The sequence below is a fragment of the Malurus melanocephalus genome, unplaced genomic scaffold, assembly GCF_030028575.1.
Source record: "Malurus melanocephalus ecotype Western Australia unplaced genomic scaffold, MMel_1.1 scaffold_27, whole genome shotgun sequence".
Lineage (NCBI taxonomy): Eukaryota > Metazoa > Chordata > Aves > Passeriformes > Maluridae > Malurus > Malurus melanocephalus.
Window position 1 is genome coordinate 1,383,880 of NW_026623259.1, and position 72,089 is coordinate 1,455,968.

At 36.7% G+C, this 72,089-nt stretch overlaps 1 protein-coding gene across 1 annotated transcript; it reads left to right on the forward strand.

The window, feature by feature from the left end:
• The first annotated feature begins 19,842 nt into the window (after nt 1-19,842).
• Nucleotides 19,843-56,854, forward strand: TFEC (transcription factor EC). Its single transcript, XM_057390489.1, has 7 exons — nt 19,843-20,089; nt 22,205-22,300; nt 37,848-37,962; nt 38,827-38,880; nt 43,010-43,085; nt 51,200-51,347; nt 52,263-56,854. Exons 1-7 carry the CDS (start codon nt 20,009-20,011, stop codon nt 52,641-52,643), a joined length of 951 nt encoding a protein of 316 aa, XP_057246472.1. The 5' UTR covers nt 19,843-20,008; the 3' UTR covers nt 52,644-56,854.
• Nucleotides 56,855-72,089: the final 15,235 nt, after the last annotated feature.

The window sequence follows — 72,089 nt, forward strand, 5'->3', positions numbered from 1 at the left end:
GAGGAAGCTACACTGAAGTAGGAGTCCTTGTGTCTTTGTATGTTTACTGTTCCTCTTAGATATGCTTATAAAATGCTAATATACTTTTTTGGGCAAAGTGAAACTTCACATAAAGCTTTGAATCTAAACTACCCCTTAAATGAACAACTCTAGGTTTTTCAGTCTCAACCTTGTTGAGTACTATTGTTTGAACATTCCTACTTYGAAAGACTCAGGTCTAAAAATATGGTGCAGTTTTGAAAAATTGTCTACCTATGTTAACCATTATCCACATAATCCTACTGTRCAAAGCTGCATAAGGTTGTGTGGATAGTGGAGGTCAGCCCCRATAATTGAATAACAGGTATTCCAGGTGGAGCCTGGGGTGGGATGCAAGTGCTGTGGTGTCTGCCTGAATTCTTTCTACATCTATCTCACTTTCATGAGCAAAACAATTTGCACACAATTATTTTTTTCTGGTAGAAAATTTGAACAGTTGGTRTAAGCCTGCATAATGGCTGGCTATTATGATGCCTCCTTTTTYAATTAACAAAAGTGCTCTGAGTATTTGTAAAACGTTGGCATTATTTCATTAGCTGATGCAGGTCTATAAGTAAATTGACTGAAAAGAACATAATGTTATCTGCTGTGTATCTCCATGACTTCCCACAAGCACAGAGGACCATATAGCATGACAATTAAYAGGCACAGAATGTGTATTTCCAGGCTGTTTCTGTTCTCTTGTTAGTTCAGAGTTGTATTTATTATTGCATCTTTAATAAATTTGTAAGGCCCTAATCAAGCACTCCAAAAGACAGAAATGGATGTTTATTGAATTTCTCATCCCTTTTGAGCTCTCAGTTTTGACAAAAAAGTTTTTATATCGTATATTTTTACCAGCATTACGGAAACAAATTTCAGAGTTTAATCCAATAYCAGAATTTCACTGTAGTTTTTTGTTTCCCCAAAAATTCCAGCATATTCAAACCACAGGAAATCAGATGCATTGTATAACCACCAATAACTGCTGACTGATTATGCCTCCTGAGCAACCTGCAATGTGGGACAGAGCCTGAAATTCTCTTCTGAATTTTAGGAGTAACAGGGTTACTTAGGGGTGTAGCTGTATGGATCAWGAGTGTGGCAGGTGCTGGGCTGCCAAGATGGCCAAAAGTAGGTATAAGTGGTATGAGGGGTTGGGATATTTAATTCTTTTCATGTGCTCCACTACTGCTTTGTCCTTATAGCAAACTCAGAACAGAATGTTTACAACAGCAGGGATTTATGCATCTTCCTTTTTCTTACCTCATCCATGATCCCAGTACAAGATGATTTTTTGCATGTCATAATTCATCATAAGTTCCTATCCATTTTGATTGCTTCAAAATATCAGCAGGTGAAATCTGTCCATCAGAGCTTAAAATTATATTTTGAAGTTTGTAAGAGCTGCTTAGCACCCCAACATCACCCTACTCAGAGCAACACGCCCATGGCACATCGCTGTGGGGTCAAGCAGACATGCAGAGGGAGCACAGTGATGCTGAACATTTGTTAGCTATTCCTTGTTCTTCCTGACCTAGGGGTCCTAGAGAACATAACTATGATAATAATGATCCAGCAGGAATAATTTGCAAGAACTAGACCTAGAACATTTTTTTTTGCACAGACATGAACCAGATGAACAGGTCTGTTTATAAGAAAATTGTTTTCGTGCTTTCCTTTATATTATCTTGCTGCTGTGAAGGGTAGGCTTACTCCTAAATTCTCAGTGTGACACTGTGACTAAGATTAGGCTTTTAAAATATATACATACATACATACAGRTGTGTAYATATATATGTATATACGTATACACACACACATGTCGCAGAACTAGCCTTTAATCTCAGATGTATCTGAACTAGCTGTATAGGAACTTTTAGTTATTTTGCTTGTAAGATTTGTGAATGTTTTTTATCCATCAATGTACTAAGCAATTCTATGTAATAATGACAGCACTGGTGAAATTTTAGGAGCGTTTGGTGGACTTGCTGGGACCAAAAGCTTCAGTCTGGTTCTGGGCTTATCTGGGACTTGAAGCTGACAGCTACTGCAGTGATTGGGAGCAGAGCCATGTCTTTCTAGGGTAGATTCATAAGCTGTATTTTTTCCTACAGCAGGCTGCAAAACACACAAATTTGAGCAAAATAGGCAGTTGTGCTTTACACAGAGCTTAGACATCAAGGTGAGGTTATAATTTAGTTGTGGAGTTTATCACATGATAATATAAATTATGCTTGTATATACAAAGCTTTTAAATTCAAGTTTTAAGGTAAAATAGGAAACAACAACATTTCCTTAATAAGTGAAGCCAACTTGAAACATTTTTGGGAAACATTTGACAGAAAGTTATTTTGTGGACATGCTCCACCATTTCATAACAGACTTGTTCTGAGCTACTAAAACTATCTACACTTATTCATTAGGCCAAGTCCCAGTACTTTGTTACACAGGTGTCATAAAGGTAGAAAAATAAAAAGGAATAAAAAGCCCAAAATATATTTTGTGTGTGTGTGTTGAAGGCACTGGCTTTGAAAAATATAAAAGTGCATGCAACTTTTCATCAGGTGTAAGTGGGCTTGGCTGTGTGTGGCTCCACTGTAGCTGCATTGAATGACACAACCTAAAGACCCATGTCTAAATAATTTTTTTCTCTCATAGTTTTGAAAGCAAAATGACTGATCAACACTTTCTTTTAAAACAAAGAATGCATGTAAAAATGTGTCCYCTATATTTATCAGACATACTGTTGAATTTGATAGACCTATCATTTGTAGGCTACAGATATTGTTGCTTTAATGCATTCCCTCACTACTTTGATAAAAGCCTTAAGATGTTGCCAGTAGTCCTTTGATGTTTCCGTCTGATGTTACAGTACCTCTTTTTTCTTCTCTTCCAAAAAATCCGTTTTGCATAAACATGAGCATGCAAGACATTTCTAGTTAAGGATAGAAACATCAAGTTTTGTCAATAAAAGGACAAAACGAGAAGCTATATCTGGACTTTGATACATTCTTGTGAAGCCCTTATAGATGAAACCATTGTAAATATTTTAGAGAAAATATGAGATATTTCATTAGTTTAAAAAGAAAAAATAATCTTTGCTGCCATGCCATTTCTTGTCATGYGACAATTAATTTTCTATTAAACTGGGAGAATAAATCTTATAATGGCAAGAAAATATTTGCATGTCTATTCTTGTCTATAAACTACCGATTTCCTAACAGATTATCATGCTAGAGAAAAGACTGTATTTTTACGTTGAGTCTCAAAGCTGTATGTTGAAAAATAAAGTTGCTTAAAATGTTGGGGATTTTTTTAACTGAAAACAAGTGATAAGTAATAATTATTATTATTATTATTATTATTATTATTGGTGGTAGTACTAGTAGTAGTAGAAGAGACATTTCAACTCAAGATCCCAGTGAAGAGGTGAAGACATTGTCCCAAAGGGACTGGAATAATCCTTGCCTTCAGAATTTTCCAAGATGAAAAATATATCCTAATAGTGATAAATAGATACTGTTATTCAAATTTACCAAGGAAAATAGATTCAAAGTTTTGCTCAAGGCTGTATAGGGAAAACATAGCAAGGGCAGGGAATACACAGCACTCCTGAGTGCCAAGCCACTGTAATTTAAATTATTGGCAAGTGTTGTGGAAAGAGTGATTTTCCTATGAATGGCACGACTGTTTTGCGGCATTCAAGAAGAACCCAGTGTAGTGGAGCCACATCATGGTCTGGTGATTAAAAAATGTCAACCTAAGCCAAGAAATGTTAGTTTGTCATCTTACGTCTTCCAAGACATAAATATCCTTTGGCTATTCAAAGTTTTATGATCAATTCTCAGCAATGTAAATAGGCATAAAATATTACTTCTTTTTCACACAACTGAACCATGATACACTTCTTAAAGACTTTTTTTCATAGCTCATTAATGCAGGATGCTCTTGACAATTACTGATTAAAKCTTCAGCCCTACTAGCAATTTTCCATGTAACTATTTCCCTGAAATCAGTGAAAGCCCTCCACAGGTTACAGTGGRACAACTCTAGGTAGTTGCAGGATCAGGGCCTAGAAAGGTATTAGCAAGGATAAGAACATCTTGTACCTATAAGCAATGATTAAACAAAAGCAAACTCTTTCATCATCCCACCTCCAATTACATGGGTGCAAGTAGAGATAAAGTAAGCTGCTACTTAATGGGGAAATTTGGGAATTAGAAATAAGTAGGTAAAAACCCCTTCTTATTTATCTGTGGAATCTAAAACTATGCAACTAAAAAGTCCTGAGGAACAAAAAAATAGAAGGAATAATTAAGAATATTTATTAAACACACTTATTTTTCAATCCACTTCAAATCACTTACTGCTTTTGTKTCCACCTTCTTTATTCACTGTGTTGTTAAAGCTATTGAGTTCAGACTTAGCAGGATGGAGACATGGCCTGTAGCCTTCAACATCTGTTGATCACAAGTGTAGAACCTCTAAACTCCCCCATTTTTCATCTGCAATACTCTGTATTGTCTATTTTAATACTGACTGGTTTTACAGTTCAGATARAAAACAGAATCTGTAATTTGTGTGATTGATCAGACTGTAAACAATCTCTGTATATGAAGGCTTCTACGTAGACTTCTATTTCCTGCTGCTGTGCAGGCCACTTCTTACTGCAATTCTCTGTCTTCCAGCCTTTCTTTTTTGCTTACCCTCCACACATTTTCCTCAGAGACAATGTYCTGATATGAAGCCTGCAGTAAAATTACTGAGAATTTTACTACACAGCAGCCCCGGGCACCTACGAGTCATTTAAACTTGTCTTGCTTCTGTGCAAAGACTTTTTTCTCTACCTGTTGCATCAGAGAATCCCAGAGTGTCTCATATCAGACCTCCCAAATGGTGGGCTTTAAAAGTAGGTTTAGGAAACTCTTCTAACACATCTCTTTACTGAAGTCCAAATCCTAGGACTGCTGGACACCCTGTGCACTGAAATTGAGATGTGTATACAGGAATCAAAATTAAAAATGTTACCTGTGGAATTTTCTGTGACTCTTAATGAGTCTTCAGCCAGAAAAAAAAAGAAAATCCTAGTTGTCATATTGCTCAGTATTTGAAGTCTAGTTAGTAAACAAATCAGTTGYTGCCCAGGACTTCTCTTCCACGAGTCCCTACTCCTTCCCATCCACAGCAGTTTTTACACAGTGGACACACAACTTTCACACTTTGACATAAAATCTGTTTCAAATAAGTGTCCGTGTGAGTCCTCTTAACATTGAAACTATGCTGCTGGTACTGTCTTCTTGTGAGGAAGATAGGCTGAAATTTGCTTTAATGAAGCAATAAAAGCTTTAAATTATTAGCCTGCCTATCCTTTGTCCAAAATTTACCATCTTGAAGAAAACAACGAAACAACCACGTATTGTTTGGATCCATAAGATGATCGAAAGCCCTTCTGGGAGTATGTCTGTTTCTTGTTTTGCTGGTAGTCTTTTGTACAATTGCTGTTCATGGCAAGGAACTTTCTGGCTGATGTGCTCTGGTGATGTCTTGAGCTTCGTGTCTGACATCAGGACCATTTGTTCTGTACAAATACATAGAAATCTTCTCCAGTTTTCCTTTTACTCTGTTAGGGCTGTTTAGTTTTCATTACGATGWCAGACTAATCTTTCCTTTCCTTTACAGTTGCTGTGGTTTTACCCCAGCAGGCAGCTGCTCGCTCACTTCCCCTTCTCCTGCCACCCAATGATGGTGAGGGGAGGAAAATCAGGGAGGGAAAGAAAAGAAAATACAGCTTCTGGATTGAGATAAAATAAGTTTAATAATTAAAACAAATAGAAGGTAATAAAAAAGCAAGGATAACAAGAACAACAATACTAATACTGCTTCTAAAAATTGTAAYAGAAAGGAGAGGGAGAGAGGGAGACAAAACCCAAGATAAGTGATGCACARTACACTCCCTGCTGAATGAGGCTAACCTGTTTCTGAACCMCAACTTGCTCTCCTCTGCAGGTAAATCTCCCCAGTTAATATATTTGGCATGGTGTGGAATATACTTTTGGCCATGTTAGGTCAGCYGTCCTGGCCATTCTCTCTCCCAGTTTTTTGTGCAGCTCCTCACTGGCAGACCACGAATCGCTGAAAAGTCTCTTACGGTAGCTACTGCTTAGCAACAACCAAAACATCAGCGCACTCTCAATGTTATTCTCGTACTTAATCCCAAATACAGCACTTTACCAGCAACTGACAAGAAAATTTTCTTAGCTGTAGGCAGGGCAGTAGTTTCGTTCCACCCATTTTCTTTAGAAGGGCTTTATTTTTGCTTTCAAGTATTAAGGCTAGGAATACAGGGACACCCAAAATACCTTCTAAGTAGGAAAGTGATCTAAACTTTTTTCTGTTATTTTGTATTCTGCTTTGTATAGCTTTTCATCAAGGCCTATTTTTTTTCTACTTACCTCATCAGCTTAATCTAGATGGTTGGTCTAATTTTTCCATTTTTAATTAACCTCTTCCATAACTGTATKAAAACCCTGTTCTTGTTTTGTGCCTACTCATCCTGAGTCAGGATATCCTGATTTCCCAGCTACTCTGAACATTGCTTCAAAGCTTTCCAGTAAATAGGAGGATAATGCCGTCTGCAAATCTCTGATGACTTCAGTATCCTCTGCTGATAATATGCTTCGTTTCTCATTCAAGGTTTACAGTGACCTTACAGGAGAAAAGGGGTTTGCTGACATAATGGAAAAGGACCTTTTMATCTACCTCGTTAAATGTAAATTTCCACTGAACTGTGCTATAAATGTTTTTGAAGAGAGAAAATCTACAATAATGTAAAATGTATTTTAGGAAATGAATATGAAACTTTAGTAGGCTGCATGAAAATCTTCAAGAATTGAAAATGTAGGCTAAATTAGCTGGGCTGGAGACTCATGGATTAATGTGACAAGCTAAATTCTTCTGCTGGAAATCCAGACGTGAAGAGGGACAGCAGCAATTTTACACTTCAAGTAGTGGAATTTTGTAATCTTTAGAGAAGGATACTCCTGCTTGATAAAGAGACCATCCTGACTGTAACTGTGGGCTGTGCACTCATGCACCTGTGGTCAAAGAAGTAGTAAAATGTAAAAAAAGATCTCAGAGACCAGCACAGCTACAGTCTTAGGGCATGTTTAYCTAACGCTGTACTTTGTACTGGTTTTCTGTAAGAACGCCTTCCTCTTTCTGACAAGCACTTATCCCTCTGTTAATTTAGTGGGATGATCCAGAGGGCCACTAATGTAAGGATTAAATCTGGACTTGAGTGAAAAAAAGAAGAGTATTACCAAAATTCAACTATCTTATGTATATGTTCTGCATCCAGCTAAGGAAAATGTGATGAGCCCAAGTAGTCTTAAACTACTTTGAGATAGTGCTGAATAAACTGTGATTGTGAACTGGGTTGATAATTACTCCAGTGTTTGATGTTGAAGATAATTATGTCATTCCAGAATACAATAATAACAACAGGAAGAGTTATATGGCTGCATTTATGTCTTGTGAGATTTTGAGTGGCAACAGTGATGACAGAATGACAAAATGATTGAAGGAAACTGCCAATGTGGCCATACKGTTATGCTATTGATTTCTTCCAGCATATGTTCTTCAGTTAATAATGCATTTAAGACACAGATAGGAAGTTTCTTTCCTTAGAAGTTCTGTATCATTTCTTCTTCTTTAACTGGAATTCCAGCCAGAGTTAAGGAAATGCCCTTATGAACCATTTCTCCTTTCTTTCCCTCAAACTGACTGGATATATATAGACAAACATTATTCATGGACAGATTTGTACTCATCTTTCCTTGTTTGCCATTCTGTGTTTGGGTACCCAGGCTTTGGGGCAATGCTGTTGTGTAGAGGTGATAAAACTGATAGAAGTCCAGACACTGCAGGTAGGTAATGGTGCTGGCAAAACAATGTTTCAGTACCTTAAGCTCCCTGGTGAAAATCAGACTAACTGATTCTTACTTAGATGTGATGGAATCATCAGTTTTATCTGCCAGCTTCTAATGCCAGACCAAAGAAACTAGCATTTGCCATGTCTCTGTAACATGGCCCACTCATTATGCTACAAAATGCTAATTAACTCACTTGATAATTAAATTAATTTGTTAATACTAATAAACTCACTTACTAAATCTTAGCATTAACATTCACAGCACACGGTTTTGTTGCACTGCAAACACTGACATTTTCCTACTGAAAGTTCAGTGGCAAGATATTAAGGACTCTTTAAAATAGCTATTGTTATCAAATATTCTTACTTTCAACAGCAAATATTTCATACAGATATATAGATATTACAATATTTTTTCTAGACGACTCTAACAACTTCTTTTTAGCTTGTACATTCCTTTCCACATTAGGATCATTTAATTTGAAAGACTTGTTCTGTACAATACAGCTTATAAATAATGCTCTTAATAATGGCTTACCAGTAGTAAGCTTTAATTCCATATTCACACAGAACTCTCATTTAAMCTAAGTGGGAGTTTCTCTTGATTAATCCCAGCAAAATCAATCATATTTTGTTAATTAACGTTTTTATTTAGTGGCTATTAGTTGGAAACAGTTAAGTAGTTTGAGCTTAACCTAATATCACTCCTCCAGCTCCTATTCTATAGTGCCTAAGTGCACAAATGTTTGTTGTATCTAAATTGAAATGGAAATGCTTTAGAGTACAACTTTAACACTAAAGTAAGTACGTGTGCTTGTTTCTGCTAGGCTGCCTTTTGATGCTATTTATGGTGTTTTTACAGCAGTTCTTATTCTAAGTTTTTTTAAAGGCTGTTTTCAGAACATAAAGGCACTGAATTTTGATCTCTTGCATATTAGAAATGGTATTAACATTTTATCTTTTTTTTTTTTTTTTTACTAATTGAGTTAGTGCTGAATGGAACATATTGTGAACTAAGATTAGTTTGAATACACATCAAAAAGCAAGATTGCTTTCTCAGTTCAGTACTGAAAGTACCAATTATGCTATTTTTGTGAGATTTCCTGTCAACTGCAGAATACAGCAAAACTTAAGTGTTTGGAGCTTTGCATGCTGTAAGTGTTCCCTGAACGAATTTTTTGCTTCCTTTCTCTTCAGCAGWTGCTCGTCAATGCTAGTCTGAAGTGCATGTTTTCAGACTCAAACATACAAAATTATAGTTCAGAAAATATTCCTCAAAATAAAATATAAATTTTTAAGTTAACATTTATATTCAAGATAATTTCTGGTAATACTAGGGTTCTTTTCTCTTACAGCTGGGCTCTTTATTTAACTCTTATTTGTAAGAATAGTGACAAACACAAATTCCTTGAAAGTATTAATATATTTCAAGGGCCTCATGCTTAATGCACTGTAAATTCACTGCTACTACTCTCAGTACATAAGTGGAAGTGTATTGCCAAAGGAGTACACCGATTTCTGGCTGTTGTTCAGGTAATGAAGGTAATATTTGCAAACCCCATGAGCAGCATAACAGCAGCACCCTCGGGGCATGAACACGCTCAGACTCATTGCCACTTACAGCCATAAAATATATTTGGACACAAAATAGGCCAGGTAGATTTAAAAAAAAAATGCTTCTACCAGCTGATCTGAAATATTTTTTTTWAACTTTTTTGTCATGTTGCTATCCTTGAAGTGCCATTCCTGTTTTTGACGGAAACATCACCTACTGCTGTCAGCTAACCCAATCTGCTCACTTTGTATGAAAGCACACTCTGTGGCCAGATCCTAAGCTGGCTCAAAATGATGTTGCTGCCTTGACTTCACAAAAATCGTGTTGTGAAGCTCAACCTAAGATGCCTACTTTGAAATCTTCCCCCCTTGCCCTCTTTATCATTCTSAGACTGAGGAAATAGAAATAGAAAGCACATTTCTCAGACTGAAGCTGGTTTTGTCTGTGCCTTTACAGAAGCTATAACCCTTCACAGGCTTAAAATATCTTGTCCAACAGATTTGCCTCCCTGATGCGACAGCCTCACCAAACCACCTCATGCCACTGGCTTTATTTCCTCTGTTCTTGCAGTGCATGGGCTGGGGGTGCAGACTTCTTTACAGTTTGTTTTCAAAATGAGGGAGGACTGAAACACACAACAAAGGGATAATAACAAGCAGTGCTGTCATCTGCTGGTGAAATTGTTCCCACTTTATCAAACTGACCATGCTTTTCAATTGATAGGTTTTCTTTTTGTTGAGGGTGTTGATGTAGTCCCTTTGGCATACACCCATGAATGTTTCATATTAGAAATAGGCAAAACCAGTGATTTTATCCAAAATCACAGAACTTTTTAAACTTTATTTTTGTGGAAGGATAGCACAACAGTGGTAGGTTTACTGTGTTTAGGCTTTAAATTTTTCTTCAGCTTGTGCTGTCAAAGCATTGCAATGAATTATTATTCTTTGTGTGCCAACACATAATGGAGTGGAGCACTAATTGTCCAAAGGAATGAAGAAATAAGGACACAGAGACATTCCCCTCCCTCAGATACATACTCAAATGGGAAAGTACCATTTTCTACTCTTACAGTTTTACCAGCAGTGCTTTCCTGCCACATTATAATCGATGTCTATGTCTTTAAATACTATGAAAATTCCCATTTTTATCTAGTTTCAAGGACTGTTTTGTTGCATGCAACTGAACAAGAGGGGTATTACTGCCATCATTTAATCTCAAGCCATACAGTGTCTGCTCTCCTAGGATGCCAGAGAAAGTGTACAGCAAACAATGACAAGATTGTTACTTCATGATCCCGCTTCATACTTTTTGTTTTTTTTTTTAAGGCTGAGGTCTTTCTGAGTTCTCWTAAACATTAAAATGAGACAAAAGTGAAAAAAAATATAGTTGCCACCTGAAAAGAATTAGAAATCAGAGATCAGACCAAATTATTTTGAAACTATTCTTATTTACACATAAATATGCTACACATACCAACTGGTTTTCTCCAATGTCAGACCTGTTCTACAAATTTTACAGATGTGTAACAAAACAGAATATGTGAGTCTTCATAATCCAGTCATCTTTTGTCTCTTCTCTGAGTGCTTTCATCAGAAGTTAAATGGTTAAAAATGCTGAAATTAACAGATAAGCTTTTGAGTCTGCAAGAATATTCCTTATTGTCTATTAGCTTCGTTATGAGTCCTATCATCTACTCCTGCTAAGGAGTAGATTTGTTTCAGATGTATGGCACTTGCCAGAAAATCTGGACGTGCTGAATAAAATACGTAATTCCAATTACAGATTTCCCATGGTGCTATAGCTGTAATTTCTATGGGTCTGTGCTAGTTGTTGTAGTTGAAAAATACATAACTTTGAATGTTGCTATTTTTTTCCTCCTGGAAAGACTGAACAACTTGCAGTGATGTAAATTCACATGATTTTTAAATAAAAAGGAGATGTTTGTGCTTCCTATATTCAAAACTGATTTGCCTTGAATCTGTTTGTGATACGCTTTTCTCCATTTGATTGCAACTTATTAGCTGCCCTAATTTCAATGGCTTCTGGGGGAAGGGACAAGTAGTTAAGTAAAGGTGTCAGGACCTAAATCTTTAAACATAGCTAGCCATACAAAAATTTCTTTACATTCTTGAAATGTAGTAGTCATATTCACTGTCCTGTAATAACACCAACAGTAAAGAACTGGAACAGTAAAAATTTATTATATTTGCAGGTCTTATAAATCAGTGAGAGCAYGGACAGGGTCACTGTGCAGAGTCAAAATAAGGATATTACCTGGGGTTACTTAATTTGATTGTGAACCATTTTTATGCTTGTGTGGCCTATTAACTGTGGTGCTTGGTTTTATTCTCAGTTTAGATTTTCAACATAAATTCCAAGTTAAATCAAAGGCATGGTTTTGTAAAAATACTTCCTGTAGTTTGCTTTGCCTAACTTTATAAGCTGTTTTTATAGTGCAATGTTAAAAACTTGATTCTTTTCTGCCAGGGAAGACCACAAAGTCATCGAGACTCATTGTTATTTTAAAACATGACAAGCTGGCCTTAAGACCTTAGGGATCCTTTCTTCAGAAGTCAAGCTGGTGATGGATAAGGAGCCATCAGAGCTGTGTGTMTCTTAACTGCAGGAGTTCAATTAAGAAGCCAAGAGTGTCTCAGGTACACCGGCGCAAATGGAAGTGCTTGCTTTGATAATGTCTCTGTAGTTGCTCGGTGCAGGTAGTTGGCTTCCCCCAACTCATTTCTGATTGCACAAGGAGGTTAGCACAGAGAAATACCTGAAAGGACTGAGGTCCACCAATGTTCAGTGAGTGCTAGAGAATACCACAATGGGGAAATGTTATCAAAATCCCAGTGCCTGCAAGGGGATTTGTCAGGAAATGGTTAGCTGTAAGATCTAGCTTCTATTTGCCACAGCCCTGAGAGCTCTGCTGCCTTTCTCCTTCTGAGAAAGTGTTCTGCTGCCTTTTCTGCGCAAAGAAAGTTTTCTTACCCAGCACTGATTTCTGCAAAGTCTGTTCAGAAGTTGTTTTGTTCCCAGATTCCTCTTGCTTTTCATAATACTTGGAAGTGTGATGGAGAATTTCCAATTACTCCCACATTTATTTTTAGATGTTGCGATACCAAAATACACAAGCAGTAGTCTTGTGTAGCAGTATGTTGAATACATGGCCTTTGTCAATGAACTTTTGAACATTTCTTCTTCAGTCCCTTCACCCTTGAAAGAATATTCACAAGTTCCTGACGAATATGRTGTCAAAGGTTAAATAAGATGAAAAATAATGCATTAGAGTCACATGAGAATTTTTCTTAACTTGAAAGCTACTGTAAGGCATCAACTAAACACAGCTGTAAGTTTCCAGACTAGATGTCTTTTGTATTCTCTCTTCATGCATATTAATGGAGAAGGTCTCATCTAGTCAGATCAAAGTTCCTATAGGAAAAATATTCACATTTAAAAATTAATTACTGTGTTTAGCTTAAGTAATTAATTGGCATAATCACACATGCTTTTATAAACTAAACATTAAAGTGAATAGCTACTGTATTTGGTGATAGTTTTCAGGATACAACAGAAGTGCATAATTCCCAAGTTAAATTGAATTTTCATTTTATTATGAAGTAATTTTACAAATAGTCTTTCCTCAAAAAGTTTAATAGAGAGAGCAGGACAAACAAACAACWGATATTCATTTGTAATAGATGTTAAAAAGGATTATTTCATAACTAAAAATGCTTTTATGCTTTTTTTCTAACCCTTAAAATACATTTGAAAGTTCTCAGATATAGAGCAAAAWTAGTCTCTGTTGTGCCTGTCTTTCTTATCTTAAAATGGAATTAAAATTTCAGTGTACTTACAGAACATTTTAATAATTAAGAGTGGATAATTAAATACTTATTTTCTAGTACAGTGGCTGAAAAGAACATGAATTCCCATCACTCATTTGCAGAGAGGTGTTGTGCTCAGGATTGATGATAAATGATGCAGTCCTACCAGGGTGAGAAATTTTGCTTCAAAAGCTGTTAAAAACACTGAACCAAATTAATATCCATCATGAATGGCAAACTTTAGTGAAGTCAGAGTTCTGTCCAGCATACTATGATCATCTTTAAGCATATTATTTTGTAGCAGAATTTTAAAAATTCCGAGTGAATTTTCATCAAGGAAAAATTTGGTATTAAAATAGCCAGCTCTCAGGTCCAAAACCCCATAAAATGTAAGCACAGCAAGGATTAGTTGATCACTYGTTCTAATTCCTCTAAAATCACGGGGTTTTGTATTGCATTCAATTACTACCCTAGTACTCAGCTTTGAGTCCAAGAATACAATTGATAAAAGTATATCTTGGATTTGCCTACTCTCTCTCCCAGAAAGTTATCAATCCTTTGTTTGAAGAAAATAGTARCTAGAGCACCCTTTTTTGAGTACTTCACTGTTTATGCACACAATTTCTGATATGCCTCCCATCAGCTTGTGGCCAGTGGCTCTTACCATGCTTTCTGCACTGAAAGACCCTTTCACATTCAGCATCTCCAACAAATTTCACATTTTTCCCAAACTGACAACAAGAACATAGCTGAGCTTCTTTAAGCTTTCATTGAAGGACCCATTTCTCAATCTTCAATTACTTCCATTGTTCTTTTTTTRCACACTTTCTATTTCTCAACAGTGTTTCAAAAATATTTAGGGTAGAAATATTTTTAGGCTTCCATTATTGATCTCTCCTGAGCCATAAATAAAAGCAGAGTAAAGCCAGGTTCCTATTCACTACTTTCTTTATGCCATTTTCCCTTTCTTCCTATAGCATCTGTAGGATGTTCCTACTGAGTTGCTGGCTTGTTATGACCCCCAATTCTTCACAGACTCATTGCTTGAGGTGTTTTCTTCATTGTTGCATCCTGTGTTTCTTCCTCTAGTCTATGCAGATTTATATTAATCCGACTGGGAACACCACTCCAAAAATATTTATGCTTTTTATCTGGTTTTATYTTTCATTTGTCCCAAATCACTGAAGATAAAATTCAGTAATACRAGACTGAACAACCCTTCTTTTTGATGCCAAGCCTTTGCTGATCACTTTCTTATGCATGTTCGTTAGCCAATGTTTAATCCAGTTAAAACAGSCTTTATTGATACTGTGTAGTGCTATATTTTTAATTAGAATATTGAATGATACTAAGTCAAAAGGCACACAAAAGTTGAAGTGTATTATACCTCCATCATTACCTTTGGCAACCTAACTTAAAATCTCATCAAAGAGCAGAAGTAGATTTGTTTGACAAGGCTTATTTTGCACAGAACTATGTTGACTAGCATTAATTATATTCCTATCTTTTAATAATTTATTAATTGAATCTCTTTTCAGTTTTCCTATTATTTCTCTCGGGACTGACATTGGGCTGAGCAGCCTGGGAGTACAGATATCACCTGCTTGCCCTTAATGGAACACCAAAAAAGATGTAACACTGCTTAACAGAATATCTGTGACATTGTTCATTCCGACGTTAGGTCTCCTGAATAGTTCCTCTTTCTTCATTTTGATRTGCCATGTACTCTTTTACCAACAGAAGAAAAATCCCACCAGAAAATTGTGAAGTAAAACAATTTATGTAAATAAACKACTGAAAGTCGAGTTATGCCATTGTGCAATGCATTAGAAACGAAAGCAAACTTATTGCAAATATGGAAAAAGATGTTACACAACTGTGCTGCAGTGTTGCAACATGATGGTGTGTGCTCAAATTTAAAAGAGCAATTGAAGAAGTCCGAATGTGCATCTGTAATTATGAAAGGTTGTTATGGTCTTGTTCCCAGAACTGGCTTGTCGGTGAGATATAAAATAGAAATGCATGCAGTTGGTTGACTGTGCATTGGKATCTTTTTCTGGATTACAAAATCTGTCTCAAAGTGTTCATTTCTTTTTCAGCTTTGTGGAATTGGTGGAGTTATAATATTTGCCTTTGTGCTGGATGCTTTTGGTTCCCTTAATGCTTGATGTTTCTGGTTCTGAATAGACTTTAAATTCACCATGTTTAGGAAAGCCAGATATTACAAAAGCAGTGCCTAGGAGGGAGTGGAAAATCTATTAACTGTTAGATTTTATGCTGTCCTTCATTCCTTGAATAATCTGGAATAATTAGCATTTAAAGTTCATGGCTACAGCTGCTGCAAGAGAATATCTGGGAGGAGAACCAGAACTTCATGTGCACAAATCCAACTCTTTGTTACACATGATAGCAGGAGCACTTGGCAGGAAGGGCCAGGTCAGTGACTGTGCTAAGGGCTACAGCAGAGGCACAGGGGAACAGCACTGAGTCCTGGGCTGTGTCTGAGGTTTGTCAGAGCAGGGTCTGCATGATAAGGTRGTCACTGAGTGCCTATTTCTTCCTAGAAATCGGGTATACCAACAAGCAAGGGCATCCATCTCACAAGAAAAATAGRATGGCAGAGAGACATTTAATAGAAAATGGTCTGCTTAGAGCTAGAAATATGCTTTGTYAACAATACTTAATTTTTGTCAGAGATGAGAATCCAGGTTCCACCGACCTGCCCGATTATTGGATGCTCTGTGTTGAAAGCCATTTCAGAGTCTTCCTTTATGCTTTTCTGCTTTAAACAAATGATTAAATATTCATTGACCCACAGAGAAGAAAAAAAGAAGGTAAACTTATATTCAGACTGTTGTGGCAGTAAAAGGTGTATTATCATCAACACCTGAGCCTTAAAATTCCACATAGGCTCTGATAAAATGTTGACTCAGATTATGGGAATTCCTCAAAAAATGCTGAATTGAAAAAACAATTTTCCAACCCTCCTAGAGAATACCATTCTAGGATTATTGGGAAAAAGAAAAACTCTTCTACTCTGGAAAATATTTCTTTTTTTCCTGGGGTTTTTTTTTTTTTTTTTTTTTTTTTTTTTTTTTTTTTTTTTTTTTTTTTTTTTTTTTTTTTTGAGACCGATTATGTTTGGTGGATTTAAGAAATGCACATGATTAAAGTCTCTAAGCAGCTAAGTGCATGTTGGTCTTGGTTATTTTACTTGTGGGATTATTTATGTGAGGAAGTGATCTTTCAGGCCTTTTGCTTTWTGCATTTGTTTAACAGAACTTCTAACCTGACACCATTGTTTTTTCACCACACTTGGTAATGGTTATTCAGAGTTTCTATATGTRGACTACCAATTCATATTTCCCTGTCTGTTTTTATATTTCTTTTGCTTCTTCAGGTTCTCTGGGCCTTGTCCAGACATGTGTTGAAAATCTCTAAGGATAGAGAATCTGCAGCCTCTTGTTCCAGTGCTTAATCACTCCTTGTGCATCAGTTAAATGAAGCTCAAAAGATAGTCAAAGTTTAATGTTTTCAGTTTTGGTAATACTTATTTAAAAGTGTTTTAAGTCATCAGTAATATTCAGAAAATCTAAACTTAAACTTACCTTAATATCAGTGATAAAACATAAAAGAAGCCTTGCAACATTCCAGTGGAGAATAAACCAGTCACACATGGAATGAGACATTGGCCTATCTGGTTTTATAAAATTATAAGGATTTGAGTTTCTACTCCTATTTCACACTTATTACATGGTCAGTTTTAAAAGTAATTTCTATGTTTTGAGAACTTGTCTTGCAATCTTAATATTCCTTTCTTATAGAATGAATTTACCCCCCACACTTTTATTATACATTAACAATATGATTATAAAAAAAAAATTTCCCATTCTGCTTTGTCTTTACAGTGTGGTTTGATTTTAAAAAGTGATTTACATTAGCAGYGACTTACTAAGTCTTATATAGAATATACAAAAATGAAAATCAGGGCATAGATCTATTTTTAACCTCAAATGTTCTGCTTTGTAATGACTGTAACTGGCGCAGTAAAGGGGTGGAGAGGTTTGCAAAACCATACAACATAGATACATCAGCAAAGTTTAATTCTTTCTCTGCTTTTGTAAGTTCAAGGCAARATATAATCACTGAAAGACTGTCATACTAAATAAGCACTTCTGATAAACTATTTTTACTAGTCAGCAGTTAGCTGATTGTCTTTCACAGATCTTCCCTGTGCCCAGTGGAATGGCTCTATGGTGGTTCAGAAAAGAGGATGCACAGAGATTTTGGTCTGCCACAAGCAATCTGGACCCCAGAGAAAATTAAAAGCAAGCCATTGACTTTTCAGCTATTTTCTTGTAGTAGAACTCACTTCCTTATGAAAATTACTTATTAAAAACAAATTAAAAATAAGGTAGTATGGATTTTGGACACTGCAATTTTCGTACATATCTCATTTAATTTGAAGATMTATGATGTCCTTGATTTTATGCTTCAGGTAGGCCCATAGAAGTTCTAAGGCAGAAATTCATTGCTCATTGCAAAGTGTTCATCGGCTTCATTCAAGATAAAAAATTAGTTGGGATGAAATGCAGTAAATRCAATTGCAGCCTATATGTTGATCCTATGCCAGTTTATGCTGCGTAAAGGATCTGTGTTTTCAAGGCTGTTGATTGCAGAATTCTGCACTCCTGGAAAGAGATCTTCATCAGTTTAGGCACTGCAAGGCTCTGGGTAGTGGTCGCTGAGCATGGATTCAGTCAGTGAATGTAGAGTTTAGGATAATAATGAACTTCCTTGGATGCACAAGGAAAGAAAGAGCAGCAGAAAACAAGGGTGTGCAGAGAATTCCTGCTCCCACCATCCAATGAGATGTATTTATTTTGCTTCAAAATATTTGATTTTGCCAAAAAATAATACTCCAGTTAAACTAGCATGCAGTGGATTTCATTGGATTAACATTTAGGAAAATGCTTCAGTACATAATTTTCAATATGAGCTTAAGTATGAAGGACTAAATAGATGCATAAATATCTGAATTATTTTACATGTATCCTTAAACATGGTAAATCAGAGTTTAAACCAAAAGTGCATTATGCACTTTCTAAAACTAACATTAAGATCWAAGTTAAGACAAATAATGATTTAGCTAAATCCCAAATACAGCTGTAACTTTTGCAGCTGTATATAGCATGTACACCTTTCTAACATAAACCAGGGGAAAATCCAAACAGTGCATTTAAGATTTCATATAAATATTTTAATGGCATGTTATTTAATAACTTAAAGGCTTGCATCCAAAATAATTAATCTTATATTCATTACTGCATGGCTTATTCATTTTTATATGACTAGAAAATTAGTTTAAAAAACTGTTAATTTAAAATTATTTCATAGCTATTAAAAATAAAGTAGATACTACAATATTGTAAAAAAAATATAGCTTCTTCAAAAGCAAACTGCTTTTATGGGCTATCTCTCTCTGCTTATGTATGTTGGGGGAATCRAAGGGAAGTTTGCTTAAATGATATTTCTTTTTTTTTTAGAAAAAAAGTCTACAAAGCAAGTCTTGCTATTATTTAACAGCTATTAATCATGCTTACACAGGGGCCACTTGAAAAAAATTTATTGCAAGGCATTTGTGACCAGTCATGCCACGGAAAGAGGAGAGAGCCACAGGGCTGAAATGACAGTAAGGTTTGTGTATGCAATGCTCCTCTGGTAGTTAAATTGCAGGAATGTGGCATTKATCTGAAATGGGAGCTGTTTGAAGTAGCAACTGTCAATCTCTGTAATCAAAGGATGGCCCAAAGTCTTACTGAATTAGCCATTTTGGCATGACCACTGAGTTTATAAAGCCCTATCCACTAAAAATGTGATCTGTCCACAAGAAGCACTTSAAGAGTCTGCACAGTTTGTGCATAGTGAACATTCAGAGCTGTAGCTGGGACCACAGCAATGCCTCATTTAAATGACTGTACTTATTGCAAGGTGAGACAAACATGGATTTAGCTGTGAGTGAATGTCTGCTGCTGCTGACACATGCTGTTGACATGCTCTTGTCACAACCATTCTAATTGATTGGATTATATTTCTCTTTATGCATTTATTTAGTCTTTCATGTATAAAAAAGTTAATATTAATTTTAGAGTACATATATGCATGTAGATTTAATTGCAGTGATCTCAAGAGAGATCACTTTTAAATGAGAAAAATGTGTAGCGTGTTTCTGGTCTTTTCTCAGGATCATGGTTATCTTTTCTAATTCTGTTTTTCCTTTACAATTATTCAGAGTGTTTGTTCAGCCTTGTAAGGGGAAAATGGTAAACAAATAAAAAATGTGTAAGGATGTAAAACTAAAAAAAAAAAAAAGGTTAATAATTCTATCCAAGCGTTGTTAAAGCTGAATTTATTTTTTTTAAGTATTTTTAAGTGAACAAGCCCATGGATAAATACTGATACAAGCAATGTGAAGCTTCAGCAATTATTTCCATTTCTTCCCAGGTACAAACACACTTGGAAAATCAGTCCAGATACCACATACAGCAGAGCCAGAGGCACCAGGTGAAGCAGTACCTGACCCTTGACACCAAGCTGTCCAGCCAGAGCCTGTCCCTGTCCCACTCTCACACGATCCAGCCGGTGGGAGTGAGCTCCATTCTCAGGAACGGACACATGCCTCCAGTGAGCAATATCGGCACTCCGGAGAGCCCTGTCACCAAGCTGCTGGCCCTTGGGGGAGAACACGAAAATGCGGTAGGGCAGGGCTGAGTCAGGGAAAGGGGAACTGGGCTTTGTCTATTTTTACTAAAATGTTACATGACACACCTTGGACTAGTAGTGGGAAAGAGATGATTTTCTTCACCTTCAAGGGGCCTGTGGTTACAGCTTTTGCTTTCTGTATCCTTTGGAATTTTGTGGGTTATTCCTTTGCATGCCTGTGAATAGCTTACTGCAGGGTTAAGCTTTTAGCCTGCTGCCAGATAAAATGTGCTGCTGCATCGTTTTAYGTATAAATCATATGTTGCTTGTTTTCTGAACGTGCACTTTGCCAAGCAAAACTTTTTTTCAGATGGRAATTGTTTCTGTCTAAAGGTATTAACCTAGCTCCACAAAAAGCCAGTTAAGTACTGATTACCTTCAAGGAATAGCGGAAAGAATCACTCATTCATTTTTCAGTTAGCTGGCATACTTTTGTATCAGTTATCTTGGGTAAATTGGCTAACCAAAGGATTTGCTAACTTTAGTGCCACCATCGATTTCAGTAGTGTGCAGCTATAATACAATGTCAGATTCTTAGCCAGTGTGAGATGTAGGTCATTATGGCCTTTAATACTTCGGTAGATTTCAAAAGAGACTSTTTATTATGTAAAAGGGGGATTCCTACAGAAATGAGAAATGGAGATGCTGTATCATGTCTAGGACTTCATTAGAACAGAAGAATCTTACAAATACACTGTGACTCACTTGAGCATTTGGATGTTATGTAGTGAAGCATGAGGGAGCTCATAAAGCTTCCTGAAGAGTTCATCTGGGGCCTCTCCATTCCTTCTGCATTGACAACTGACATTTTAAGGCAGGTTTATGGATTAGCTACTTTAAAATGCTATTTTAAATGGCCTTTGTGGATGCCCACCTCCATACTGGCAAAGAGCAGTGTACTGGAACTGTTCTCAGGCATTTTGGGTCTGATCAGGAACCTGCCCTTGTACCACCCTATGTCCTGATGGGCAAAACTGCTGCTTGTAAACCTCTCTGTAGACCTCTGAAGTGACCTTCACCTTCTTGGTGAAGACTGGGAGAGTGATAGTTGGCCCTGGCCAAGATCTGGAAACTTTTCAATGATTTGAATAATCTCAGAACCACAGGGGGATGAGTGGCACAGTGTAAATTCCTAATGTGGATGTGCCTTGTGGTTGAGATTAGGCTATAGTCATATTAGTAAATAATATAGAGCCAACACTGAGGTTGGTTCAGCAAACTACAGTCATTTTGTGTAATTGCCAGCATTTCTTGGTATCCTGGGCACAACTCCTGGAACAACATTTCCCTGGTTTTAGAGACGGAGAGGAATGCATGTATGAGCTGTGCTGGGCCACGTGGCCTAATAGTCTGTGTTGAAAGGTCCATTGTCTGTGTGATACTTTCATTGCATTGGACTATCTACACTTCTTTCAGCTCCCAAGAGCTGCAGATAGCAGAGTTAACGTGACATGCTCATCATGGGATCTCCCAATACTATTTTGTGAAAGTAGTCAGACCATAATTATCATTGACAACTCATGTTGTACTATGTCCAAATCTATATATATCTATAGGTCTTGTTTCATCCAAACTAATTAATGAGCTATCCCACCTGCTTCAACAATTTTTGGCTCAGGTTAGGTCAAAAGTGAAACCAGAAGGCTGTCTAGAACAGTATCCTGTGTACTGCTAAACATGACACAAAACTCTGCCTGCTGAACCTCGAGAGCAGCATGTAACACCAAACCTTGTGAGACTCMATCATTGCAGAGCCGCAGGATCCTTTCAGCCTTCCTGCACCAATGCAGCAATGCCCTGTGATATGACCCCTTCCATCAAGATGAGAGGTCACAGTTGCCTCTTAGCAATGTGCTCCTGTCATGGTGTTGCAATAAGGTCATGGGCTGGTGTTTAAGGAGAGAGATGTATCTTGCTAAACCACAACTGTTTTCACAAGAAGTAAAAAATGTGAATATTGTGTGGAACTGTTTGAATTTTCAGACAAAAACTTAAGAAATTCAGTTTTATTGCTGTAATAGATACCAAAAATGAATTCCTCTGTGTTTTCAAAATAACTTTTCCCCATTATTATTTGTACTGATCTGTCTTAAAATATTATTTTATCAGATGGAAGAGGTGATTGAAGACATAATCAATATGGAATCAAATTTTAATGATGAAGGGATAGGTTGTTCGGAAAGTCCCTTACTAATGCAAAGAGCTGTAAGTATTTTGTTGAATTTCATCTTGCTTTTTTATACTAGAAAACTTTGCGTGATTCAAACACATCACAGTTCAGAGACTAAGGAAGAGTATCAGTGGACTATACTCTTTTCAGTTTCTTGCCTTTTTGTCAATAAATATTACAGAAAAGGGCACCAGTATGGTGGACACAATTGTTTCAAATGGTCTGAACAGCATTTGGGGTTCTATCCCAGCAAAATATCTGGTACATAACCTATTGCATTACTAATTCCTGTGCAGTTCTAAAAATAATGAGAAAAAGTCCCTGGATCCTAGAAGGCCTTATAAAACCTTGCTTAGGGATCCTTCTTCCTTAACTCGAAAAAGTCAAAGCTTCCCAGTCTAATGGTTTCTGTGGTACAGTGGTTTCCTCAGTATCTTATGCTGAAGCAAGGGTGGGCTGCAGTTCTGGATTTTCATATGGGGAAGTTGCATTTAGTTGAATAATTTCAAGGACAAATAAGATAAATGTAACTTCTTCATGGGAATTAATGTAACAAACATCAATTTCATAATGTCTTTCTGCAAAGAAATGTCAGAGGACTAACAAAGGCTGTTTATGTTTCCATATATGTTACACATTTGAAGAGGAAGGATGGAGTTTTCTGGACACAGCAACACATAGAGCATTATTATTTATGAAATTTATACCTTTCAATAACTGCAATGCACTTCACAGAAGGATGTACTGTCCTGTCTACCCTAACTTATGTTGGGAATTGTTTATCTTCAGGGCTTTAAAATGCACATTAATAAAGGGAAACTTCACTCTGTTGAAGGCAGAAGGATTTTCACAGGCTTTAACAATCTACCAAGTTCATATCAGAATACAGTCAGGTGCTTGCTCTTAATGGCCCTCTGGAGGAGCACATTTTTTCTGACTTACAGAACTTCTCTAGCTACAAAAGCACCTTAGAAGACAAGATCTCTACTGTTCTTTGTTGCCCACTATACATACCAGTATTGCAACTAACATTTCCATAAACACCTGGCATTTGCATGCCAACTAGAGAACCAATGCAGCTAGACTGAGTTACACATATCTCAGTACAGAGCAGAGAAAAGGGATGGTCCCCAGGGAGTGAATTAATATTTTGGCTCAAATTAGTGAAAGACAGGGGAGGATTCTTTCAAGTATGATACTATGGGATGGTGATGAAAGGCATGAATTCTGGGTTTTGGGTTGAAGTCATACTCCCTCAATACCTTTTAAAACTGGATCATGTTAATCTATGCTAATTCCAGATTCATTAGCCTTTATCTTCAGCCWTGAAGGACATTTGTCTCTAAAATTTATTGAATATTTACTCTTGATGAGCAAGGAAGTATGCAATGTCTTTTAGGCCTTGCTGATATGGTACTTGCAAAGGTTARGGACTCCTGAAGTTATTCTGGGGCAAGCAATAGTATTTGGATTTTCACGTGTGCTGAGGAAATCAGCAGACTGTTAGGTAAACCAGGGAGTAGCATGCATTTCCAAATCTCTCTGCTCAAATAGTATGGCAACAAGACAYGCAAACTGCATCAGTGTGAGGAAATTGAGCAGTGTGCCTGCTTCTTCTCTCTTCTTTTTTAACACAGTGTATCAAAAAATATGAAAAAGAAATAGGCATATGGGGGTGATTTGGGGCATTTAGCTCATGCCATTTGGTTTTATACCATCTTCCAGGCAACATCCTAAATCCTCCAGCAACATTTTGGTCATAAGCTGTGCCATAAGGAAAGATAGAGAGGTAGATAGAAAATAAATGTTTAATACCCAGGTTTTCCTTAAACATGAGACATAATGAAATTTCTTCGCATGACCTAAAAAAATGTATATATTACAAGAGTTTTGGCCTAGGAGACATGAYCAGGAATAAGAAAACATCTGATTTCCCTGAGAAAATGTGCTGGGTTTGTGCTGTACTTCAGCCAAGTCTCATAATAGCTCTGATGTACTTTCTGCACAAGGTGCCTGCTGTGGTGCTGACATGAACACCCATAGAGCAGATGAGATTACAGGTGAGACTGAGCTGCCTCTGTATCTGTCTGATTTGGCATTGGCTTTATCTTTAAAATTCTCCAGTTTAATGCCTAAGTATTTTTAGGATTTCTTCTTAGACTTTCCGTACTTGAGATTTTCTTGATTTTGCAAACTGTGCAGAGCAGTTGCTGCAATTCTGAAATTGATAGTCTTGGTTTTCAGAATGTGGAATAAGACTCAGGTGTTTTTTCAGCAAAATCTTTTCTTGAAAAATACAAATTCATGAAGCCATGTTTTTTTCTCGTTGTTCTCAGGGGATAGTGGCTGAGCAATCTTCCCACTTTTTGCAGTGCTACCTGTTGTGTGTTGCAGTGAATTAGTGTTTGCTTTAGTTAAATGCACCCATGTACCATTTTAATGGCACATTAAATGAAGACATTGAATTCTGTGAGACCACTCATGTGATTAATTGCTCAAAGGCTCATTGTCTGACCCTGAATTACTGAATTATAGTTATGTATTAGTARAATCAGAGAAGTGAAAATAAGAGCATTCCTCCATCTCTCATTAAAATAATTACAGCTTCTGGAGAGTGGATTATCTGGTTTTTATTGTGTTTGGATCCAAATTTATAATTTCATGAAACTGTCTGGTTTTGGGTGGTCACTTAGGAATTGCTCAGAGTAGGAAATTTTCTGGCTGGGTTTCTATTGCTCTTCACCATACCCTAAAGGCAGAAACCTACTTTTTATAACAATTTTCACAAGTTCAGCTAAAATATAAGTATARATCCTCTTTATATTCAAGAGGTCTTGATTCTTCTGAAAGTATTTGTAAACCAAATTATAACTTTGTTCATAAAGCATAGCTGAAATAAAATCATAACTATTCTGATGAATTATCATTAAGTGACAACTGTTCAATGTGGAGAAGGTAAAATTTAATAAAAAAGACCCTTGAAAGTGACACTAATTTAAAGTAATTCCTTTTACTTTAAAATATATTTACTTTAAAATATAAAGTAATTTCCTTTTAATAATTTAGTTTTATKAAAATTTTATTAACTGACAGCAATGTATTTATTTATTTATTATAAGAAAACATTTTCTTTACATATGGTGTTAGGAGCAACAGGTTTGTTYCTGAGCATATAGAAATCCTTAAAAAAAAAAAATTAAAAATCATATATAAATGAGTTTTAGAAGTGAACTACTGTCATGTAGGTCAGGTATTGTGACAGACATTTGAAAGTAAATAATTTTCATTTTTATTCAGAAGTTCATTCTTATTCAAAATCCTTACAGTCTATTTGACATTTTTTAGTGAATTTAAATTCTATTAATACTTCCAAAGGTTCAGAATGCAGGACATGTAGATGTTTAGGTCTATTAATATAAAGATTACTTTACACCATCATTAAAAGTTTAGGGCAGGTAGTAAAAAGCTGTGCTCTAAATTGATTCTAATATCTGAAAAAGAGAAATTTAAGAAACGTATTAAAGAAGATATGGAGAGTATTAGCCACAGTGAAGAGAGATAGGAAAGAGCAGTTAAAAAATAGGATCTCTGCACTTTTTAGGGTGTGATTTAACAGCGTGTGATCTTGTGAACCCCTTCTTTCTACTAAATGTTTTGTTTTGATAGTGTACATATACAGCCCTGGGACTCACCAGTAAACCCAGGAAATCTAGCAATCACAATGGACATCTGTGTGAAAAMAACTGGCAATTTACCCGCACTTTCATTCAGAAATAAATGTTGTAGTCCAGATAATCTGTACAACTGGGATAATGTTCTCTACTTGACATGCAGTCCACTAAAACTTATATCAAAAGCATGACTGGCTTGGAATGAGAATGAAGTGAGAGGAAATTAGTGTTCTGCAATGGCATTGGCCTACTCTTGCACAGAGCTGGGTGGGACCAGCAAGAAAAATAATTTAATGTTGTGATCATTTTCAAGGATTCTAAGTTGTCTTTTTTTTTTTTTTTCTGGTGCTCAAGAGCACACAAGATTTAAGCACAATTATTGAAGAAGCCTGGGAAGAGAGACACTGTACCAGTTAGATGGCTGGCAGTGAGAAAGTAGCAGAGCAGTGCTTCAGGCAGAGCACTACCATGAAATTGGATTTCAAAAAAATCACCAGCTGCTGATAGGTTGAATCAGTTCAGCTCCATGTTACTGGAGCAGCCAATAATGAATGACTAAATATAATGCAGCATTTCCTTTCCAAGATTACTTGGAAGAAAATTGAAAGCTTGTTCATGGAAAACCTTCTCATTGAATTTTTTTTTCCTGATCCAGTACCAAATAAAGCCAAGAAAAAGATGTTTYCATGCAGATGTAGGAAGAAACACCTTACTGTAGGGTGGTGAGACACTGGAATAGGTTGCCCAGGGAGGTTTTGAATGCCCCAGCCCCAGCAATGTTCAAGGCCAGACTGATTAAAGCCTTGAACAACCTGKTCTAGTGGGAGGTGACCCTGYCTGTGGCAGGGATGGTTGGGACTAGATGATCTTTAAGGTCATACCAGCCCCTCAAGATTCCATGATACTATGGTTTATTTGTAATATTTAAGAAATGCTTTCTTTAAGTGTCTCTTTGAATGGGTTTGCCAGCGGGAATGCTGGGAAAAGAAGAATGAAACCATTAACAGAGAAGGGGAGCAAAAGCACAGTGCAAGCTGGGAGTCAGGGGCTGTGCCAGCTGTGAACAGCAGAACAGCTGTGAACAGCAGAAAGGTGGCACAGAGGGGACCACAATGTTCTGCAAAGATGATGCCTTGCTATGGGTCACGTCTTGAGGGATCTTATGAGGCTTCTCTGCTTTACTAAGACTGGGAGCTACTGTCTATTTCCAATCTGCTTGGGAGTCAGGTCAGTGGGGTTGCTTCATTTCTGCCACTCTTGCAGGAAAACAGCTTGTGGAGAAAATCCTCAGTTGCTGCAGCGCTTACTTGTATTTGCTTTGTTCCTTTGGCATTTGAAAAAACACCTTGCATTGTGYAAAAGGTAGGTCAGGACAGGACAGATAGATATTTTCCTTCTTTAATTTTTATGATTCTATTAACTACAACTGGTGTAAAGTTCTGATTAAATCTGTTAACTCTGCATTTGATTTTATGGAGACTCTATTTATTAGTAAAAGCRTAGTTCACTCTGTCTGCAAAATCTCACTGCTATTACAAGGTCTTCGAGGTCACAGTTTCTCATCATGACATTAATAATTTGTATTTGTATTAATTATTTGTTAAATATTGATGGTGACCATCGGGATGGATTGCAAAATCTGCTGTCTGTCCCATTCTCCAAAATCATACAGAAGGAAGAAATTCAAGTAGGCATGGTTCAAAGTATTTTATTCAATAATTGCTGTGATTATTCAATCATGAAGTAAACCCGGCTTWCCATTAGAGGTGCATATAGCATTGCTGATCTAGGCAGCCCCCTGCTGCATAATCATGAGTATTTTTTATTTAGTGAATACTCATGTAATTTGGCAACACTTTTAAGTTGATAAAATCTGCTAAAGTTCAAATCCATTTCAGAGAAAGGGCCAGAGTGAACATTAACAACCTCATTTGCTTAGGTTGGCTAACTTGAAAAGGCTGCATAACATCAATGAAAATGCTTTGTCAATCACATTCTACACTAGATTAGTCTTAAAGTCCAAGAAAGAATCAAAGTTCACCTAAGTATATAAACTTCTGTCTAGCACTCTCTGGTATCATTTACAAGTTTAACGAGAAAGAAAAATGAAGGAGAAGAAACAGTCTGTAGCTTTTGAGGAAATAATAGACTCCTCAAAAATAAAACTGGTGAGCAAATATTTTCCTTGTCTTTCTTCCATACTATAAAAGTRTTAGGTAGAAAATTGTGTCTTTCAGTTGCTTCAGCTGCAAAAAACTAACTATGAAAAGCACAAATGCAGAACTCCTCAGGCCTGTTTCCTGCAGCTGGAAGTATCTTTTGTTATCACTGCCACTGCTGTTTTGAATGTCATACAAATGTCAGATGAAGGTTTGCTTCTGGTATTTCACACAATTTAGTAGTTTGAGGTGGAAATGGGGAGTATAAGGCTCTCTTGCCTGCACAATTAACCTCGTGCTGTAGAAAAGGTCTTCATAGAATAGAGCATGCATTACTTTGGGTCAGTGGAAGAACTGTGGTCTACTATTACATAGCTGCAGCATTCAAAACCTGTGCAAAATGACCAAAAAGTGCAGGTCTGTCTCTAGCTCTCTAACAGACCAATGTCTATTAATCCTTCTCTGTTTTGACTCTAGAACTCTCTGGCTAAAGGGAGCCAAAAGACTCAGTCTTCATGCTGTAGTAAATTTAGTAAACTGTAATGACATTGTACGTGCTGTTTTAAACTGTAGTAAATTTTCCATAACTCTGAAATTAAGGGAAAATTTATCTTTTCCTCTTTGGTGCCCTCTTTCTRAAAGGTAAAAAGACAGAAATGGAAGTGTTATTCTAAAATACAGTTGTTTGTATGCAAATACTTTWAACAAACGTGATCTTTATCTCAGACCTTAACACTTGTTAAACAGAAGTGAGAGAAAGGGATAGTTAAAACAAGTTTCTAACCCTCCCAATATTCATTCCTTATTAATTCCAAGCCCCTGTGCAGCAGGATCTGMCAGCAAATTCTTGATACAAGAAGATTCTGTTGTATCCCAAAGCCTCTGCTGCATCTTGTGTTGCTGTCTGCATGCAGCAATGCATGACTTGGAGTSCTTAGGAGGTGACAGGTCATAAAGAAGATTGTATTCAGCTCTYTGGTGTCTGTAGCATACAGGTTATGATCCCTTCTGGAAATAAACTGCAAATTTATGTCAATGGCATTTGCCTAGGTTGACTAAAAGATTTGTGAGCTCAGAGGCAATGATAGTGGCCACTATTTTTTTCAGGTGTAGTCAAGCTTTTTACTGCAAAACAAAGCCAGCTTGTGGAAAATACAAAGATTTCTTGAAGTCCATTTTGAGAAATATACTGCTGAAAGTACAACTGATTTTCTTGGCTCTTCCTTCTCCATCAGCCTAGGCCTTCCATGACCTTTAGTATATCTGTAAARTAGTTTAAGAAATAGCTATTTACACCATATTTACTTTTATATTTATATATATTTATATTTACACTAGAAATAAGCGTTTGTGAATATATCTGAAATCGAACACTACAGAAAGGATTTTCAACCAAAATTAAATTCTGCATGGTACATCCATGTGGACACTAGAACATAAAAGCTTTGCTGGAATATGTTCAGAGACTTAGGTGTTAGATGAAATTAAAGAGGGCATAATATAAAACATATATAAAGTATATGACATAAATACTGGTAACAGAGATATTAGCATACACACACACACACACACACACACACACACACACACACACACACATATATGAGAAAATGCCCCATATTCTAATCCCAAAAAAATATATCTGCTTTTCACTTCTCCTCCAGCCTCAATTTTTTACTTTGTTTTTTGTTGCTGACATTTGGTAATTGTTTTTAGAGGAAGAATGTAAATGATTTGAAATAGGTACATACAGTATCCAGAAAACTGAAGTCAAGTAGAACCAAGAATTAGTATATTAGCTGGTGTTACTAGTAAAATAATAGTAAAATAGCTCACAGGTCTATCATTTATTTGGAATCTGGGTTTCAGAATCTGGGGTTTAGCGGGCAACACTCTCATGACTTGATTTGCAGCTGCAAGCTGGTTGATGACATTATCAGAGCATCACTTCACTTTTGGGCTTTGTCTGTTATGTTAATATTGTGACCAGAAAAGACAAGAATAGCTAAAAACACACAATTAAAATACGGTAATTGAAAGAACACAAACCTCTTGCAAATTGTTGATTCTCCAGAAAATTCCTTTGCTTGGTCATATTTGATCAGACATTTATCTAGACAATGAACTTCTACGTATATGAACAGGGCAGAAATGTACTATGACTAGAATATGAACAGAGTTCATTTTTCTCTGATGAATAATGAACCAGCTTGATGATCATTATTCGAAGATAAAAAATGAACCAGTTTTCATGCATAATATATAATATGTAATATAATATATCTGAGCATTAAGTCCCTGGTTGAAGATTGTGTAATTATGAACCATGTTAAAGATAAATATAGAAGGAGATACAATTTGTTCAGATGAAAACAAATCTGAGAAGTATAGAATTTTCTGCTAGTCTCTTTACATAATAAAAAGAGAAACTGAAAYTTTTTTTATTGTAACTGTTGAAGACCATATATACTAAAATATAAGTATTTYGTATTGCAATTACAAAAAGATCAGGAAAATCTAGCTGTAAATGGGAACTTCTAGATTCTAAAACCAGTCAACTATAACTTCTTTGGCATCTGATAGTGCAAACGCATCCTTACAAATAAAAAGGATAAACCAGCTTAYGTTCAACTTCCTTCAAGCAGCATAGCAATTGAAAAAGGAAGCTGAACCCTAGATTTTCAAGCACAAGTACTTGTATTGTCTGCAATAAATTTGAAAAGATGAAGAGACAGGGTTTATTAAAATACACATTGAAGGAACAAGTATTGCCCCAATTTTCCCTTGTCAAAACCTGCAAACATCCATTATACCAGGCATTGTTATTTAAAAAATGGATTTGTTAATTTGGACTAAGATATATTTATTGATCAACTCAGTATTTGTCCAGATTCAGTGCACATTTTGATGTTAATCTGTGAACTTGAAAGATTGAAAAAAGTTTTGTTTACCTGTCATGAATAAATTGTAAAGGTGTGACAAGCAAGAACCACATTGAAATAGATGGGTGCTAATATTTTTTTGTGACTAAGGAGAAGTCACTGTTCTTTGAAGGGATGTTATCAATTAAGTTTGTGAAAACATGATTTAAGTGGGATATATTTAGGGGTAAGAAATGATAAAGTATTGTACTAATCCTTCATTTTAGATGCAGTCCGAGCAAATACCAATTTTTACCAAGTGCCAAAAGAAATTTTCTCCTRCAGACACAGGAGACTTTCAGGTTAGGCAGCTACATAGTCTCTCTCTTTCTCTCTCTTCTTGTGACAGGTAAAGCCACACATGTTGTGGTTCCCTGTTAAGTTTGCCAAGCCTGCAGGTGCAGTACAGGCAAGCTGACCATGTGTGATAGGGTCAGCGATCCTCACAATGGCCTGTAATGCTCAACAGCTGCTGTGGAAGAATGCCATGGGCTGTTACTGCAGGAAACAGGCATGTAGGCACACTTGGTGGGTTGCATGTCTGCAGTTATTAACCCTGGAAAAGAGGATAGCAAAAGGAAGCTTCTGCTAGCAGGRCTGTTCCTGCAACTCGCTCCCCACTTGTCTCCTTTCATCAGCACTTTTGATCTGGCAGAATGAAGATGTCTTCATGGCAGTCTGGTCCTGACCTCTGTATTTTCTGGGGACATCTTGACCCTCCTTAGCACACACTTGGGCTTGTGAGTGTGGCTGAGAGGAAGTAAGTCCCTGGGAGAAATGGCAGCTGGATAACAGGGCAGTCTGTCCTGTTGTCTGTTTGCAGTTTCTCAAGGGAAAGCAGGCTAGGGAATGAATGGTCTTGGCCTGCCAGGAGAGTCTGGTACTTTTGTGAAAAGCTCTTGCTATCCTAGATTTAGCAATTTCAGACAACTGGAATATGTGAGGTGTCTGCTCTCACAATATATGTACCCTCCATACATCCTTCAGAATTAATCTTTTCAGACTGTCTGCATATCCAAGGTTTGCAGTTTACAGTCTTCTTGTATGAATGCATATTTGTAAAATGCAGTATAGGTTATCTAGAAAGTAATCGAACAGAATTCCTTTCAGGCTAAGGAGCAAGATAAAGAGATTATAAAGATTTTTTATTTTTTTAAAATAAAAGATATTAATGAAGTGCACCAATAACCAATCCTCAATCTCAGTTTACTTAATATTTTCATTAGTGATCTTGTATACATTTATACTGAGGAAATTTACTGAGGTAGCAAAAATAAAAAGTATTGCCAACATAAAGAAGGATGAGGATATCATAGAGAAAGAATTATATGACTGTGATGACAGAATAGTCTAAATGGAAGGAATGTAATAGTACTGAATGGAAGGTCATTCATTTAAATACTAATAACAGGAATGTCTGCAGTAAGCTGAGAGCTCATTAACTGGAGATGACAGAAAAAGATCTGGTTACATTAGTTGCACAGAGGATAACTATAAGCCATCAAAATGATGGGACTGCAAAAAGAAGATAAATATGATCTTAGTATCCATCATGATGAGACATTTCCAAGAGACATGARGAAATATCCACTGTGGGATTCACTGAGCACAAGACTTCTTGAATACTGTAGGCAAAAATAGGTGTCCACCCTTCCAAAAAAACCTAATTCAAAGCAGGAAAGGTACAGAGAGTCTTGTCACAGCATATCATAGCATGAGAAGTCTGTCTAAAGAATCATGACCTGCTCAGTTTAGAAAAGCAAGRTCATAAGGGAGCTGTGTTCACTCCCAGTAGTCACCTGGGCATATTAAACAATGAACTATAAACGTTAAAGGAACACAAAAGAAAATAAAATTTGTCTATGAATGGAAGTAGAAGATAAGCTTTTTGAAAATAATTTCAATCAGTCAACTCTTTAAACGTAGTCCAAATAAAAGTATTGGAGATGTGAAACCTAATTGATTTTAGACAGAGCACTATGGGTTTATGAACTAGATTATTTAACAATGTGTTAATTTTRTTGAACTCAATGTCCTGGAAATGCATTCTCATCCAGACTGGACATTAGCATGTTCAGCAGAATTCTTAAACTAAGAAAATCCTAGGAGACTTTGGGAAAGGGTTGGACTGCTATTTTCTACCTGTGCAATACTGATTGTGATACAACCCTGATTCTTACAGACTTGAATGTTACTCTAAGGCAAAAACATCATGCAAAGATTAGCTAAAATGGAAAAATTCTTGAATAATATGTGATTATGCAAATGAACACTGTGGTGACATAGAGATATCTAGGGACTGTAAACAGGCACAGGCAACATGTATTCATATGTTTCATTAGAGCATTCAGAATCCTTMTCTTGGAAGATATGGAAATGCTATTGGTTTAAGTCTTCCTTAAAATTACATGGTATTTACCAACAGCTATTATGCTAGAGGTTTTGGAATATCACATAATTTCCTTTAATAAGGCAAAGYCTTTCGTGTAATGTTTTCCTTTAAAAAAAACCCAAACTTGATATAAGAGACTGCAAATTGTGATCTCAGCTGTCCATTGCAAGTCATCAATGCTGTTGACAAACTCTTRGCATTTGGTACACAATTCTGCCTGCATAGCAGTTCAGACCCAAATATTGAACATAACAAGCTTCTCTTGATGAGAAGTATCTCTCATACTACTTCCCTTRGACATTGTCAGTGAGCACAAAGTCACAGGCTCTTGTGAGGTGTATTCAGTCAGGTAGTCCAGCTGAAGTTTGCTTTTATAATTGCTCTAAGCTTCAAAGTTGAGCGTATTTCAGGACTGAGGCCCATGAATGGAAATTCTCATGTTCCAGTCTTTGCACACAGGCATTGAAGATCCCATGACACTTTATACAAAAGGAAGAATGTTAACCCCAATGTCCTTGCCAAATGCTAACTTCGTTAATTACAGTCTGCTTTCTTTAATTCTCCTTGCAGTTTTAATTAGATATGGTATTGTTCTCTTCCTGTACCACATTGTCACTGGTTATTCCCACTTAACCATTTGCTGTGCTAAATGTTGTTGATCTTCCATCCAAACCTGGCTGTATTTCAGAAGTTGGAAAGATGGTGCATTATATTATCCTATTTTTTRATGTTTTTGTTCTCATTCCTTATGAGCTGCTTGCATCTAAATTCTCAGATACATGTACATAAATAAAAGTATCATGAATGCAAGGTTTGGAAATTACGTGACTTACCAGGACTTCTCAAAACAACACATGTGTGAACCAATATACCTCATTACACCTGCAGGATAAATGATTTCCTTTTACCTGGGAATTTTCTGTTTTCCTAATGGCTGAAAAAAAATGTGAAATGACAGGGAAAAAATACTGGAGAAGATATGCACGCAATAAAGATGATATGGGACATTTGGCAGAGAGGTCCTGCAAAGAGACTTATTAGAGGGCTGGACAGTCAGTAACTGTGTGAAGTTTAACAAAGACAAGCCTTGGATTCTRCACCTGGGAAGGAGCAGCCCTGTATGAATATACAGACTGAAGAATGAAATGCTGGAAAGCAGCACTGCAGAAAGGGACCTGGGRGACATCAGTGACAGCATCACCAGCTGGGCAAGGAAGGGATTGTCCTGCTCTGCTCTGCACTGGGGCAGCCTCACCTCCAGTGCTGGGGGCAGTTTTGTGTGATTATTGTAGGAAGATACAAAACTATCAGAGTGTCCAAAGGAGGGTGCCCATACATGGTGAAGAGTCCAGAAGGGAGGACTGTGAGGAGCAGCTGAGGTCACTTGGTCTGTTCACTTGGTCACTTGGTCTGGAGGAGACTGAGGGGGGGACCTCATCACAGTCTACAACTTTGTTGTGAGAGGAAGAGGAAGGGCAGGCACTGATCTCTTCTCCCTGGCAACCACCTGAAGGACCCAAGGGAATGGTGTGAAGTTGTGTCAGGGGAGTTTTAGGTTGGATATTAGAAAAAAGTTCACCACCCAGAGGGTGGTTGGGCACTGGAACTGGGGCTCTCCCAGGTAAATGGTCACAGCACCAGCCTGACAGAGCTCAAGAAACACTYGGACAATGCTCTCAGGCACATGGTGTTGTGACTCTTGGGCTTGTCCAATGCAGGGCCAGGAGCAGGACTTCAGTGATCCATGTCCTACCCTTGCAACTCAGGATATTCTATGATTCTGTGATATTTCAAGCCTTTTGCAGCTTAATGAAAACATTATTGTAGTCAGATATAGATCATGGACAGATACTTGCAGTCACTGCCCTGGTGATCCTACTGATGGAAGGAGGTACATGAACTCTTACCTTTTGAACAATAGTGACATGGAATTGCCGTCCCCAAAGGTGTAATTGAATTCAGCTGAATTTTCTCCCTGTGATTTTGAGTTGTATTTATTCTTTTGAATGCTCACACAATTTTGAACTTTCAGGTGTGTTGGCATAAATTTGTAATTACCAACTAAACTGGCCATTTTTTGACAACTTTTCTCTTGGATTTTGACAGTCATAAAATTCACACCTTTGTGCATAGACTATAGGAGTTTAACTATCTTTCAAGGATAAATGTGATTTATTGTTTGAAAATTAGAAGTAAACAATTAAGTCTCTCAAATTTGTATCAAACTGTGGTGTACAAGCCTGTTTTTTCCATTAATGGCATTGATAATTTAATAAACTGAAAATTGCCATCAGTTTCATACAAATTATTGAACTTATGAACACAGCTGTGTGAAATATGTAAAGTATGACAGGTATGCATTTCTCATTTGTTAATTATTTATTAAATTATATAATTTTCAGTGGTTACTGTTTCCTAGCATTTCCCAAAAGCAGTAGCCTAAATCATATCACAGCTCACCAAAGTCCACTGGAATAAGTGTAGGAGTCACATTGACTCTCAATTTTTTATGTTATTCTGTTTTCATATTGTTTCAATTGACAAATTAATTTACAATAATTTAGGAGGTAATGAAATATGTCTAGAGCTAATATGAGTTCACTCTTGTAATTTAGTTACCCTATCACTGGAACAAAGAAAATGGCAAAGGTAAAACTGCAGTGAATTCTGTAATACTTGTCAATTTACCCCTCGAATGAAACAAAGGTACTTAACGTGCGAATACTCTTAGTCAAATCCTGCATATTAAACAGAGCTTGTTCTGAGTAATACTCATCTGAATTCCAAACATTCTTTTAAAAGGTATTTTCATTGAGAGATCAAATATGTAAGCAGATTTTCAAAACTGACTTGGTGCTGTGATTTCTGATGGTATTCAGAAAGAATTATCAGTTTTCCTAACTAATAAAGCTCTACTTTAAAAATGAGCATGTCATTTATATGTGTTAAAGAAGAATTCTGATTGCTTCATTTCCTTGTAGGTAATGGAACTGTGAACATTTAGCTCAAACTAGGTTCTTGGATGATCTAGTACAGTTATTAGCTGATTTTTAAAAAATCATTATTTAAAAGTAAAACTAATTCAAAATTTCAGATTTAACATAAAATATAGGAAACACTGCCATGAAACAATTTCACACTGAGCGAGTAATTGGGAAATTTGCTACATTCAAAGTAAGTTGTGCTGAAGGTCACAGTCTCTACAAAAAGAGAAATTATAAGAGTCTAAAACAAAGCTGGTTCCCAGCAGACCTGTGGTTGGTGTCTCGGCAACCTGTATGGAAATGTTCCATGTTGTTTCAGGATTCATAGATGCAGGGCAAATATGCAAAACCACATTTTCTTGTCAATGGAAAACCATTTTCTTAAATAATTACTAATTTCCTTTAATGCTCTTCTGTCTCAAGTCAGTGGTTGTATCCACATTTTTTCACTGATTTAAAAAAAATGATGGGGTTTCTTTTTGGTGCTTTTCTTTTGTTCTCTTTTGGTTTGTTTTTTTCTGTTAACTTGGCCATATGGACCCAAACTCAGTTGCTAAGTCCTTGTGTGTTGGCTGCAAAGAAACCTCCCAAAGATGTCAGCTCTAATTTTATATGTATGATAAAACAAAAAAATGTGTTGCCTTTACTGCAAAAGACCAATGCTGAAAGGCTGATCACAGGGTCATAGAARCTGAGCAAAGCCTGAACTGATCTTTAGTAAACTTTTACACATTTTACACTTATTTTGTAAATGCAAAGCTATTCAGGTAAAGGTAATATTTGTGCAATTGCCCAGAATCCACATATTTTAGCCTTGCTTCTCTCTGAGTGCATTCTCTGAGCTTATTTAAATAATTAATTTTTTTAAGGTGAGAAGGATACTGGTATGCATGGTTATATGTCATGCATATTAAAACCATTAGGTTATCTGGTTTATCCTGACAACAGTACAGTTCCTGTCCTTCAAGTATATTCTCTGATGTTCTGGCCACTCTATTTTTAACTTTTGCATATAACAAGGTCCCTGAATCTTTATACTTCTAAACCAGGCCCTATATGAAGTACCAATTCAGAGCTGTGGTCAAAAAATCGTACTGGGCAATATGGTAAAAATCAGCAAGGTCATTTTGACTTAAAACCTAATGTATATTTGAAATGCAGTCATGGCAAACCCGGTTTTAGAAAATAAGCTGTAGAAGCAATTGGAAAGCCTACACTGAGGCCCATATTTTGCCACAAATCGTACTCATGGAAAAATGACAGTGACCCTTTGCTTTCAATTTTACTGAATGTTGTGTGAGATTAAACTTTCCCTTTCGAGATATGTGCATATATTCCTTCTAAAGAACACCAGGCTCATATCCAAAGATGATTGCTCCTCACATGAATGTCGGGTTTTTAAAATCTTTTAACTGATTTTAATTTTTTTCTTSTTCTTCTTYTCTTCCCCTCAAGCTATCTAGCAGCATTTTGGACATATATAACAGTGACCAGGGAATGGCACCAGCTAATATGGGTCTCACAAATGCTTCTTGCCCAGCTAATCTACCAGTAAAAAGGGAGCTCACAGGTAAAAGAACTCTGAAATTTTATCACATAACTGCATAACTGATGGTGTGTCTCTTTAAAGCTGAATAAATCTTATCCATGAAAAAAAGTTTCCATAACTAAATTCCTGAGAATTTTGCAGTTCGAAGTTTCCTTCAAGGAAAATAAGAGAGATCAAGGAGAAATGTTTTCTTTCTGTTCTTCTCTTTAGCAATTCAGAAGCCATGTTTGCCCCCTGTTTTTTATGAGCATCATGCTAAAAAACCTTAATATTTTAGAAAACATAATATATGCTTCCACATGTTGGCTCCTGACCAACAATATAAATAAATCATCATCCATTAAATTTGTTACAGGGTAGAACAAATAGTTCTTTCAAAATTTTACAATAAGGCTATTCAAGGTAAAGCTATATKAGTGGATTAACAACTTTAAAAGTTACATTCAATTAATCCAAAGAATGCTAAAAATTGTGTACAGTTTATTAGTGTCACTCAGAAGAAACAGTGAGTTTATTCAACATCTTACAAATCTGATTAACTCTTACATTATGGGATATAGAAAATCCATATTCATAGTGTACTGTAAGTTTATCCTGATGTAAAATACAGCAAATTGGAGAAAAATACCCCTCCATGGCATTTCTATGTTCTTAAATAAAAAAATGTGCAATGAAAATATCTTAAGCAGCCTGACAGACTTGATGAAAATTTAGTACTGGTAGAATATAGATTTACCTATGATCTGCTTTAATAATAAAAATAGTAATGTAGTAAAAAGACTGGAAGTCTGCTCTTTGTGACAAGAGRCTATTTTCAAAAGATGAAAGAAGTACTGGAATTGCATCTTAAGGACTATTTTAATAAATGTTACTTTCTGTCAGAAGCAGATACAAGAGCAATGGCAAAGGAGAGACAAAAGAAGGATAACCACAATCTCAGTAAGTATGTGTTCATCTTCCATCTCATTAAATGGAATGTATGGAGAATGCAAAAACATTATACATTAGCTGCCACATCTCTGTTCTTCTTCTAGATCAGCTTCTTGCCAGGCTAATAAAATTGAACTCAGATTGCAAGCACAGCCAACCACAAAGCTTTCTTTCTTGAAATTAATTTCTTTCTCTTTTGTCTTTCAAAATACTTTACATATTGCAATTAATTTATTTCCATATCATCTCCTGCTATTATCTTTTTTACAGTAGCACACTTGATGTTGTCTATAAGAATTACAGTGTGAAGCATACAAGACAGGAGGCAGATGATGAGAAAAAAACCAGTGAAAATCCAGTCTTCACACATATTTACTGAAGCACTCAAGCAAGAGGCTGTATCTCTCTATGGGTGATGGGGAGGGAAAAAAATTTGCAGAGGATACCAGAAAACTTCTAAGTGGTTGCCAAGCTCTTGAAATTATGGAAATATTTTGTCACCAAAGGAGATCAGTGCAGGACTGAGTGAGACTCACCAGTGTTCTGGCTTTGCTGCACACGCTGCGTAACCTCTGTCATGCAGGATGCACTTTCCTTGATGAAGAGCACTGCAGCTATGCACAGATGTTCAGCATGTTGGTTCTAGAGGAATAATCTTAGAGTGTAGTGAAACTCATAGTTCAGTGTCTGAATATTAGACTTATAATAATAAGAAACATGTTTGTTTGTATAGAACAGAAAAAAAAATCAGCTTCATTACTGGGAGAAGACTGCCTATAAAACTACACAATTTTTCCCTCTAAAGCATAATTTGAAGCAAAAAGYATGAAGGATTCTTTTTGGAAAGTTTTGAATCGAGCAGTTACATTTTCAAGTGTTCCTTTCCATTTCTTCCAACAGAAAGAGTATGAGAGTTGGATTCAATGATCCTTATGAATCACTTCCAACTTGAGATATTCTATAAATCTATGAATTTAAACATAAATTGGTAATTAGTTAAGAGACATTTTTTGTATTTTTTTTCCCTCTTATTTATATCTTGTTTCTCTGGCTATTCCAGTAATCTTAGAGGGATTTATGGCTTTACTTTCATGAAATTACATACCTGAAAGTATGCATACATGGGTACAATGTGCTAGCAATCACTGTAGACAATTTTCTGCTACTTAGAATTTCCAGAAGGCATCCTTATGCCTGTCTGCAATTTTTTTTGTGGATTATAGACAGACTATGAAGATTTTTAGATATGTTGCTAGCACATAGTCTCTGAAATGCCAATGCAGCTGCTGCCTGTCTTTTTAGGGCAGGAATGGGAAATTTAGATGGAGTAGGAAATAGGGTGGGTTGGAGTTATCTGGAGCTACAAGGGGAACRAGAGGCTCATACATACATTGGGGAGAAATGTCTGAGAACTTTCCCTCACYGCTGGCAACTAAACTGAAGGCTGTAGCCCTAAAGATACTGCAGACAGGCAGCATCTGTTTTGGCCGGGCTCAAGGTGTGTTCTACAGGGCTCAAAGTCTCTCTGGAGATAGCTCTACCATCTAATGGCTTGGGCATAATAAARCATTGCATATAAAGGCTTTATTAATGTGATTTACACCTTTATGAGGATCAAGTTTTTTAGTGGTAGTCTGAAAAATCAGTTTGGGTTTTCCAACTTGATTGGAATTATGCAAATTTAATTTTCRGGTGAAATTAAGGTCACATTTTACGGAAATGTTCTTGCACATTGTCATAACAATAAGGCATGAAGGCACTGGAAAACAAGTGCCTTTTGAAAGGTTATATACTGAATKACACAATGAAAACAGATTTAGATGTAAGAAATTGAACCTCTTCATGTAACAGACAGAGTTTAAAACATTAGTTAATATTTTTTGACTTAGGTTTTTTTTTTCTTCCAAACAAAGAATATTACATCCTCATCCTGTCCATGTGGTTTGAAAAATCATTTTCTGACTTGGCTTATATATAATTTGATGCTTCAAATATTACTGATAATTCAGAATATCATTTCAACTGTTAGAGATGTACATCAGGAAAGTTCTATTGAGACATGTTTTCAAGCTTAARATTTCCCCCTAACTCATTAACACAACCATTGGATATTTCTTTTCAGTAAAAAAAAAATTAAAAATATAACGAGAAAAGATTCTGTGTCGATTTGTAAAGATAACTTTGCCTTGTTTTATAGCTAATGTTTAGTTGACTACTTTTTGACAAATATCTTGCAGAGTTTTCCACAGTGTAAATATTAATTAAACAACACCTAGGACAGTATCGTTAAAGCWTATTCTTTAATTTTGTTTGCCATGCCATTATTTTGCCAACACAACTGAAATACATCTTTTAAAWTTTTCAGTTGCTTTGTGCTTTTGTACGGTGTGCTGTCCTACAAAATCCAGCACATTCACTCCAATGGGATGCAGRGGTTCACTTAGCATTACACTCAGGAGAATTATAACCCTGTCTTCTGAATATGGGAATCATGACCAAAAAACCTGAGATGCTCTAGTTTGTTGAGCGAAACTCCCATTTCTACAGAAAGCAAGACAATACATCCCACAAAGAGTAAATAATAACTTCATCAGAGTAAATAAAAACATTACAGTTGTTCCCAGAACTTGGATCTGCCAGGGAGGAAATAACTGACAGCTGCACGAACCTAGGAGCCTCACACAGACAGCAAGAAAACCCTTTAATAGAGAGAAAAAAGAGGACTAAAGGGGGTGGGGCTGAGACTGAAAGTGACCTTCTCATATGATTATGAGAAGTTTGAAGTCAGCCTTGGAAGACCCCCCTGCCCCGAGGATGTCCTTGGCTGCACGCTTGTAGCTTAACTCTACTGGTCTTTTAGTATTTATATTCAAAATTAGGACATTAATTATAAGTGAATATCTCCAAACACAGAGCATGTATGCATTCTACCCATGTTCTAGGTTGGCCAGGGCTGGTCTGACAGTGGTATTAGCATATTCAGCCCAAGGTAAAGCCTTGTCCTTCCAAGATGCAAAGGACAAGGAGCTCAGTGTGATGTTAAGGATGGACCAAAGCTGAATCCTGATTATTCAGTGAGGTTTGGATTGATTTAAAATGGAGGGAGTGGACAAAATCATGCGTTCACACCAGCAGAAACACCATTAGAGACTGCTGGTCTCTGACAGGAGAACCCCAATGGGACTACATTCTCACTGAATGCACTTACTGTGTAAAATTATATATGAGTAATTCCCTAAAGCAATGAGATGTCCTCTGGACCTATCCACTAGAAAAACATGAAGTTTCTGAAGGATCGCATACACCAACCCAAATATCAGTATGATGCTGGCAAAGTGAACTGAGAACACGGAGAGGGGGCACTAATTTAAAGAGATTAATTTTTTCTTTTTTCCTTTCTAACTAAGTTACAAAGTTGAACAAGATACCTTACACAGCTTGTCTTAGGAGAAGCATAAATTTAAAGCCAGAAAATATATTTCATTGTTTAAACCATGTTTTTTTAAAAAAAATCTGTGTTTTAAAAATAATTGTAAATATGTTTGTGCTGTCCATCATCAAAGGAAATAGATGTAATGGGAATGAACTGTTTCTGACACAATCTTGCCCTGCTTCAGTGAGGGGATATGGGTGTAGTTACGTTCGCTCTGTGGTTATAAATGTCTGGTAATTGTGAGTAAGGGATAGTGAAGCTGTTACCTGTGATCTCTAACAGCTGTTCTGCCAAAATATCAGTTGCTGGATGAATTATCTTGTATCCCTGTTGAAATCACCAKCAAAACTCCACTAAACTGCAATCTTTGTTTTGTGGGTGCAGAGTGGAGAAAGAATGCATAAACAGCAGGGAAAAGGATGTGCTAGCTCACATTTAGACAATATGTGACTGTTGCATTCTCTAGAAATCTGACTGTAAATGGGGAAAAAATCTGTGGTTAAGGTAAGATACAGAAGGTACTAATCATAGAACTTGTCCTGAGAGTAAGTCAGAGACAGGTAGGAGTTCATGTTGGGACTGTTATTTGAGRAAGACATTTTCTGTATATTGACTAACTTGGTTTTTAACTAATTAAAATGTTTTATTTTGAATTTCTCCAGGAATATTTTGCCATAAAAATAGTAACTGTTTCTTTTTTAACAGTTGAGAGAAGAAGAAGGTATAATATTAATTACCGAATCAAGGAGCTTGGAACACTCATCCCCAAGTCTAATGATCCGTGAGTTCAACTGTCTTTCCTATAATAATGTTTATAGCATAAATACAGGAAAAAAAGAGACAATTGTGTATACTGGCTRTAGGATTGAGTAATGGGATGCAAAATCTTCCATGCCAGGTCACTGGCTTAGGTCAGGCTGTTAAAGTGACAGATTATTCGTGCCTGTTGGAAAAACTGATGTGGAAGCATAATAATATGTGAAAGCAATTTTAGGGTGTTTAGGAGTGACTGCCACTTAGAGGGAAAACAAACAAACTAAACCCAAACTAAATTAAAAAAMGAAGAAGAAAAAAGATTAGCCAAACAACAGAAAGTCTGTATCACTTACCTGAGCACAATTGTGTGGTGTCTCTGGAGAAGGAAGGAGTAATGCTTTCAGCTCTTGCCATGGCCCTCTAGTGGGATAACACAAAATTTACGTTGTCACTGTCTGCCCTTTGACTAAGGGGAAAAAACCATCAATTTAAGAGTCTGTAGTCTGAGYATTTTTCARAAGTCCTCAACTCAGTGCAGAGAAMGCACCACTCCTAAAATGCAAGGATAAAAGTAATAATTGCTATAATTGCTATAATAATATCATTCTATACTAATGCATATACTCACAGAAACACAGAATGCGTATTGCTTGAACTATATGTGCATTCCCTTAAAGCTTGTATTTGTCATCAACAGGAAAAAGCTGCCTTGTGGAAAACCCCATTGCAGGATTAGCAATAACAATTCAGAGTGATTTTTAGTGCTGAACTTCAGCCTTAAGTTTCTTTTGTCACGCAGGGAAGACTTAAGACAATGCACCAGAATGATTGTGACTTGCATAAAATTGATTACACAGTTTTTTCTTTATCATTTGCATGCCAATACAGAATTACATGATAATTTAAATGGAAACATCTATTGATATTTCAGCTTTTTTTTTACCTTAGGACTAGCAATCTTTTGATTACATTAGGTATTTCTGCATCAATGTAAAGCTGTGTGAGACTTACATAAGTACAAGTTCGGCTTTATTTGGAGTGAAATTACCAGAGAGAAAGTTAACATACTGGATCTATTTCAGAGAATTCACAAACTCAGTTCCTTGCATAGCATCCCCCCAAGACTGGATAAATGGGTATGTTTTTATTATTAATATGGAATTAGGTGTTATAGCTGAGTTAAAATAAAAAGTGCTTTAAGCACCTAAATAAAATTTTGGCCATGTGATCTGTTGGAAGCAGAGACTGATAGGAGTTTTTTTTWAAATTTTGCTGGTGCATCTTTCAGTATTCCATACTATTTGGGCAAGTAATTGAAAGATTTCTCAGAAAAACAGTGGATGGCACTGTTGGTTTGCAGCTCTAAAGCAAAAATAGAAGCTGGTTACACTGCAATTAGAGATAGGCATAGGGTACAAATTCCAGTTGCAATTTTTGATTGCCTACAGAGGTGTCTCTCATGTTTTGGTCTGGATTTAGGTTTACTTTGTGAACTTAATCAAAACATTAATACCTAGAGCAATCATTTAAGCTTTTCTTAAAATTATTTATCTGGACCTGCATTTTTACTTGAGTTAGTGGATGGTGGACTTTACCCTCAGATTTTGGTGTTGCCTGATGAAAAAGTTTCAGGTATAGATTCTGAAGTCATTGCCTTATCTTGTTTTAGTTTGCAAACCCATGACTGAGTTCAACAGCGTAACCAGAGCCCGAGTGGTTTTGTTTACAAAAGCACAAGGTGAACCTAAGTACCTCACATTCTGAAGACTGTTGTCTTCAAAAGGCTGATAATCAGTACTCCTCTGGATAGCAGGCCTACTTAAAAGCTTTTAAGTTGGTGTTAAGAAAAAAAAAGGCATCAAAACATGCAGGGTTTTTGAAAAACCAGGTTGAAACATAACTTTGCTACAGCTTAGTGCCAGGATAGATTAATTCAAAGAAGTGTAAGCAATTTTTTTTTGTATTTGTATTTTTAGGTGGAAAGATATTAATTTGAACATGTTGTTTTGTTGGCTGATGAGATCAAAATTATTACCTTTTGATATAGTCTTGTGTTGCCAATTCATAACTCAGTGTCCTTATTCTCTCTTTCAGTTCTTGTTTTTTTTCTTCATAACACCTTACTGTGCCCCCAATCTGCCCCCTCTTCTTTGAAAGAAAGAGATTTATCATGGTTTACAATACCTTATCTGCAACATTTTATCACACRTAGCATTTTTGCCTCATATTGATTTAGAAGATTCTTCTTATAGAGGAAACTTAGCTGTAAAGGGAGAAAGCTTACTGATGCTTATACTAATGACAGTGAAGAAAATCAGCCTTTGCACCAAAGAGCAAATACTGCTCTAACTAAGCCATTGTGGTTAGCATGCCTGTCCCAGATGGCTTGCTTCAAGAAGATTACATTCAGAATCAGGAACAGAAAAGGACATTTTTTATGCCATTTGGAAACCTTTTGTGATTTATATTTCTTAGAAGTGCTGTGCGGGGTTTTTATTTCACTTTTGTTTTGTTAGTTACGTTGTGAACTTGTTTGGCTCCTGCAGAGCTTCCACAGGGACTTTCTTTTGCTGGATTAAACCCCTATTCTTTCCACTTTTTTTTTTCTTTTTCTCTAATTTAATGATGAAAAGTGTGGATTACATTGTATAAATGAATGGGTGTTTTAAGTTCACTTCATCAGCATTAGAAAATGAAGATAAGTTACAAAGAACTATGACTCTTTTGTTTAATCTTCAATGCCTAGATATCCAAGTGCTAGATTATTCAGAAATGCAAATCAGTTTTACAGAATAATTCAAAAATAGAATTTTAAAAATGCCAGAAATACTCAGTCATATTTTGCTGAAAAACTCCTAACGTGCTCCTTTAATTATACCCCACTTTCCATTTCTTATTGTGAAGGACTTCTTATTGTGATGGAGCCTGGGAATGCCAGAAAGAACAGTTTACTTGTAGCTGGACTTGAATTGCCCCCTTCCTTCAAGAAAAAAACCCCTTCCTTCAAGGATTCTAGTCATTTTACAGAACTGGGATGTTGAGAGAGCTGCTGAGGATTTGGGCAGAAGCAGTGGGTTGCTGTCACTGTCCCCTCTCTGCTCTCTGAATCTACCTGTGCCTGACCTCTCTGCTGCCTGGGGACAGCCCCTCTCACAGCCAGCACRGACACATTTCTTACAAAGGAAAAGCTTGTGCACACTCATGCTATTGTGAAGTGGAAAATTGCTGCCTCTTTCAGAATAATGTACTTTGCAATTGTGCAAGTCCCCAAAACAAGGGCAAAGTCCTCCTAACAATTTCTTAGAGCAAATTTCTTTAGTTTACAGATAATTTCTCAGAAACAGGGAAAGAAATGGTCTGCAAACATAGTTCCAGCTTCTCAAATGTATTTGTTGTTAGTAAATGGCCTGTGTCTGGCAAACTTTGTAACTATCACACTCTCTCAAATACTGCTTTTGTTAATTAGTTCTAATCTTAAATAAGCAAATGCTCCTGTCCTTGATACAGGAATTCAACTTCTGTAAACTAGTGAAGCTCCTTTGACTTCAAAAAAGTTAAATTAATGGAGATAAGCTGAAGATCAGTCTCTTTTCTGTTTTTAATTGCTCCAAAATGGAGAACTTGGTGAGAGTTGCATTTTTTGTTCTGGGCATTTGAGTTTTGTGGAGAGATTCAAATGTATAAGTTAGGAGGAGAAAGGATTCAGAGACTAACAAATCATAATGTGTTTTTTACTTACTTTTTTTCAATTTTCCATGCAAATCTAGTTATTTTTGGTAGACCTCTGTAAATTAAACYCACTAACACATCTGTAGCTTTCTAAAAACTTAAAATTACTTCACTATATGAAAACAGAGAAGAAAAAGGAGCAATCCTCCTTTGAGAGGTCACTACTGATGATCAAACATGCAAAACATGTTACCACTCTCAAATGACTTGGTTTGGATGTAGAAATTCCCTTGTATTTTATATTTTCAGGATGGTGTCATACATGCATYTAATAAAAATCAAGATTAAGAAAAACAAAGGCAAAATAAAACAAAACAAAACAAAAATAAAAATGAACAGAAACAAATTAATAGAATTGGAAGATCAAAATGAAAAACTTAATTCCTGCTATATCTGAAGAGCAGATCTATATCTGAGTTTTTAGGATCAAAATAGTTAAGAGCACAAGTATTTTGTCTGTTTTTATGAAGTAGTTTCCAATTCAATGAGTAACAACTGCCAGTGATTCCTCWGGTTTTTAAGGTTCTCAAATGGGTTTGTAGGCCTCTTCAGTTCAATTTTTTTCTATATTATATATGAGCACAATCTATAAATCTCGAAGAAACAAAACCTGTAATTTCATAGTGACATTTTTATAACTTTTCAGATAGCTTTATTTACACYCAATTTAGAATTCATTGTTTTCGGAGAAATAACAGAAACCCAATAAATGGTAAAACAATCTCTGAATTCTTCTTATGCATTTGTGCTTTGAGTTAACCCATTTTCARAGGCTGAGTTGGTTTTTATTCCCATCATAGATGAATCTGCTTTCCTGCCTTCTAAGCAGAGCTAGATGCACTGCAGTGTTGGTCCTCAGGAACTTCACCTGTACCTGCCCAGTTTGCCTTCACCCCACCAGCTGTGCTGTGACTCTTCCAGCCCTGCACATCTGCACAGAGCCTCTGCTGTCCCACAGCAATGTCCTGTGACTGCTGTGTGGTTCTCTGGGCTTGAAGGAGTGAGGGATGSCTGCCATGCAGTGCATGTCTGCACTGACATCTTCAGTATTTTCTTCAGATTCTGGCAAAGAAAGGTGTGAAGTGAAATACATGTTGATTTCTAAGGTCACCGGCTGCTCCTTTGTTGTGTCACCTTCAGACACAGGAAGGTTTAACTTCAATATTCCTCATTTAATAAGACACCAACCAGGATTTGTACATATGAGAAGAGATGTAGAAGAGAGGCGCTGGATACACACTYATGCACAGACACACATGCACACATACACAGGTTAAAGCACGATCTCCTTAATAATACCAGCAACACTGCTGCATTTTTATCCTAGCTCTCCATAACAGTTTTGCCTCTCAGATCTGTAAATATTGCCACAACAGATATCTGTCCATATGTATCTCACACAGAAGCTAACCAGATCCATCTCTCTGTGGCAGTTTCAATCCAGGAATTAGTCTTCCAGTGAAGATTTATTTAAAACTATGAAAAGAAATCATTACCATAGAAACAAAAACTAAAACTACCATGAAAACATGAATTAAAAGTAAGCAATATTGCAAAGTGATATTATGTGTAAAAAATGTAGCATGAATGAATTTCATAAAAAAATATTCCAAATGCAGTCATGAATATATGACTTATTCTTACATCATTCAGAAAAATCAACCAAATTTTGGTTGAGTTTGAATTAAAAAAAAATTATAATCAACATTACACTTTTTGTAAAAACTCTATGAAATATTTTCTGAATATTTAATATATTCAAAATTTTCTGCTGCTGTTACATTTCTTTAATTATTTCCATTTTTTCAGCTATGGATGTTTTTCTAATTTCATAGTACCATATATCGTTAGGTTTGGACCATCAGTCCAAAACTGTCTTAGTTTTGGTTTTGGTACTTATTAGAGGGCAACCTCCTTGACAAGGCAGTTTGTGTTTCTCCATATAGCATATACTGCTCATATCTGACATGGTAGTGGAGATTCCCAGTTTGAAAGATTCTTGTCCTGCTTACTTTAGTTATTTTGTTTAGCTTTATTTATKAGTGCTCTGGCAGAGAGAGACAGACACTTTGCTGCCTTTCAAACTRCACTGCCATTCAGTCATTAACAGGGGCCTTTCAGTATTTTACCTAACTTTCCAAAGAGGTCTGAAGAAAATGAATGCAACATGGTGATKGCAGTCAAAGGTTTGTCCATAAAATACGCATTATGCATAGTAAAAGCTTCCTTAACCTTTACTGTTTGAACATAGGTAAAACATTTGAGAGGAGAAAGTCCCGTCCTAGGAGGGAGCCCATGGGATGCTGTAGGAAAATGTTCTCTTCTCCCACCAGGACAAGATATACAGAGAGAGGAGACASAGGGCAGAGAATTGCCAAGAGATGATTCAGATATCATGAGGGAGATATATTCTGCTCTGGTCTCCAAGTCCCACCTTTGCTGTAGCTTTTTTGACCAGGCAATGTCTAAATCAGACACACACCCACCTATGTTTTGGTTTTGTAGACAATAGGGTTGTAGACAATAATAATTTTCTTTCTGACTTCCTCACCTTGTAATCCCCAAAGCTCTGTATTCCTGGCTCAGAGCACTGAGACGAAGGGAGGTCCCAGTGTGCTGGAGCCCCACAGTTTGTGTGTTGCCCAGAGAGAACAGACACTTGAATTTGGGCACTCTTGGATCAAAAAAAAAGTTACTCACAAATCTCTAGCAAATTATCTTAATTCTGTGGTATGGTTAAACCCTGTGATGCTTTATCACAAATATTTTGTGTTTTCTTCTTAGTGTCTTAAAGGCATCAGCTCCATAATGTTTTATCCTTCGTGAAGCATCAGGAAAAGCTGGGTGGTCTGGGTCCTGTACCCTCTTGTCTTTTGCACTTTACACTTAGAAGTAAAATAACTGTAGAAATCTTTACGGGTGCTTAGCTTCATGAAGGGAAGTGAAGGGGCAGGTACCAATCTTGTGACCAGTGACAGGACTCAAAGAAATGACATGAGACTGAGCTGGGGGAGGTTTAGGCTGGATATCAGAAAAAGGTTCTCACCCAGCAGTAGCTGATCACTGGAACAGGCTCTGCAGGGAGGTGGTCACAGCACCAAGCCTGACAGAGCTCAAAAAGTGTTTGGAAAATGTTCTCAGGGAGCTGGGGTGACTCTTGATGTRTCCTGTGCAGGGCCAGGAGCTGGACTCACTAATCCTGATTGGTACCTTCCAACTCAGCATATTCTATGATTCTATAAATAAGGGAAACAGGTAGTAGCCTGTAGAATAATTTATGTTTCTTTTGGCTCCATAAATAACAGTGTGTAAATATAAGTCTTTGGAATAGGTATAAAAAAAMAAAGCTTTCCCCTCCCAACATCAGATTCTTACTTGTTTGAATAACTTTTCCTTCTCAGGGTTGTGATACGGGACCAGAAGCTCGGCCAGCCATCTGTTCAGCATAAGCAATCTTGCAGTGAAGTGGATAGTTTGGATAAAACCGTATATTTGTACTTTTAACGCAGTGAATCCATCCTGTATCATAAAATACTGAAATTTATTAGAAATTACACATTTTCAACAAAATTAATTCTTGTTCCAAGACCTTTTTTAAAGTAATACATAAAAACTTGATAAATGGATGCATAAAACTCTTTGGACAGATGCRTTTGGACAAGTGTTTCATTGCTAGKAAGGCTGCTTGTAAGATGGAAGAAAAACCATTATTTCCTGAATAATGGGCAGGTTTAATCTTATTTTTTTGCAAAGCTTTTATTTTGAGTTGGGGTCTGTGTATAGCTGTAGATTTTAATTTGGAATTTATATTGTTTCAAGATTTTTGAACATGATTTTTGTTATTCCCTAGTCATTACAGTTATGAAAATGTGATTTTTCTAGTCTCTGAATGCCACTCCTCATTCTGTCATCAATAAGGAGTGGCATTCAGSACAGATAATTTTTTTCTCTACAAGCATAAAAGCAACCTCATTAGTAAGTCAGGTAAAAGGAGTAGTATATTCAAAATGATCTTTAAAAATTTAGGCTTAAGTCCTCAGTAATGTATATTTCCTAGTTCATTAATGCAGAAATACTGCACATAGATTTTAATCTTAGAGTTAATAATAAAAGCAATTTTCACTAAAAATATAAAAACTGTAATGGTAGAATCATGATATTGCATTTAGCTCTCCCACAAAAAGTCACTTTATTACTTTCTTTTGACACTTATTTTCATTCTGGGATTAATTTTACTATATAAGGGCTTCTTAACTATTCTATTAAAATTTCCATTCAGAAGCAATAATATCTAAGAGTGAATAATAGTCATGTAAATCATTATTTCATATTAATGTAAAAGATTTTGTAAGTTCTTATGAATTCTGCTGACATGCACAATTGTGAAAAGGTTATCTCTACATTCTGCAGTGATATGCGCTGGAACAAAGGAACTATTTTAAAAGCATCGGTGGAGTACATCAAGTGGCTACAAAAAGAACAACAGAGAGCCAGAGAATTAGAACACAGGCAGAAGAAATTAGAGCATGCTAACAGAAGACTCCTACTCCGAATTCAGGTTTGTATGAGTGTTGCCACGAACTACAAAGCTTTCTTAGTACTTATCCCTCTTCAAATTTTATTAATCTATATAATTTTTCCTCAAATGGTGTTTGTTAAAAATAAATTGGTTTCCCCTATTTATTTCTGTGTATATTGGGGAGGGGATATTTTTTATATTTCTAGGAAATTTCTTTGTTAATTATACCTTACTTAAAGTAATTAGTGGAAAATTAATAAAGTATTTGTGCAAACAGTTTCATTATGCATGTATTATAAACAAAAAAAACAAAAAAAAAAAAAAAAGGAAACAAGTATATTCCTTCAGCCAAAAATTAACACCAGACACAAATTCCCTTCAGTATTTTAATTTTCCCTTTCTAACTATTTCCTGCATTACACTCCCCTGCTTAGAGTGTGTTATATCTGCTTTTGACATKAAGAGGCAGAATTTAGCTCTTGAAAAGCAAGATTCTAATACAGACACACACCTATGGAAATGGGATGGATAAACAGGTAGATAGACATAAAATTGATCACCTGACGTGTGCTGATTTACTGATATGTCTGTATAACAAAAGCATTATCAAGTAAAGAATCTTCTGTTTCTCTGGGTAGCAGTTTTATAATGAACTATCAAGTTACAGCATTTTTCTGCTACCTTCATTGGATTCAGTATACAATMGTTTTAAAGAGGCTTCCCTACCTCTTCTGCTCCTGTAAAATAGTTCCTTAATGAYAGATGGGGATATAAAAACACTTGAGTGGCAAATTTTCTTCGATTAAAAATTTAATATTTTAAAATTTAATCCCACAACTGGGCAAAAGGTATAATAACTTCACACGCGTGATTTGTATACTTTCTGCAACTGTTCTGAAGAGGCTGTTTTGTCTTTTAAGGTTGTTATCTAATTGTTTCTGTTTGAAATGTTAGGAACTGGAGATCCAGGCACGAGCACATGGCCTTCCAGTCATGTCTTCMCTCAGTGCTGTGGATTTAGCTGCACAGGTCATCAAGCAACAGTCCTATCCCGAGGAGAACTCTGTAGATTACTCTCAACAAATGCCTCTGGTACATGGACAAAATTCTGAGGTCTGTGATGGATCTACAGCCTTTTCCGATCCCCTTTCGCACTTCACGGATTTGTCCTTCAGCGCGGCTTTGAAAGAAGAACAACGACTGGAGGAAATCTTACTGGATGACACAGTGTCACCATTTGGAACAGACCCACTCTTGTCCTCCACATCCCCAGCTGCATCCAAAGAGAGCAGCAGGAGAAGCAGCTTTAGCACAGATGATGGAGATGATTTATAAAAGCAAAAAGGGTCTCATGCTTCTCTAAACCACCTGCTAAAAGACTGAGTAAGCATGGTGTTTGTTCTTATTTTAAATAATTATAAGGAGAGACACTGTGAAAATCAATTACTACGTGGCAAGGTTTAAATCAGCCCTTACTTCACAGGAAAATAAGAAGGACATGAACTCACACCATGCCCCAAAATCAGCCTCTCTTCCCAGCCGACATTTGCACAAATCTCTCTTCATTGGGAATATTTTTACTATAATTCCATGAATTTTTACAGTACTAAGAAAATGGTTACCACAAAAGGAATTCCCATGTTACAGAACTGTGTTCAAACTCTTTTCGATCTGCTTACACTTTTCTTTGCTACAAATATGAGTTTTAGTCATTTGCTGATTTCTTTATTTTTTAATAACTAAAAATTCTACAAAATGTGAAACAACAAAGAATTTTTTTAAACTGGGAACTGTATAGATGTTACAGATTTTAAAACATAAACCAGCCAGATAGGAATGCTTTCACACAAGTAAGCATGATGTTTAAACTGTGTGGACTTCTCTTTAAAATGAGAATATCCMTTAAACTTTCCGTGGAATGCTATTAGTTTTTAATCTTTCATTTGTAGAAAAAGAACACTCTTTTTAATATATCTTTTCATGACACAGAAGAAAAATGGAAACTAACATAATGACTGATTCAAATGAACTCAAAGATAAAGCATTGCAGCAGCAAGTCTGTTTGGATATATAAGAGAGATCAGAAACTCCATGTTAAAATCAGCACAATTTAAAACAAGCATTACTTTTAACAGTGCTAAGTCAGCTGCTAATTCCAAGAATATTCAATGTGTCCTTTTTTATGTGAAAGAGATTGGAATTCAGAGATACAACACTGTGCTGTTGGATGACACTTTCAGTGTCCTTTGATGGCACAGTGAGGTTTTCCAAAGGGACTATATCCATACGTGTGCTTTTAATCCATTYGGAAGTAGAGGAAAATTACAAGATTCCCATTGTATACAGTAGGAACAACAATAATTTAATTTCAAATTTGGCTTTGGATTCACTGCAGAAAAGCTGTAAAGGAAGACTCGTCAAACTCAGAAACACTGATGTGATGCACCACATCTCGTAACTAGCTTGCTAGGAGGGAGCATTCAGAAAACTCACTTCTATCCGTAGTGAAATTCTGGAGAGTGATGCATGTTCCTGAAGAATGCTGAGGGCAATCATTCCAATTGTAATATTAAAACACAGGAAAATAAACTGGAACAGGTTCCTCATCACCCTTCCTCAATCAAAGCCAAGAGATAATTCGGGAGCGGTTGAGGCAGCAACAAAACCTCATGTAGTCAGTTGGTCACTGCCCTGCCAGAGGGACTGCAGAGAGAATTGGAAGGGTGAAATCTGGAAGACTCGTGGGTTGAGATAAAGACAGTTTAATAAGGGAAGCAAAAGCTGGAAATTCAAGGAAAGCAAAACAGGGAATTAACTTACTGCTTCCCATGGGTAGGCAGGGGTTCAGCCACTTCTAGGAGAGCAGAGCCCCATCACAAGTAGCAGTGACTTGCAAAATCAAACACCATCACTCCAAAYGCCTCCCCTTCCTCCTTCTTCCCCCCACTTCATATACTGAACAGGACTGGATATGGTCTGGAACAYTCCCTGGTTTGGTTTGGATCACCTGTCCCAGCTCAGGATCACCCAACCTCCCATGCACCCCCAGCTTCCTTGCCAGTGTGTCAGTATTAAAAGCAGAAAAGGCCTTGGCTCTGAGCAGGCCCTGTTTAACCACAACAAAAACATCTTTGTGTTCAGTACAAATCCAAAACACAAACCCATACTAGCCACAGTGAAGAAAATTAACTCTACCCCAGCTGAAACGACCACAGAAGTCCTGTAATAATTCAAAATGTGATTCCAAAAGTGTGTATTAATCTTGTTGTCACTGAGCCTGACTCACACTCCAGAAGCATCACAGGTTTGGGAATAGGAAGATGAGATTAAAGTGGATTGCTCTTTGCATGAACATTTTAATTTTTTTTAAACATATTATCCAAAACTAGAGCAATTGTTTCTTACTATTACCTCTTTTATTTTTTGCACCTGGGTCCTCCTAAGTCATTGTGAGGTTTCTGTTGCTCCCAGGCCATAGCACATGCCTGAATAACCCCAATAGTGTCACAATAGCTTCATAATTGGAAAATTAGCAGCTGGAAAATAAATCRTATCCAGATGGCAATGAAAGATGATGGTGTGTCCAATTTCAAAAGAATATTTATGCTTTTAGAAATTTCAAGGTTTTCTTTGAGTGTGTACAAACTACTTGGATGCCAGATGACCTATAAGTGCTCACCTGACCATTAGAAGAGATTTTGAATCCCTCCACTTCATGGCTAAAAATAACAACAAGTAGGGTTCCAGTAATTTTTTTTTGTTTTGATTTGGTGTTTTTGTCACTCTTTTTATTTGTTTGCTTGGTTTGGTTTTCCTTTGTAGCATATCAGAAAGACAAACAAGTATTAACCAAAGACTGGATATAGGATTGACCACCATTTTAATTGGGTTAATTAAAAGAGGAATTATTTTGCTACAGTTTTGCCAAAGACAATTGCTAATATTGACATACATAACATGATGAATTAAAAGTAACATTTATGCCTATATTATGTCTAGTGTAGTATGAATATTGTCCATTTTAGCTGATGAAAGGAAGGGTTATTTGGTTGATATCAAATGCCATTTGTCCTTGTACTGAAGTTTCTACTACATTAGTTTTAAATACACCAGTGTGGGTTGCTCATAATGGAGAAAGAGAAATTAAATATGAATGTATTACATGATTTTCCCATTGAACTTTTACATGTGAGTTAGACCATACTTCTGAACTATATTGACTTTAAATAACATCCTGAATTTCATCACTTTTATAAGCACTGTTTTAAAAAAATATTATAGTGCATCCATTAAATTTTTTAAAGTTGATTTTCATTCTTCTGACAATTGCTTCAGTCTAAAGCACCAGAATTTTTCTCTCTTCTTGCATGAGAAACTTAACCCAAGATAGTCAATATTCTTTTTGCAAGGTACAGTATTGCATCTATCATTAAACATAGTCAAGCTGTCTTCCTTCACACAAAACCCCCAGCCCCCTTATCCAAAACACTAAATGCATCAATGCCTGTAGGTATTTATTATGGCAATGGTATTTCACCAACATTACATTTTTTCTAGTATAAAGTCATCATAATTACTATTTCAGCTAATAATWATAGCGTGGATTACAGCTTCACCCTCGAAATTAAATGGTGGTGCAAATTGTAAAACCAATCTAGGACATTCTGGGGATTAATAGGTGCTACTGCTACTGCAGGTGTTTAGGAGATGCATGTGCTGGAAGTTGTATCCCAGACTTTCTGGAGTAAACACTCCCCCTCCCACCCCAGGCTCAGAGATAGTGCTGTGAAGCTGAGAGGACTTTTAGGGCAGAGCCAAGTCCAGTCCTACCAGCTTGTGCAGAGGAAAGAGATTTTATAACTACAGGGACAAATCCTGACATTTTTCATCAGGAAGAATTTATTTGCTGTCCATGCAAGTTTTTTTGGGCTGAAATGTGGTGCAAGCAAAATACACTTTTTAGCTACTTCCAGCAGAGATCTGTTTAGTGAAATCTCATGAAAGCTATGCATAATATGCCCGTAGGTCTGGGACTAGAAAAGAATTTAAAGTCTTGCAGATCTTGACCTCAAGCAGGGCAGGGGGTAGGAGAACTGGCTATTTTTGTCCAGCTGTATTAAATGAGGAGCTATTGCGTGTTTCCAGTAGCAGCTGTTCAAAGCTGGTGGACATATTCYTACAGAATCCACAAAACAGTGGACTGATAATTACACAAAAGAAAAGGGAGTTGAAATATTAACATCCKGTTTGATTCATGACACAGATATAGATGCTATACTAAGAACAGAAAACTAAATTATTTCATTGTGCATAGTGTGGAYAGTGTGAAAAGATAAAGCAAATGCAAACAATTTTAACAAACAGGAACACAGTTGCTTTATGTAATAAAATAACTAAATATAATTCAGTTGCTTAATCTTAATAAGAACATTGATATTATAATACTTTCTGAATTTAATAGGACTGTATATATGAGTGGAGGATGTAAAATTATTGTAATTTAAAATTATGTTAAGTCTTTTAGATAAGTAAAGGCATTTACATGGCTATTATGAGACTGTAGAATATTTTTATAATAATTGCTATTTTTCATTGTTAACCATATAGTATCTTGTTTTCTAAGTCATTGTATGCAGACAGAATGTACTTTATTATGCACTATACATGCAATCTTTTTACAATTACATTTTATACTTGCTGGCATTTTATGTTTATTATATGAATATAATTAAAGGACTGAAATTAAAACATTTCTTTATATGTCCCTTGTGAAGCTTCTCTGTCCAGACCCTCAAAAAATGACACCAAAAGGCAATATAGTAACGTCCAGAAAGAACATCGGAGATACTAACAGACAAAACACTTCACAACTGCTAAACATTTAGTCCATTACGATACATCATGATCCAGTAGTGTCCCATTAATAAAAATAATTGATACATTCTCTAATATGGTCTCCTGCCATCTGCTTATTCCTGCTGCTAAGGCTTTGATTTATGGAAAGTGTTTTCAGAATGTTGCAAAATTGCTAGCAGGCATGATGATATCAGTTAAATCACTAAGAAGCTCTACAAAAACCTTTTAATGTACTAGATGTTCCCCAGACAATCTAGGATAAACAGAATATTGTATTTTAACATGTAAAACATTTTTTAAAGCTGATAATTAGGTAGCATTTGGCACTAAAAGATACTCACTTAAGGMAGTAAGTAAGGATTTGGATTTCATTTTGAATTCTTAATATCAAAAGTGCTGCATTCTTTAGAAGCTATTTGGTACTTTCTGCGCATGAAATGATGTAAAAGTTGTTGAGTRGTAGTATAAATTTCAGCTACAGTTTTGCAATAGTTCATAGTTTCATTGTTTCTATACATCAGATAAATATTCTGTTGTACTAAAGATTTCTTCAGGCTCTTTATTTTGTCAAATYGTTAAGACACCCCTATCAGTATTAAAATAGAATATTATTATAAATATTATTTAAAGTTCAGTGATTATCTATGGAAAGAAGCTTTGCTTTTTTACATATTTATTATAGACTTGGGATTTGACCATAAAAGGTACTCAGCTTCTTTGTGAAGGGACTGAGAGCCCCCCCGTTTGCTTTGCAGAGAACCAGTACTTACCCTGTTATAGACTCAGACACTTAAGGATTAAATAAACAACATCAGAAAATAAAATCAGAAGTTATTTCAGGGATTAGAAAAGCCATGTGTGATACACTGCTTGATTAAAAGTAGTGAGGTTTGCGATTGACAGACAAATATTTRCTGTCAGTATCATTTGTGGTGACAGCCAATGGGAGATTAGAGGAGAACTTGTGGTGGTGTGATTGTGGTGGATTGTGGTGATAATAATCAGATCAAAAGTTTAATTATAAAGGAGACTGCAGCAGTGAAGTATGTAAGGCTTATTGGTTAAATCACTGCTACCTATCAAGTTAAATATATATCAGTTTCATTAATTGGCAACCACAAGACAAGTGTTCTATATTCAGGGTGGTGATGATTTTGATATAATCCACCACATTGTGGTTAAGTATATGATTCATGTAATAAGAAGAAGGTGCCTCCAGGCTATTGTTCCTACCATGGATTAAAATTTACATATTGCTTCTCCTTATGTCAAAACATCTGGTGCCTGCAAATGCTAACATTTCGTTAAAAAGTTTCACGAGATAGAAAAAGTGGATTGGAAACATTGCATGTGAATCATTCAAGCATTATAATGGAATAAGAAGCTGAGTTATGAGCAGGCAGATTGAACAGTAGTATAGTCAAAGAGATTCATATGCTTATGAGTTTGAGAGAACACTTTGTATTAGAAGGGGAAATACCCCAAGTCATAGAAATTACCAGTGAGTTGTTTTTTTTCAAATGTCACTGAGATATACAATCTCAGTCTTTCCAAACTGCATTTTCACACCCAAATAAGATCCCTGTATCTTAGTATATGTACTAAAATGCTAAGATTGTGTTTAGTACATTCATTCAATTCATGCACTTTAAAATGGCATCCTTACCTACCATGTATTTTCCTCAGAAAATTTCRTGACTCTTATATTTGGGTTCCTATTTTACAACAGTATATATCAGGGTATAATAACTAAATCTCAAAAGATTTCAATTGCAAATTATCTTAATTATCTTGCTTCCTTGGAAAACCTATCAGGCTTTGCATTAGCACTAGACCTAGATTGTGATCTTTTTACCCTTTGATTTCCAGGTAGGACTGATATTAATTCTCAGTTATTGAAACTTTGTGATGATTTCTTTGATGCTAGGTTGCCAAGAAAGCTCCACATCACAGATTGCTATGATTAGCAGATACATTGCTGTTGGAAAGTAGGAAACCTTCCTCTGTGTGAAAAGAGACAATAAAAAGTGTGAGGGGCCTTGATTCAAGTGATATCATATCTATTAATTTTCTGGAATCAATGCCTAAATATTCCTAGATGGATGTTTTGCTTGCAAAAGAGGAACCATTCAAAAAGTAGTGCTTCGCCAAAGTAATTTGCATTTTTAGTACAAACTCCTTGGATTAGAAATTTACTTTCTCTTTCAGGCCCCTGGAATTCTAGAATGTAACATTTTTGTGATTGGAGTCACCACCCAGGGACACCTTAGGGACATCTCAGGACCAAGTGTCTGTGCAACTGAGGCAGCAGTGACAGCCTTGGCTCCATTGTGCACCCAGTCCCATTGCCAGCAGAGTCAAATGAACTAAGCACCATGCTCCCAGCTCTGCAAGAAAGGACATCTCTTCCTGGTCCCACTTTCCACCTGGATTTCTTCAGAGCTGTCACAGGGTTCCTAATTGTCCTGCCTCAAATCCAGAGCTGGGTCACTTTTAAACCCTGCTGTCATCCAATAAGTKCAAAATCTGTGATAGCACTGACACTACATGATCTGGCATTGGYCTGTGGTAGCAAACTAGGATTTGGCCACATATTTTAGCTCTTCTGCAGACCTCCCAGACTTCTGAGCTGGAGACATTTGAACAAGAGGGCAGCCTAAGCCTCAGACCAAGATCACTTCCTGCTAAAAACCAATTGAGAACATTAATTTTTATTAATGGTGTTTAACAGGAGTTTTGATTGGTTTTTATTTTTAATCATTTTACCAGAAAACATGTTTGTACATTGCATTTACTTGTAACGGACTTGTCTTCAGTTACCAAAGACTCCAAATTATTTAAGTTTAATATTCAGAATTTGACAAAAATCTGTTAGCTTGAGTATTTTGCATATTCTTCCACGAGTAGGCTGAATAAAAGGAAACGTTTCTTTTTAAAACATAATGTGATGACCTTAAAAATTAATATAATGTCTTAGTATCAATTAATTTTTATGTGACACGTGCATCTCCTGCTGTCATTCGGGAAAGGAACCTCAACAACAAAAATCTTGTATTGCTACAGAGCCATTTGGAAAGTAAATGGAATATCAAAAGTAATTGCAGAAATATCATTCCATTTCCTCTGAAAAATAGTTTCTACTGTAGAACAGTTAATATAATGTTGCTATAAAAACAAACTGACACAAAGCAATTTAGTCTTACTGCAAAGCAAAGTAAACATGTCAGTTTTAAGCATGGACCAGAGAACTGACTCCTGCAATATGCACTCAAGGGGCATTGTCTCCACCTGGAAATTCATACTCCAAATTACATTAAATTTGACTTGCTCTTTTGCTGTGGGCAAGGAATCCTTYGGGCAAGTGAAAGCAAAACATGAGTCAACTGAAGTTAAGGAGCATGGAAAACAAAAGAAGGCCAATTCCAGATCCCAAAATGTCACAAAAGGGATTTGCTACACCCAAAGGAAGATCTCTGCACAAGGGCAAATATCAGCCTGAGAAGCAGGCAGAGAGAAGAGTACTAGGCTGGGCTCTGGTAGACCCTGTCTTTTCCCAAAGGAAAAGAAAGGAGCTTGTTTTTTACGGTATTTGCAGCTTCCAGTAGGGTAAGTTAGGAGTACCCCTTCTTGCCCTCCTCTCATATTATTCTCTCCCCTTTCAAACTCTAAGGACTCTAAGGCCTAACTCTGAAGGACAAAAAAATATTCTCCCCTCCCTTCTTCACCGCCCTTCCTCGCTAAGAGGCGGGTGTATGTGTGACGAGCACCAGCAGCTCCTYCTGCTTCTCAGTGCAGCCCCAGGTGAACCTGCCAGACCAGTCAGTGGTTTAACAGGTTGGTAGCTATGAAACAGTGCCAATACATTACTGGTGACAAGTATTTATGTGATTATTTTAAATGCCAGAATGAGTTTTTACATATTTTGATCTTAAAATTTACCAAGCATGGCAATAAAATCAACATATTTGCCCTTTAAACTTGTTTTTTTTTCAGAAGATCTACCTTTGTTTTGATGCTCAGTATATTGAAATACAATAAGAAATAGATGTTTGATTCTCTCAGATCCCTGAAGTCCTGAATTGGATGGTTTCTGGCTTCAGGCTCTCTTAGTGCTTGCCAGGAGGTTCACATGCCTTGTACTTGATAATCTTGCTGGTGAGAGTGGATTTTGCATCAAGAACATGTTGGCTTAACTGAGGATTTTCTTCTAAACAAGGCTTTATGCTTGCACTGACAAAATTAGTTTTTGGGTAGTTAAGAAAAATATGGTTATTACTACAGCATTCAGCCTCATGCCCTGTTTTGAGCAGTGAAGTAATGCTGATTATGCTTGCACTGACAAAATTAGTTTTTGGGTAGTTAAGAAAAATATGGTTATTACTACAGCATTCAGCCTCATGCCCTGTTTTGAGCAGTGAAGTAATGCTGAGAATTGAGTAAATTCCACACTAAAATAATTTCAAAAATATGTCTATTTGGGTTTTCCCCTTCAAAGTCCATTTCCTGAAGCAGATGTGGGAAGTTTGAATAGACGCTATGAATTACTTTGTTTTGGGGAACTAACTTCTTAATTGAACTGAGAGCAAGCAATTTGTTTCAGTTTCAGTGACATTGTAGTTTTCTTATTTTCTTTCTCTCTTTGCTTAACTGTGTTGTTAAAGTGCTGGTGCTGGATGCCAATAGCAGACAATGAATTTAAAAGCAGAAACAGACAGAGATGTGATTTACATCAACCAAATCAGACTTCGGTATATGCTCTGAAATATGAACACAGATTTTGTGTACAGAAATAATTAAGGTTCTAAGTGTCCTCCAAACTCAATCTGCTTGTTTGTGGAACTAATATGTTACTCAGAGAGTGGCACAAGGAACTGATCTTATAGAAAATATTACAGTGGTATCATTCTTTCCAAGACTTGTTTTTTTTCTCCTTTATGAAGTTACTTCACAAACATCACTTTTCTGTTCCATTATTAGAGAACATCTGCTATCAAAAAGGCTGTGGAAGCCCTGTTGCCATTTAGTGCAAGGTCCTACATAATCTGCCTTGTCTATAAAATGCAGGGATACTTAGGTCTGTATTATAAATAATAATACATGTATGCAATGCATGATTCTAATGATGTAGTTCAGTTTCAGGTTTTTACTGCCATTCATAAACTGCTTCAGCAGACTTCTTGTAATTTATGGTATCAATAGAGCCCCTTAAATTACATCCTAGATTCTGCCAGGTATTGCCCTATGAAAGAAAATGGCTTTGTATCCAATATCACTGCAAGAGGAGTGCTAAAGGGAGAATGAACCGAAAGTCAAGTGCCCTTTATTGAGAGCGAAAATTGCCTTCATGGTGTGCAATATGTGAGAACTGAACACTTGAAAACAACTGCTGTAATCCTCACCTTAACTGTTTGCTTTGTAACTGTGTGGAGCTGCCTAACACTGGTTTGCAATAAGCTTGTCAGAGTCACAAGAAAGGTGAGGGCATCTCTCACTGTGCTGTACTTTTTGGACCCACAGCTTTTCACTCTGAGAATATCAGGGTCAAAATACCTGCTGAACATTTTTGAATTGACCAGTCTGATTCAGGATCAGTCTTGCAGGGACTGGGTATCATACCACGACCTGTTGGGGGCAAGCAGAGCTCCCAGGCTGAAAATATTAATCCTGAAGCCCATGTTGCCCAGAGTAGTGATGGCACTTGTAAAAGAGCTGAATATTCTTGGCCATAGCACGAATCTGCACTGACAATTTTCAGCATTGCCAGTCTTGACCCACGTACAAGTTGTCTTGTCTGCCTTTGTTAGGCAAGGGGATAAATCCCAATGCACCCATTAGAAGATGGATCACAGCATGGTAGGCTATTGCCTCCACAGCTTTTTTTCCCCCTTTATTCGTCTTCCTCCTGTAAAACCCTCTAAGGAGGTCAAGAACTGCAGGTGGTGAGGGGACTCTTCAAAACTAGCAGAGAGAACTGGCCAATTTAGCACTGAGTTATTTTAATTCAGGTGCTTTCTTCTTCTGCAATGTGTAAACCTTCCTTGAGCAGAGGACTCCTGGGGGTTGTGGCTGGAGGGGATCCATTACTGTCTTGGCTCCATCAAAGCCCTTCTGGGGACAGGGAGGTGACGTGGAGGCACTGAGCCTTGCTGGGGACAGCTCATGTGGTTCCCYACCACATGAATGCTTTTATTCCTGTCTAAGGGATTATATTCCACTGCTAAAAATCAACAGAAAAATGAAGTTTTACAGAAGCTATACTTGCAGAACCAGACAAGCCTCTGATTTCAGAACAACAAGCACATTCAATTGTTTGTGTTTCAGCAACAGAAGCCATTTTTATAAGATATTAAAGCTGGATTCAGAAGAAATGGTATAGCCAGGATGCCAGCAAAATATTTGAAATGTTATTAGGATTTTTAGTGGGTTATTTTTACTATTTGGGTGTACTTCTATTACTTCTGTACTATTTTCAAAGCATTTAAATGAAGTTTGACCTTGATTGTTACCTCTGAGGAAAGGCAATTTTAGAGCTGTTCTCTTGCACAAGGTGCAAAACAGAACTTTAGCAGATATTATATATGGAGGGAAAATATTGTAGTTTTCAAGACTGTTCAGCTGATACTAGAGGGGAATAATCAGATTTATTTTGTCTAAGCAACAAATGACGCATGAAGAAAAGGGCTGTTCTGAACATCCCACAGAAGTCTGAAAATACTTTGTCTTGGATTGAGCTTTGAGTATTAAATATATTGACACCTTGAGATAGAAATGCAGTGGAGGCAAACAAGACTTGACATGTGAAAATTTCTTGGTGTTTTAGATAGTCCTCTAATCTCATTGTACTTAACAATTTATGTAGCAGAATATATCAAGTCATAGGAATGTTATCTAGACTACTTTTTATYGCTTTTTCTGTTTTATTTCTTTCTTTTTTCAGGTGCAATTTAATTCTAGTGGCACTGTGTAATTTTCATCAACAAAAGAAATTAAATGTATACAGTAGAAAATGGATCCTGTTTTAAAATGCTCTGACCTGTCAGATGTCCATTAATCTATATATATTCCATGTAGGAAGTAGAAAGCAATATGAGTTTTCACATTCTTTGTATTTAATATTTACCTGTGGGCATGTATAAAAAAAATTCTAATAAATCCATAGCTACTTAGAATTTACAGAATGGGGCTAATGCTGGTAGTTGATCCCAAACTGACACAAACCAGATTTTCTCTTAATGTTACTCCGAGGAATTTTAAACTGACTCTGTTAAAGCCAAGGTTATTTGCCTTGGGGATGCCTAATGGAAGGGTTATTATAACACTGTCCACAAATAGGTGTCTTGAGAGAGCCAGGGCCATAATACTTCATTGACAGCTAATAGATTGTGCTATTGCTGTATCATAGTCATCTTTGGGGCMAAAGGTCACACCTCTTCCTTAATATTTAAATAAAGATACTTGACTGGAGCAGAAAACAGCTTATTGCCAGTGATGGCTGCTGCTCAATTTACAAGAACCTTTACAAAGTCATGCTAATTCCTGGCCTCCTTAGAATGCACGATAACCTTTCATAAATCCATCTTTTCCAGATGTCCTTGGAAATGACAGTTATAAAACTACAAATGATTTGTAATGCAAAATGGGACTGACAGACTTGGAGATTAGTTCTCAATGTACTAAAATGACTAAAGACTATAGCTAACAGAAGACTTAAACTGCATCAATAAGTATCTGCCAAAACAGCTCATGAGTATCTTCAACATGTTCAGTAACAACTGGCAAATAAGGAATACTCATGATTGTAATATGACAAGTGGCAAATTTCCCTCTAAGGGTCTCAGAGCAGAACTTGGCTTCTGTGGGTCACTCTGGAAGGCAGATTTTGAATTGCTCATGCTTCCAATTCAGCATTTTATTTGTCTGTATATCTTCTCATTCATGAATGGCACTTTTCATGAGCCAATACAGTTTTTTTTTTTATGAGATGAAATTATATTTACACTTACACACATCACAGTCCAAAATAATTACAGAGTGTATTTAAATTTAGAMAGCACTATTGAAAATATATTTTGTTAAAAAAAGACTCATTCCACACTTAAGGAGAATATCCACTTCAAGGTTTTGAAAGTATATGTGGCTAAGGTTTCTGATACTATAATTTATATTTATGAATAATTTTGTTTTCTGTTACTACAGAAGATGCTTTATAAATCAGAAAATAAATAAATAAATAAATAAATCCACTTAAAGATCTGTGAATTTTTCAGTAATTCCAGAAGTCTATAGAAATCAACAGAAATAACAGTTGTTGTCAGAGTTGCCTAGAAATGCAGTCTTCTAGTTAAGGTAAAAGTTACTTTCTAATACTAAAAAATATTAGGAGGAGCCAAACCCAAGTCAGATAAAGGTTTAGATTAGGGTGACAGCAACAGCTCATGGAAGCAGCCGTAGGAGAGCAACCTGGATTATGAATTGTATTCATGATCCTTCTCTTTGATTTTCTCTCTTAGTTTCAACATACTTGCTCTCACTTTTGTTCTCAGACTCTTTGTCTGAAAGACTTTTACTGTGAGAAGTGTTATTTTTGGAATTTGGGAGCATTCATTGAGTTATTGAAGTATTAGATGAAGTAAATAAGAAAATAATTTTGTTCATCTTTTCATAATGTTAAATCTATTTGGGAAAATTATAATATATATTAGAACAAATCATGTAGCTTAATTGGTCACAAATATGCTCCTAGCTTTTGTTCATTTGGGAATTAGTTCACAGCCCTGGTTTATACAGTGACATTTGTAATTCTCAAGTTTTATATGGATTATCAAAATATATTTGAGCCAATTATCTGTTTCCACACACTTYACATTACCTGCAAAATTTTCCTTTCATGCCAATGATTTTTCGCCAAGATATAATTATGTTGTTCCTGCTCCAGATTGAATTAGTGAGTTATTAATCAGTCACTCACTAGTTTATGAAGAAAAGCCTACTAATATGGATATTAAGGAATGGCATTAATAAAAAAGTGAACTTGAAAAATAGCTCTTCAGCTTTCAGTCTGTGTTTGTGAACCATTATCTTATTTTTCTCCTAGCTCTGTTTTGTTTATTTGCATTTAAAAAGTCTAATTTTGTCACCAGCTCTGTGATGTAATTTGTTGCGACGAGTCAAGGAGGTAAGGGAATAAAGCCTGTGCAATAATTACTTTTCCCCACCCTTTTTTTTTATGGCTTGTTGTGTGACTCTTGGGGATGTCRTGTGCAAGGCAACAAGCYGGATTCAATGGTCATTATGGGTCTCTTCCARCTCAGCTTATTTGGTGGTTCTATGATTCTGTGATTCTGTAGGTCCAACTGGGAGGCAATTTCTCAGCTCTCATTATTTGTTCATTCTCATTACGTGTCCTTTCTCCTCTTTCACTGGGACCTTCCAACTCACCTCCCTACGTATTTATTGCAAACCATGGCTARCCATGGCTAACCCAACAAAGCCAAGAGGAGAAGGACATGGATTTTGACAAGATCTGATGCTCTGAGTGACTGAGGACCACCATGAATTTGGTAGGTATATGCATGTTCTTGAAAGGAAACTGTGTGTTGGTGTAACCTTGTTTGTAGAATAGCTACAGCAATTTGAGATGAAGCCACACCTCAGATGYTGGCTGTCCCTCTTCAGGTTTCTTAGCAGTAAGTCCAATAGTGGACTCAGGTGCAAGGAAAAACAGGTTCATTCTGTGAARGTGAAGATGAACAGCAGCAGCCTCAGAAACAGCTGCATACACCTTGCAAGCAAATGTCTGTGGCGCAGGTGTGGAATATTTGTGTCTGATGGTTTTAAGAGTGATAAGAAGGATAAAATCATTTTCTAGGTGTTTTCCCCAACAATTCAAGTAATGATGATCTATACAGTTAACCTCTTTCCCCAAAAAGTATACTCCCTTGTATGTTCCTTTCATTTGGGGGACATAGGAGCATTTGCCTTTATAGATGTTTAAGAAAAAGGTACTCAAAAAGTAAGGAAAATAATTCTCTGATATCTTAAGTTTACAAAGTTCTAACTGTTTGTAGGATCAGAAAAAGAGAAATGCCAAATGTGAAAAAATGTCACAGTGAGAGAATCCTTTGTTTGGAATCCCTTGATTCCAGAAAACAATCTCTGAACTTGCCAAACATACTTGGAGATTAAAAAGAGAGGGAAAGATTATTGGATGGCTACATGTGAAATGGTTTTACTCTGCCGACCTGTTCTAAACCAAGTCAATTTCAGTAAGAAAATTGAAACCATGTGCCTCTTCCTTGGAATGATTGGTAAATTACTCTTGGTTAACTATTTTCTTCCTGTTCATTCCCAATATGGTATCYTTCCTCAATTTTTAACCTTTTTACAGAACTAGCAATGAATCTTTTAATGTTTAAAAGATCAGCACATATTTTATGCACAAAGATTACAGTGCCAAATAAATTTCTGCAGTAGACCACCTCCAGCAATACTCTAAATAATATTTAGAGAGGAGTCCACCTACAGGGGAAAAGTAGCCCAGACACCTATCTGATCAGAGATGATGAGGCAAAGATGATGAAGTTATTCACTAAAATAGACTCCGTAGTTCTTCTGCCAAAAGCAATATATTCAAGGAACTGATTGATAAGACTTGTTTTCATGCAATAAACATTTGAAGGATGAAAAATGAAAATTGAAGATACACCATGTAAGAGGAAATGTGTTCAGAACACAAAAACAGGTGGCTGAGGTGATAATGCAGCATATGAACAGCACCATTAATTTATCTTTTGTCTTCCAAAAGGAAAGAGAAAAAAAAAGTAAAAAGAAAAATTTGAAAAAAAAATCAAGGTTTTGTTCCCTTTTTAGTGTCATTGCTAACCCAAAGTACTGTGTACTTATTTGTTTCCCCAGTGATGTACTATTGTCACCTAGAAAACAAAGCTATAGGAACAAACTTTATGCTATTTAAATGGAATCTCTAGAGAAAGATAAATGTTCTCACTGCAGATTCCAAAGTGCCAGCTGTCCGATTCATGGGCTTGCTGAAATACTTACACACAAGTAACAAATGGGTTATCTTGGCAAAGATTACTGAGAACTGTTGGTAAAATTCCTGAAAGAACTGTGAATAACCTGTGTGATGAATGGGGTCGAGAAATCTCATCATCTTCATATATCTGAGGACAGCTTAATTAATTCAAATGAAGAAATTAAAGGTGTATGAAGGGGATTAAGGCAAAAGCTGAAAATAAAAATAGATCTGCAAAATGTTAGATCTCTCCTAGCCTCAAAAGAGATCAATTAAATCTTTACRAGAGAAAAGGCACTGAAGAGGTCTCCTGCGGGGCCAGCAAAAATCTGATGTGTAATATTTTGGAAATACCATAATTTAAGGAGAATACAATGTGTTATTTTTATATGCTACAGAACCCTACAGCTCCACCTCCCTTTCCTGTTAAAAATGCTACCCAACTAGCTTAATACTCAAAACTCTTTGACACAGTGTCCTGGATTTTAACACTTTCTGCCTATTGTATTTTCCAGGTCTGCAGCAGTTCCAGAAATCAGTCTCCTCAGTGTTATTATTCTCTATAAGTCAGAATTATTCTTTTATGAATTATGTGTACCACATGGAAGACTGGCTGGTAAACACTGTGATAGTAAACAGGCCTGCTTTTTATACCTGTATTTTTGAGAACCCTGTACAAAGAGTTTAAATTTCTGATGAACTGCTTGCTCCTTCTCTAATTAGCATTAACACTAAAAACACTATTCACTATTCATATTTGCTCATCTCCTTATCTTAGATTAACCACTGTTTAATATGTGGTTAAAATTATTCTGCACATCATCAACTGATCTATGTGAAACAGCACAGAGAACAAAAGAAGCTTAATCTTCCATGAAGCTTCAGTCAAGTGAAACTGTACATAATCCAGAGACAAGTTTCTTCCTGATAACCTGCACTTAATACACACTGCATGTCCCYTCTCTCTCTGCCCCTGCATTATTTTGATTCTGCTTATTAAAACAAACTAGAGCTCTGATTATTATTGTTGTTATTACTATTATTTTGTTAGATTTCACACACTTGGGACACAATTGTGCCAACTCTTCGCATGGGGCATGACGGCTGAGCTGTCCCGTGGACACGACTCTGTGTTAAAAGACCTCACACCAGCAGGACCAGTAGGAAGAAAGAAGACTTTGTGAGATGAGACCTTTGATAGTGACTTTAGCTGCAAATGCCCTGAGATAAATAGTTGTCATTTGGGCTGCTAAGATGAAATAGAAGTTTTAAAAATAAATAAGATACTTCCCATAAAAAAAACCTAAAACAACAGGACATAAATATATGGAATTATTAAGGTGTGACAGTGCCTTCTTATTAGTAAGGTATTAATATTAGTAAGTTGAGTCATAAATCCTCTTTTTTTTTCCGAATTCCTCACTTAAATAAGTCTGGGGTCTCAACAAACAGGTGCAGTAAAACAACCCAAATTTTCTGTGACTTGAAGTATTTTATGTTTTTAAAAAGTCATATGGGATTTATAGAAACACTTTAATTTCTAAAGTCATGTCCAACCGCGTGCTGCTGCACAACGCGGTAAATTAAAGCGTGAAACGGAGACAAAGGCACTTCTGTGTCTTTAGAACCGCCCTGTGGCAGGAGCGGGATGCCGGTGGGCAATCCCGCAGAGGAGCGCAGCCCCGTGCCCCGCAGCGCGCCCTCCGCACGGGGCAGAGCTCCGGCGGCGCGGTGCGGGAGGGGAGGGGACGGGCAGTGGTTTGCGAGGGGTGTTTTGGGGTGCGGTGTGATGCGGAGCGCAGCGGGGCAGTGCGGGGCTGTGCGGGGCTGTGCGGTGCGGTGCGGTGCGGGGCATGAAGAGTGGTGCGAGCAGTGCAGTGAGGGGCGGTGCGATGCATGAAGAGCGATGCGGTGCGGTGCGAGCAGTGCGTGCGGGGCGGTGCGGTGCCGTGCATGAAGAGAGATGCGGTGCGAGCGGTGCGGAGCGGTGCGGTGCAGACGGTGCGGTGCGGTGCGGTGCGGTGCGGTGCGTGAAGAGCGATGCGGTGCGGTGCGGTGCGGTGCGGTGCGATGCGAAGCGATGCGTGCCGGGCGATGCGAGGACAGGAGGAGCCAGCCTGGCCCGGCCCGGCGCGGCGCTGCCGCCGCTAGAGGTCTCTCTCGTTACAGCTTTGCCGCTCCTGCGCCCGTTAATTATTTTACTCAAAGGAACAATTCTGCCTTTTCGATTGGAATGCCTCATTTTAAGTGGCGTGCTAGAGAAAGATATAATGCCTCCTTAGCTTGTTCTCCTGCTGATGAGTAGATGTTGGGTTGACTGAATGAATCATCCTGGATATTTTAATTCACAATAGATATACTTTACTGAGAAGTTTGAGCTTTCACCTTGGCTTCCAAAAGGTTGAAAATTTGACCAGAAAAAACAATATGCCCTGGTAAAAAGGGTCTTACTATTGAGAGGAAGGCAGCATGATACTTCAAACTCTCGTGAGGACACCTTGGATCTGGTATATACTTAGATCCCATAATTACAAATGTGAACCCTTTTACAGTAATTTCTATTCCTTTTTTCTTTTGGGAAAAAAACAAAGACTTTTTCTTTCCTGTAAGTTATCAGTCAAGTTCTAGTGTATAGCTACTTCCACTTTCTCATGCATTTTTCTTTTAATAAAAAGTGGGATATTAACTATGGTACTAATCTTTTTTATTGTAACCTTCTTATTAAAAAAAAAAAAAACAAACCTATCAAACTTTACTATGTTCTCACTGTTTTTCATGCTTGTATGTTGTTGATTTCCTTATACTTGTGACACAGATAAGGCACAGCCTTATCCAACTCATATAACATTATGTTAATAAAAGCTAAGGCCATGAAGAAAACGGACCAAAATGCAAACACAACCCCAACCCCACAATCAAGGCAAATTGTATTTGAAGAAAGCACAGCAAAGCAAATTCATGTCAGYTATAAGGGAATATAAAGATCCATGGGATAGAAAGAATTTTCCAATACAAGAGACAGTGGAGGAGGACAGGTGGAGAGAATCTTCTTAGCACAGGGTGGGGAATGTGGGAGGTAAACTCTGCAAGAAATCATTCAGTAACTTGCTGAAGGAAATCAGAATAAAGGAGGAGATTCCTCTGTTGAAGAGAGAAGGAGACACTCTGCAAGAGTGGGGGCAAACAAAAAGTGGTTTGAATTAGGAGTAGTACAAAAATACAACCTGGCCAAAGTTGGGACAGAAAATGAAGCCAGAATACTGTATCAAAAAATACTGAGAACTGAGCAAGAAAGCACTGTAAGGGAATGTTATGGGGCGATAATCATACCGTTCAGGCAATGCTGAAAGAATTCAAGATGAGGCCTATTTCCTACTGACAAACTGATAAATGGAGTTACAGTGAGAGCACATACTCCCCACAATATCTTATTGAGATTGTTAAAATGTTAGTGTAGGCCTGGATTCTAATTTCATTTACATGACTTTCACTGTCRTGAAGTGGGAAATCTCACTGGAGTTACTACTTATTTACAGTCCTGTGAGATCACACTCAGGATGTGTGTGATGTTCTCAATATTCCTTTTATGATTCCAAATTGCTCATTCAGTAACAAAAAAAAAATTTGGAAGTTTTTAAAGGGCCTTATTTCCCCTTTCCAGCTCCATCTGCCTCACTGTTCCTACATTTCCTAAGCAAGTGTGGAATGGTATCTGCCCAATTTTGCCTCCTGGCATTATGTTTATCTAAGCACATAAAGCTGTGCAGGTGCTAAGCAGTAGAAAACCATGCACTCCTAATTCTTATTATATTTGTGGTGTTGAAATGTTTAATAGACCAAAATCTGGACTGTGATACCCCTACCGCAAGGCTTTTGCAGAACTGGACTCCCTG